At 39.3% G+C, this 60,707-nt stretch overlaps 3 protein-coding genes across 4 annotated transcripts; 2 read left to right on the forward strand and 1 right to left on the reverse strand.

Moving 5' to 3' along the window:
• The first annotated feature begins 21,248 nt into the window (after positions 1 to 21,248).
• On the forward strand, positions 21,249 to 22,946 carry noto (notochord homeobox). Its single transcript, XM_085391704.1, has 3 exons — positions 21,249 to 21,718; positions 21,826 to 22,013; positions 22,141 to 22,946. The coding sequence occupies exons 1-3, from the start codon at positions 21,340 to 21,342 to the stop codon at positions 22,345 to 22,347; spliced, it is 774 nt and encodes a 257-aa protein (XP_085247830.1). The 5' UTR covers positions 21,249 to 21,339; the 3' UTR covers positions 22,348 to 22,946.
• A 2,634-nt stretch (positions 22,947 to 25,580) lies between these two features.
• emx1 (empty spiracles homeobox 1) lies at positions 25,581 to 34,366 on the forward strand. Of its 2 annotated transcripts, XM_085392238.1 has the most exons (5): positions 25,581 to 25,703; positions 25,882 to 26,215; positions 29,698 to 30,049; positions 31,701 to 31,885; positions 34,199 to 34,366. In XM_085392238.1, exons 2-5 carry the CDS (start codon positions 26,135 to 26,137, stop codon positions 34,364 to 34,366), a joined length of 786 nt encoding a protein of 261 aa, XP_085248364.1. In that variant the 5' UTR covers positions 25,581 to 25,703; positions 25,882 to 26,134. The 2 variants fall into 2 exon arrangements, with proteins under 2 accessions (XP_085248364.1, XP_085248363.1); XM_085392237.1 differs by lacking the exons at positions 25,581 to 25,703; positions 25,882 to 26,215 and having other exon boundaries at positions 28,979 to 30,049.
• A 1,085-nt stretch (positions 34,367 to 35,451) lies between these two features.
• Positions 35,452 to 60,160, reverse strand: sfxn5a (sideroflexin 5a). Its single transcript, XM_085391781.1, has 14 exons — positions 59,944 to 60,160; positions 57,009 to 57,077; positions 55,893 to 55,970; positions 55,130 to 55,156; positions 52,339 to 52,393; positions 51,807 to 51,832; positions 51,558 to 51,611; positions 51,030 to 51,086; positions 50,844 to 50,909; positions 49,462 to 49,552; positions 45,754 to 45,869; positions 45,441 to 45,526; positions 39,794 to 39,911; positions 35,452 to 37,861 (listed from the first exon to the last, which is right to left on the reverse strand). Exons 1-14 carry the CDS (start codon positions 59,989 to 59,991, stop codon positions 37,784 to 37,786), a joined length of 969 nt encoding a protein of 322 aa, XP_085247907.1. The 5' UTR covers positions 59,992 to 60,160; the 3' UTR covers positions 35,452 to 37,783.
• Between the last annotated feature and the right edge of the window lie 547 nt (positions 60,161 to 60,707).

Genomic DNA, 60,707 nt, shown 5'->3' on the forward strand with positions numbered 1-60,707 from the left:
GAGCTGTACTCAGTTTTATCTAACGTTTTATATACATTAATAACAGTTAAAGGCACATTTTGCTTCTTGTTCATTTCTGTCAGATCAGTTAGCAGGCTGTTATCTGTGGGCAGCTGTTTGTGTTACTGTGGAATCCTGCAAGTGTGAGTTCATCAGTGCTTTTCCACCAATTGTCCCCCGACTAAACCATCTGCGCTCTTTTCAACCCCCTCTGCAGCTGTGTAACTACAAGGGAGCTGAGACACAGAGAGAAAGAGACACACACACGCACACACACCTTGTAGTCTCATAGGTGTGAAACTGGACTTTCAAGGTGGTCTTTGTGAGTAACTTCTGAATTTGACTACCGAAGGTCATGGAGTTTGACAGATCTCTTGCCAAAGGCACCGGGGAGTTTAGACTTGTCACTGTGTGAAACTGCAGAGGGTGCATTTCGGTTATAAAAACGTGACCCACAAGTGTATCACAGATACTCCCAGCAAAATGAAAGCAACGCAACAGCACCCGTGGATCACTGAAACATTTCTATTATTACAGGAAGTGAGTTTAAAGGAAGTATCTTTAAATTATATGGAATATTTGGGAGCACCTAGTTATGTTTAACTATTAATTTAGGGGCTTTTACAACTAGCCGACAACCTCAGCAGAAGTTAAGAGCTGATAAAAGCTGGAGCTGTTGATTGGACACTTAGGTACGCATTTGAATTTGTCTTATCTGGAAATGAATCCTGGAAGGAGCATTTACATTCACACGAGTTCAAACAGGCCATTAGCACAGTGGCAGAGCACTCAGACTGTCATGTGGACAGAGGAGACAGTTTACCACCTCAGGCTGATGACACCAGAGGGTAATTAACATGGCAGACTGCTCACAAAACAACGTCTCTTGTAGCTGCTAATAATGATCTCTCTGTAGGTTGAACAGCACTGCTGTAGCTATGGCTTTGTTCCTTTACAAAGAAAGAATTAAACAATCAAATTAACTAAATTTATAGGCATGTTTTCTCACTGTTGTTGCAGTCCTCCATGAGTCATTTGAGCTATCTTCGCAGCTTCAATCAATGCAACAGAGATTAACCTGTAAATGCAAACTAATATAAGCCCTGTGTTTCCTAATAGGACAACTAAAATGTGCTGTGTGATAAAGAAATCTCAGCAGTGTTAAAAAAAAAAGTGGTACTATGAAAGAAATGCTGCAGTAAGTTAACATTTAACTGCTCCATATATTGTTCTTCTTTTCATTTGACCATTTTATTATGCTTATTTTCTTGCTTTCTCAGAGTTATTACATTTTAAACCTGAACAACCTGCTAATCGATTAGCTTATTTAGCTTTGCTTGAAGATGAAAAGGAGAGGGTAAAACAGCTAGCCTAGTCTGGCTCTCTGCAAAGCTTTAAAAAATGCATTCAATCCAGATTTATGACACAGATTCACAACATTTCTTCAAGATGGAGCAGCTTCTCCACCTAAAACACAACTTGTGGTATTTATAGCTGCACAAAGACATAGTTTGAGGGTTTGTTGTTGTTTCATTTGATAAACCCAGGCTAGCTGTTTCAACCTGCTTTCTATCCTTATGCTAAGCTAAGCAGCAGTTACTGGGTAGCTTCATGGCAGTAGTATAACATTTTCCCATCTATAAAATACAGTAGGCAAAACACCATATTCCTTATTGTGTTTCTTAACGTTCCCTATCACAGGATTTCTGGTTTCTCACCAGTGGACTTTTCGCATAAGTGATAAGCATTTGCAAAGTAAGATGCATTTATGTTGCCAAAACACTTTCTTGTCATGGAAGCAAATTACGTGAGGTACTGTGCTGAAGTGTCTGTTGCTGTAAAATCCAATTTTAATAGACATTATGTAGAGGTGTTTTGGACTTGCACATTATATTGTTATATTTATATTAAACCTTTTAGGTCATTTTATAGTGATGAGATCATTTTGTGAGCAGAAATCCTGCGGTAGTCAAGACCCTTGAAAGCTTTAACTCGTCCTATGTATGTTTACAGCCCTCCGCTCTACAGAGGAATGAAGGCTTCATATGCATGGACACAGTCAGGCAGCTATGTTACCCCCATCCTCCTCCCTGGTGTCCTGCCTGGTGTCCATCCATACCATTGTTTTGGCGCATTGTCTCTACTAGTGTCAGTATGTATAGGTAGCCTTTCACTCGTAGATACCCCAGCTCCCTCCACATTTACCCACACCCCTAGGCGCGGGCCAATGCAACAGCAGTCAATATCAGCTCTTGGAGAAGGCTGACAGATGGACACGGGGGGAAAGAGCTCCAGTCTTTGGCCGGAAGTTCTGGAGGGAAAGACAGACAAAAGGCAAGGAGGGGGCAAAGATGGGAGGCTGCAGCGGGCGATTGAAGGGGTTAATGAAAGGGAGGAGGAGGAGATAGAGGTTAATAGAGTGAAATGACATCCTGATAAAGCTCAGTGTATTCTGTTAATACACAATATTAAAGCGAGAGAAAGCAGACATTTTTTTAAAAGGAGATATTATTACACATCTTCAGCTCCATTTTTGCTTGAAAGGTGCATATAAATGAAGTCAGTCCTTATTATTATTATCATCATTATTTGAGAGTAGGAAGGAAATGAGCCTTTTCTTAAGCAGCTGGAGCAACACAGTGTTAGTCTGCTCTTTTATGATTATAAAAATACAAAACAGAGCGGTTTAAAAATAGAAAAGAATAACAAACACAAGGTAAAAACACCACACCACTAACTGTTACAAAAGATATGAGCAGATCTATAGATTTGAAGCTACAAAAATAAAGCAATTAAAAAATGAAGGATCTCAAATATGTCTGAAAGTTTCTGAAAAGGATTTCAGAAACAAAGATGGAAGGACGTTTTACAAGATTGTGTACATTCATGTTTGTTTAGATGTTACATCTTGTTTTGTTTTCTGGTTTATGGTATTCATACCTGCATGTGTATGCATGGTTAACACTTTATTCCTGATTTATAATGGGTAGTTCCACATGTTTTCTACCATCTTTTTTAACCCCTTCCTGACCAGTGTTGGTCAAGTTACTTGAAAAAAGTAATCAGTAACTAATTACTGATTACTTTCCCAAAAAAGTAATCCTGTTACTTTACTGATTACTTATTTTCAAAAGTAATTAATTACTTAGTTACTTAGTTACTTCTTAAAAACACGATTTACAACCTGAGGAGGTGATAAAGCGATAGATCTTTCAGCCCAATTCTACTTTTTCTACATAATCCATCATACAAAATGTAATCAAATGGAAAAGTCTCTTTTTTTAACTTGATTTATCAGTTTTAATCTTTTAACTTTATGCATCAAGCAAAAATTTAATTATATGCAACATTCTCTGACTGGAAGAAATTTGTTTAATACTTAAACCTATTTTCTGCACATTCCAGCACATAAAATAAAATATTTTTTGTGTTTACACTCAGTCTTTCAAATAGATGCAAGTAAAACACAGCAGAAAATAAATAAAGTCAAAGACTAGCGGTCCTGTTGCTCTATTTTCACCTGTAAAGCAGGAGTGGGGTAGGCGGAGGTTTACCCTGGTGCAGGTGTGCCGCGGTCAGTTGAAGAATCCGCGAGTTTCTCTGTGAGTTTCCCATTACGTCGTTGCCCACTCGGTGCTTGCTTGGAAGTTTAGGGGTATTTTTTCACTGTAAAAAGAAGTTTTCTTCCCACGCACAACGCACACTAATGTTTTTGTCACTTTTTATGGAAGTAAGGTCAGTACTTCCACGCTTTAAACGCTGCACGCTCATACTCTCTCCACACTCAATATGTGATCCATTGTTGATCTGCAGACAGCTGTTGTCACTAACAGCGCACTCGCTTACGTCACTGTCGTGAGACATTCTCGCGAAAAATCACGGTTTTAGTAACGCAGTAACGCAGCGTTCCTACGGGAAAGTAACGGTAATCTAATTACCGATTTTGCAATAGTAATCCCTTACTTTACTCGTTACTTGAAAAAAGTAATCAGATTACAGTAACGCGTTACCCATCTCTGTTCCTGACACAACACCTAAGCGATCGCCTCCTCCTCAGTTTGAACCAGCGATCTTTCACTTGTTAGGTTATTTACTTTTATTTTTACCTTTGGTTTATGTTATTTGTATATGGCACATATACCACACCATAGATATGGTATCTGTGTTATATGTTTATTGTTTAGTGTAAATAACAGAATCCATAAGGCAAAGAAGAAGAAATAAATAAAGAAGAAATAAATACAATCTTAGCTGCATTTAAATGTAAAAACAACAAAGATAAAGAAAAGTAATACAGAAATGTATAGTTATAGAATAAAACAAACTGCTTTTAAGCCGAGCAAACGAGTGAGGCAAAGTTCATCATGTTGCGTTGAGCAGGCTGTTAAGTCAGGCTCCACACTGTGAGAAAAAAAAAATGACTTCAGTGGGAGAATTTGTGAGTGAATACCCTTGGCTGTTTACAGTTTCTGCTGAGCAGATCTTTATCTATGCAGCAGCTGGGGAAATGGATTTAGATACCATCATAGTGTTTTACAGGGACACCTCAGAACAAACTCCACATACTGGTGACATTTAAGTATCTCCTGCTTTTAGCATTTTTAATTATTGTATTCTTCAAAATTGCTATTGCTATTGCTATTGACGCGTTTATTATAAGCAGATAAAACCGTGTATGTAGGTCATCAGTAAGAGATGGATTTAAAACTTTTAAACTAAATGTGTTTATAACGCATCGTTTGCTTCAAAACATGAACAATTATCAGCTGAAGGACATGAGTTTCCCCCAGAGCGCTCAGTCTTAGGCTGTTTCATGGCATTTGATAGACACTGCTCTGTTGTCTTAGAAAGCAAAGAAAAAAAAGAATTTCTAAAAGGCTTCAGTGACAAAGTGTACACTTGTACTACACAGGAAACAGATAATCATATGCAGTACTACCGAGCATAGATCACACAGTTTAATGTGGTTTGTACATGAAGCAGATGCTTTTAGTCTTTGAAAATGTTCCTCACACACGTTTTTTGGTCAAAAACAGTTTTTTTTACACACACACACACACACACACACACACACACACACACACACACACACACACACACACACACACACACACACACACACACACACACACACACACACACACACAAGAGAGAACAATGTGCTTTATATTGTTATATTATAAAGTAAAGACCCAACAATAATATAGCGAAAACACCACCGCATTCAGACGAACCCTATATGAGCGAACACTTGGTGACAGTGGGAAGGAAAAACTCCCTTTTAACAGGAAGAAACCTCCAGCAGAACCAGGCTCAGGGACAGGCAGCCATCTGTAGGTGAGGGGAGGTAGACAGGACAAAAGACAAAAGGCTGTATAAGAGAGCCAGAGATTAACAATAACTTATGATTAAACACAAAGTGGTGAATAAACACAAAGAGAGTGGAAACAGGAGCCTTGGCCTGTTGCAGTGTAACTAAGGGAGGGTTCAGGGTCACCTGATTCAGGTCTAACTATAAGCTTTATCAAAAAGGAAGGTTTTAAGTCTAATCATAAAATAGTTAAGGTGTGTGTCTGTCAAATCCAAACTGGGAGCTGAGTCCATGCAATAGAGGCCTGGAAGCTGAAGGCACCATCCTTTGAACGCAGTTCCTCATTTTACCACCAAGTCTCTTCATCCTCTTTCTGTGGTGTTTGTATTCATCCTCTGGAGAGAGCATTTACCTTCTTGGAAGTTTCCCTCAGAACTGTAGCAGATATACATTTAGCCGATATAGTGAGATAGTGAGTATCACTTAGTATCAGGGATACTGAGTGATAACGCGAGACTCCCTTGGTCAGAAAAGGGACAAAACTAAAGGCAGAAAGAGCCACTAGCAAACACTGCACATAGCTGCAGTAAAGTGTCACAATGGCAGAAACGCATGTAAAAATAAACATCCGTCTTCAAGCCCTTGACTTGAAGCTCAGTTGCAACTTGATTATTTCATTTCTAAGTTATTACATTTGTAATACAGAAAAAAATGATGCATAAAAATAAAGTATGTTACAGATAGCTCCGAAAATTCCTCAACAGTCATCATTCTATGACATCTCCCAGTTTTTCTCAAATAGCCTAAATTATGTTGCTGTTGTCACCTTGATGGATAACTACAAGAAAAGAGGGGCAGCCTGTCTAGGAATAAAATCACCATCCTTGTGATACTGAGACTGTCCTTTTGTTCAACTGCCAATGTGAGCCATGGGCACTGGTTGTGTGTGTATATGTGTGTCTGCGTGTGCACGCTCAGGCATATGCATCTTGAATATTGCATAGAAAGCAGCTGGCAGCAGTTGGGCTGCCCATCTGTCAGAGCCAGTGCGGGGCTTCATTGTCACAGGATCAGACAGAGAGTTATTAATCATGGATGAGGTCAGGGATTAAAAGTTAATAAGTTCCACAAGTATCAGAGGAAACGTTACTAAATATTCGCTCAACAATTAGGAGCTCTTGCCGATTATCACCCAAATGACTGATTCCTTATTATTACTGAATTAATTGGGATTAATGTCATCCATCTATGCAGGGATTAACTTCCTGTTCAGAAAACGTCCACTGTATTGGGGCAACACTGATTTAAAGAGTTCCCCACACTTTTTCTGACCAGCAACGTTTTAAAAACTCCTGTAATTTCACTTTTCACTCTACTGCTTATTCTTTTGCAGTTAGTAATTTCCCCCTCAAAAATAATCCACAGACAACTTTAACATTGTGTTTGTTATTATTTATTATAAAGTAACTGATTCAACATGTGCTGCAACCAGCGGTGGTATGCTGCCACCTACTGGCGACATTAGTGTAAGACAAAAACGGGAGTAAGAAAACCTTTGTTGTTTTGGCTCAGGCGATTAGAGGATCATCAGGGGGTCCTGTTGTCCCTCTGTGGGGGGTCACTCCCACTAGGTTTATATCTGGGACTCTCCACCATTTGACCTTAGAACTGAAGAAGCTTCTCGGATGAGAGGTGAAACGTCTTCAAGCAACTTAAAGAAGTCCAGACGCTTTTCTTTGCAAGCTCCTTTGACTACGATGACCTGGATGACTGAGAACCTTCACAGACACTTTGTTGTTTTTCTTTCTCTCTTCTTTGGGAAATAAATGTCACATTCCAAGTGAGGATTCACAAACTATGCAGATAATTATATATTTTTTTTTTTGCATCATCTTCATGGAGATGAACTGAATTGATGATTAACTGTTCTTTTACTGACGGAGAGTTTATGTGAGAGGAGATATTTGGTTTCCATGGGCTCACTTTTAGCTTGCTTGGCACCTCCTTAACTTCTCCCAGCAAATAAAACTTCAGTTGAAGTTATAGGAAGTAGTTTTCACACTAGTTTTGTTCACTAATTTCCCCTGGCAGGGGTTGTTTAATGTGTAATAATATAATATAATATAATATAATATAATATAATATAATATAATATAATATAATATAATATAATATAATATAATATTAAAGGTTTTCTTTGTTTGTTGTTTTATGTATTGACCATGTGGGTGTAGTGTCGGTGTCACTTGTAGTGTAACACCAGTCGAAGAGCACAGGACGGTGTAGAAAAAGGTGCAGTTCCTTTAATGGCCTCTAGAGGCGAGCTCCAAAAGGGAATCAATCTCCTTTTTTTCATTTAAAAAAATTATTTTAACCTGATGTAAACAAAAACAAAACACAAAAAGATTTGGATCTTCAGAGGTAGTATCACTCTTTAAAGCAAACGTATGGTGGGTGAATTTCTTTTTAACAACTCATAAATGGACTGGTACTCAATATAGCGCCTTTCTACTCAGTTAAAAACTCAAAGAGTCGTTCACCAAATCACACACACATGCACCCGCAAACGCACACATTTGTTGTACAGGTAATTATTAAGATTAGAGGCCTGGCTGCTGTGATCAATAAGCTGCAGGTCGTCTGTTTGCTAGCATCACCTCTTCACGTGCTTTTGGTCTTGCAGAAATTAGTGAGCAAACTGCAGAGCAAGGAGTTGAGGGAGGTGGTTTGAATGGCACCAATTCAATGGACATACCAGGCATCTGGAGGCATCTAGACATTAATCTCTTAAGCCGGTTTAAAAGGTTGTTTGGCGACAAGAAGCTAGGAGATGCTGGCTGAAGTTGAAGCTGTCTAGGAGCTGCACAGAGTTTTCATTAACTCTGCCTTAACTAACTAACTGACTGCAGAAGTTGAGGATGATGATGTAAAGAAATTCCAAACTCTTAAACGTCCCAGAGAGGTTTCCCTCTGAGACTTCACTTTGTTTATGGTGATTACAACTGTTACAACAGTTTATAACCTCATCTGTGTTATTTTAATTGAAAAATATATTTCGATACAAAGTAAATATATTTAAGTTGAAAGTGTTCTGTTAATTCATTTCCTCTTTATCCCATTCCTACAGTCTCTAGCCCAACTTACATTTTACTAATCAATAAACCTCGGATGGGTTATTTTTTTTTATTTAACAATAAATCTTTGTTTGTTCCGCATCATTTTTGTGCTTTGTCTGTTTCCCTTTTCTGTTATGATGATAGCTGAGACTGTTTTGACTCTCAAGGTCATTCTGATCTTTGAGATTCATTTGCAAATGTTTTATAAGGCCTATAGTAGACGGTGTGCTGTAAAATACTTAATAAATATCCTGTAACCGCCTGAATTAGCCATGGATATAAATTTTGGTCACTGTTAAGTTATATGTGTGACGTATGTTGAATCTAACATGAAAAAAAAATACAGAGAATGTCATATACACATTGCATTTGCAGAAATCCAAATGAAAAGAATAGAGATTTATAATACATTTAAAAAAAACATATAGATGTTAATAATTGCTGTATGTATTAAGATGCTTATGCAAAGTTTCATTCATATAAGCCTACCTGTTGACGAGGATATGGGTACATATGTACATACATAAGCTAAGATCATTATAGTAAGATTAATTTGAATGTACATCTATAAACTTTCTTACTCATTTACTTAGATTTTCTAAATGATACCATGAGAAATAAAGAGCTCCTAAATCCTTTTTGTACATTATTTAGAAATGGTTAATCCATCATTTACAAAGTATGAAAATGTTGTCATGTTATATATGAATTTATTAGGCCTGAATAAAGCGTTTAAAATGATATAAATGAGGTACAAGCCGTCCAAGAGGTTTGTGCTTCAGTTTTGATAAGTTTTTGGCAAATTAAATTCTATTATTTTACCGGTCTTTTACTGACTCTGACTGCTTTGTGTACTTTGAACAGCATGATATTGTGACAGTAGGATATTATAACCAGTTAATATTTTAATTTACTGTACATGACAAAGGATCATGGGAAAAATGTTTGCGCAGAATGTTACAGTTTCTGAATACAGTAGATGATAACTCAGGACTCCACCAGTTCTTGAAGGACTGAGGAGAGCAACATTTTTTCCAAGGTGGCAATAAACTGGACAACTGAAACACGAATTGACTTTATGACCTTTTTTTTTTCCATGTGGATGTTTTTCATCACTTTAACAGCTTGTACCTCACTTGTCCACCAGATGTCACCAGATGCCGTCCCTGGTTCTACCTGTGAGCCTGTGTGTGGTCTTGTTTGAAGTGCTCAGTCTGCCCTTGTGAAAAAACACTAAATAAGCCATTGTGTCCCCTGACTCTTTGCATACTGGAGCAGACAGGGAAGTGAGATGTAGTGTGCCTCTAGGTGGGCCGTCCACTCTAATTATTGCACTCTGTCTATCATGGCCCACATAATCTGCAAATCTGTCTTTGTTTGTCATTTCTCCATGGAGACAGCTGCTTTGATCTGCTGTTTAAAGTCCCTGTTGCTCAGCTCAAAGTCAGGCTACATGACAGAAACAAAAGACTACAGCCAAGGTGAGCCAACTATAAACTTTGAAGTTACGCGTCAAACCACAACATTCATTTACAGTTTCCTTCTAACTGTAAACAAATGTTTATCCCATCACCAAAATTACAACATAAGAATGAAAGTAGTGCTTTCAGGTTAGATCTGCACAACCCTTTCAATCAAAGGTTCCTGAGGGTCAGTCCTTGTTCATTAGTCTTCAACCTTTACATGCTCCTGCTTGTCAGTGTCATAAAGAATTCTAATATATCCTACCGTTCTTATGCAGGTGATATTTCTATCATCTGTCTTTAAACTGCACTGAGCAACTCAGGAGTCATTCTGAACAGTGCTCAGAAAACAGTGGTTTGATAATCACATCAATAGTATTACATGAACTGCTTTCTGTCACTTAAAAATATATGTAAAGTTAGAAGACTCCTAACACAAAATGATTATAAAAAGGAATTGGTCGATACGTTCACATCAACCAGTTTACATTATTGCAATGCTGTATTATCAATAGGACAACTTTAGCTCATTCAAAATGCACCATCCTTACGGCCACACGGACATTTTACCATATTACTCAGCATTAAAGGGACTTCACTGGCTCCCAGTGTAATGTGGAATTACCCCTAAAATATTTTTACTAGTTTATTGTAAAGAATTAGATTGAAGTGTGCTGAAGGTGCTTTCAGCTATCGTGGTTCTGTTCTTTGTAACAAGCTGCCTGCTGACCATCTGTGCATACACAAGAACAAACTAAAAACCTTTTTTATTTACACAGGCCCACAATCAATAGCTTTTTACATTTGATTTTTAATAAACTTGTACTTTTTTCTCTGCCTTTATGCATGAGGCAAGGGGCTATGACTTAAATCCAATCCACTGCTTTTGTGGCTATGCAGCATGTGTTGCCTGTTCACCCAATGAGCTAAACCAGCACTTGCCCAGGTACTCTTCTGATACACTGAGCATATAGTTTGATTCAAGTATTTGGATAAAGACAACCATCTTCTCATTTTGGTTCTGTACACCACAATATGTTCTGGTTCATTGTCTGTATTATGAAATGCCTCCCAATCAATCTGAGTGCATTTAGCTGGATTTAAGCAGACAGTATGTCTCTGAACACTTCAGAATTCATTCGGCTGCTTCTGTCCTGTGTGTGCTGTGCTGGCTTTTTTAGAGTTTTGTTTTTTGTTTTAGCCAATCTAGCCTTTCTATTCCTGAGGCTTATGAGTGGCTTCCACCTTGCAGTGAACCTTCTGTATTAACTTTCATGCAGTTTTCTCTTTATGATAGACTTGATGTAGATATGCCTACCTCCTGAAGAGTGCTGTTCACTTGGTTTGCTCCTGTGGAGGGATTTCTCTTCACCATGGAAATGATTCTGCGATTATCCACCGGTGTTGCCTTCCATGGATGTCCAGGTCTTTTTGCATTGCTGAGTTCACTGACTTCTTTTTTCTTTGTTTTCTCAGGATGTCTTGATGCATGCTTAACCATCCAGGTAAGTAAATCCCAAAAGGTTGATTCAGTTCATCTGACAGCAGCATTTTCAGTGGGAAAACGCTCCCACTGAACAGAATCAACCTTTTGGCTCTTTCTCGGGATGCACCAAAATGTAGATTTTGCCACTCCTAATATTGTAGCATTTTCTTGGATGGGTTTTTTCTGTCTTCGCAGCTTAAGGATGGTTTGTTTCACTTGCAAAGAGAACTCATTTGACCGCATGTTGTCTGTTCACATCAAAATCTTCTAAATGGAAGATTTTAATGATCAAGCTGACGCTTTTGGTATTGCATGGTGGATCAAGATCTGACTGTACTTTTCTTGTTTCATATTTCCTTAAATTTTTAACAGGATCCACTGACTTAAGTGAAGCTCCAAACCATGACAGAGCCTCAACCATGCTTTATAGATAGATGTAGACACTCACTTTTGTTCTTCATTCCTAATTTCCTCTATGCCTGGTGACAGTAATCTAATTTGCTAATGCCGGTCACATATTCAATCAGCTTATGTGATTCTTTTTCAGACAATTTCATACAAATTTAGATTCTTCACTACGTGAGACCTGTTGTCACCTGCTGTCATTTCTTGTGTATTTTCCCACACCAGTCTTTTTTCTCCGTTTCCCTTAATAATGGCTTCTTGAGAGCCACTTTTCTACTGACAGCATTTCTGACAAGGCTCCAGTGAATAGTAGATGGTTTAACTCAGGTCCTGTGTCAGGTCTTTGCTGGATTTTTCCTTTCTTAAGAGTGTGACTTTTAGATATTTTTAATGATTGTTTTTTAGGCCTGCCACTTCTTCTTTTGTCTTCCACTGGTACAATTTCCTCCAGTTTCCACTGCACAGCATGCTGAGATCAAACTGTTTTATCTTTGGCATTTTTCATGGTTTCACCTAAACAATTGGGAACAAATAGCTTGTTTTTGTGACAGGCTGAAAATGACTAAAGATGCCTGAAGATGCAATTTTAAATGGGTTCTTTGCTCAGTTATGTGTCTACACAACATTGGTTTATGCCTTAAGTTAGGTGTCTTAATCCTTGAATGATTCATAGTTCAATGTCAAACAGACTACAAAACAAAAATCTATTCAATTTAATTTCTATAGCATCAAATCACAACAAGGTTGCCTGAAGGTGGTTTATATTGTAAGGTAAAGACCCTAAAGACCCTATTACTGGTTGGGGGTCAGTGGAGGAAGACAGGAGTTTTCTGATTTCTACCATTCATTAGATCTTTATTGTCAGCCAGACAGTGACCTGAACAGTCGGGTTTGAATATGCAGGCTTGTCATCATTTCCTATAAAAGGCCTGAGTGTAGGGGGGGTGGAGGAAGTGTGGCAGTACCATAAGCAAACAGAGAATGTGAAGAGAGGAAATGGCTTGTCCCTATAATCACAGCCCAGGAGCAGCAGTGCATTGAGCTCACAGCGCCAGGGTGCTTGGCCTCTCTCTGTCTTCTTTCAATGCTGCAAAACCCTGCAAGAAGTGCTTTATAGACAAGCTCTGACACCCACAGGAAGTGTAAACAGAGGTCAAGTGTTAAAGTCCAACCCGCCAATTCTCACCTCCGTTAAAGATAGAGGGGGTCCCTCAAAGCACCTGGGAAGAGCCCACCCTTTTAAACACTGGAAAGACTGGCTTTAAAAAGAAGCCTTATGACTCAGTGAAGATCTCAAAAGTCTACAATTTATGCATTTATCAAAAGACTAATGGGGATGCTAATTTGACTAGAGAGACAAGAAAAGTTTGTTATTAAATGTGGTATCTATGTCTGACCAAACTTTTCTCAAAAAGGTTATGATGATGCCACCTATAAGGCCTTTCACCAATCAGTGTGTTTCAGATCTCTGCCTTCACTTATTAATAAAAGAAATGCATGCTCTACTGGGTTGAGATCAGGTGACTGACTTGGCCATTAAATTAGCTGGTTGCTAGATGGGAACGCACCGTTAATCTTATTACATTTTAAAGACAGACACAGCAAAATTTTTGTATCACAGTTAAAACATGAAGCTCTCAGAGGCCATAAAGGCAGTTCACTCTCTGGGACGGATTTAGTTTTAAGCAAATAATATTATATATGATATTTAAAATCACCATATACCATTTTTCTAAATTTTGCCAATACAAACAAAGGCAGCAGATTTTTAAGGAAGTTTTTGTTTTTGTGGAAGTTTAACATTTTGAGGTCAAACATGACAAAACATTTTAAATCTTCATCCAGTAATTTCTATGTGTTGACAATACGCAGTACACTTGTAAGCCAAATTTTAATGGATTGTGAACAGGACCCCACTTTGCACCCCCATGAAGTTTAATCAAATGTCATTAAAAAATTGAACGATCATGTTTACAAACAGAATGATGACACACCTGCACGCAAATGCTAATGAAAACATAATCTCCTTGTCAGAGGTAATGCTGGCATCGGGAATTACAGTCAGTCCCCCATTTTCAGAGGCTTGAGATGAATTTGAAAGTTGACAAACAGTTTCATGGCTGTGTGAGACCTGTTCCCTTGTTATTACATGGCAAATGATGCAAACATAATATCAAAATTCAAGGTGTTGATTTTGCATTTTGCAGCTTTTGGTTGTAATTTTTACTACAGGGCACAAATAGGCAATTTAAAGCCATCACATACAGAAAAAATGTTAGGAGTGGACAAATCAGCAATCTGGTAAATTCTTAAAAGAATGAATGACCATCTCAGAAACACCAAAGGCTTGAAAGATCGTGAAAAACAACTAAAGTGCATGATGACAGAATCATTTCCATCCTAAAGAAAAAGAACTTCACAAGATCTAATCAGGTCTCTGAAAATGGAGACTATGTGCACAAATGGGTACAACTTCTAGAAAAAGTTTTTTTTTTTTTTTGGAAAAACCCTTGAATTACAGCTGAAAGCTGGTATTTCAATCACATCTTGATTTTTATTTTATTTTTTTCATTTAAAATCCACTGCAGTGGTCAGAGCCATGCAGAGATGTTTGAAGGTGCTCAAAGTTAAAAAGGGCCACACAGAACCAGGCTGACTAACAACAACACACATTCATCAAGAATCTAATATGGACTCACATCATATTATATCACTGTCATCAGGTGGGGACAATGCAAAGCAAACGTAGCCTATGTTTTACCTGATGGGTACAAGGTTGCTGTGGAGGGGTTGCTGCTGCTCCTGCTGCTGATAGTGCTGGTGGGCAGGGCTGTGCTGAACTGAGACTGTAGACTGTAAAAGGTTCATAGGAGAGATGGTAGCTGATTAAACAAGTGTTATGAGATAATAATAAAATGCAAAGATTGGTGACAGTACTTGGAACCATCAGGCAAGAGATTTTAAAAAACGCTCTTCCTCCTTCCATCTCCTCATCTCATCCATCACTCTCCACTTGCTGTCCATCTGAGAACAAGGCACAGTTTGCTATTGCATTAAACTGTTATTCAGTTATCCACACTTAACAACTCTTGCACCTAATCCATGATAAAGTAATGATAGAAAAATGTTATAGAACCAAAATATTGTGTTTATTATTGTTTTTATACTTGAATACCTCTGCAATGCAACAACTGGTACATGTGTTATTGTGACCTGTGCTCTTTGTAGCCCAGCTGGTGAGGGATCCACTGCTTTTAGCCTCACACAGCTCCTTTGGTGACCGTTTCCTCCTCGTGTCCTTACAGAGCATGTCTGGACAATGTTATACCATGAGTAATAATTAGAAAAAATGCACACATGTGCATGTTTTCAGGGGATAAATGTAGGCACGGGAGAATAATTGGGTAACAATTGTCAGCATTAAAGTAAGTGATGAGTAAATTAGACTGCAACATTTTTAATTGACCAATGTTTTAATTAACGTCGACTTTTGAACAGAATAAACTGAATGTTAAACAAATAATAAATTATAATATTAAAAAGCAAAAGAACAAATTGTCTTGAACTAACTAATCCAACCCTTAATTTTAAATAAATTGAGATAATCAAAGCCTCTGAAATTAATTCAATTTTTTTTGTACTTTTCTTTTTATTTATTTATTACTTCTGAAATCTTTTTTGGAAACTAGCGCCACTTGAAAAACACAGTATCTGGAGGACTTTACAGCCCATTTCCCCCAAAAAATGCAATCACATTGTTTATACATGAAATATACTTATAGTATAATTTGTTTTTCCTATTAAAGCACTAGCTGTTACCTCTTGTCTGTGCCTACTGGTAAGCATTTTTAGGTACTGAAAGTAACCGGTAATATGAAGCACTACCAAAGCTTGTCGCTTACAATGGCTGCACATATATTTTACCACAACAGTGTGCCAGAACCATGCATGATGGAAATCAGTTCTAATAGACCAGGCAGATTTGCACCCACAATTATCTGCACAGGCTTCACGTACAGCAAGTGTCTCAGTTCATGGTGCAATTTTTTTTACATTGTATGCAACAATAAATACTTTATAAGGTCAGCAGCTGCAGCAGCAGCAGCAGCATGAATTCCTGTAAGTAAGGGAAAATGTGCACAGCTGGAATACATGGTTGAAGCGTAATGTTGGGCTACACCTTGCTATTATGTTTGCTAGGTTTAGCTTGTTAGCTTGCTGAATTTACACTGAATTGTGTTCTAAACACAAGTTTTGCTAATGGGACTTTCATTTCTGTAGGTCATTATGTGGTCATAAAGTAAATTAGGAACAAAATTAAGTTTTGTTAAATGTAATCTGGGGTCAGATGATTAGCTGTTAGATCATGAAACTTATCAGAAATCCATAGAACGGGACATCAATTTAATGGCAAGCAGCATCTTTTAAAAAACGATCCACTAAAACCACAAATGTCCACCTTATAGCGGTCCTAAAGGAAAGACACTGGGGGTTTGTTGACTGAGGACAGAACTATATAATATATATATATATCTGTAGCTGACAGATATGATAGCTAAGCTGCTAGCATGGCTGAAAAGGCTATCCTATCTAAATATTGAAATGCTGTTTTTATTGTGTCTCACCATCACCACTTTTCTCTATCAAATGACTTATTGAAATCCTTATTTTTTAAAAGTTACCGAGGGAATTGGCTCTTTATTTTGGATTTTGCTCTGCTGAAATCAGCGATTAACAGACTCTTTCTTTGGCCCAGTAGTGGCTTGTCTGTGTCTGACAGCTTGAATACACTGATGCTGCGGTGCCTGTAAAGCCAGTGAACAGAAACTCCTCAGCAAGAAAGTTAATCCTTCATTAAGTTGACAGTATAGACGATTATTTAAGTGAATGGTGGCAGAAAGCAGCTCATGCAGTCAGTTCACAGCTCCGGTGTCGACACTGAAGGACAGAGCTGCAGTGAGGCTGTTTCTGCCGCCACACATATAAATGGAAAACACACAGAATATACATAGTCACATGCAAAAGAAGCTATTTCCAATACTGTAATTACTTTGTTCATTAGAGGAATACAAAACATCGCTTTTATACCGATTTTTATTTCTCTCCAGCTCTTTTAATGAGATCAGGTCTTATAGAGCAGCGGTCTCCAAACTTTTTTGCGCCACGGACCGGTTTATGCCCGACAATATTTTCATGGACCGGATAAATACAATAAAATAAAACTAGTACCTGTACCGAAAAAAAGAAAATTTATTCATAACACACGTGAAAAGACCCAGGAAAAACGAGTTAACGATAAAAATGATAACAAAATAACACTGAAAACCGATAAAAACCCTGAAAACTATACATTTCACACCTGAGACTCAACTCTCGCGGCCTGGTACCAAACGACTCACGGACCGGTACCGGTCCGAGGGTTGGGGACCGCTGTTATAGAGCAAAATTAAACACATGTATGTTCACATACATTCTAGACAGCCAGTTTATAACTGCTTTTAAATGACCTGCTGTATGATTACAGGTAAATATATTCAAGTTAATGATTTGGGCTAGTAAAACGCCAAAAGAACCAAATATATATAAGAAAGTTTCCCCAGGGCTAATCATAAATGTTATTTATATGTGATTGAAAGATTTTTATCTGAAACTAATGGTTGATGACACGGGTATAAAGTCTTTTACATTCAAAGACTCATTTGCAATTTAATAGCCTGTGACACCCCCCCCCCCCCCCCCCCCCCCCCCCTCAGACTTATCATGAAAGTCTTGAGACATGTTGTGACAAGATCTGACTTATTTCTAAAGAAATATAGAACAATTATTAAGCTATCGACAGTATTTATTAGAAGTCACCATACAGAGACAGAGAATGATATGCACTGGTGTTTTGTTGTTTTTTGTTAATATATCTCAATATTTCTGTGTCCTGCCTCTTCACACTTCCTTAAACAGTAACCCAGGGGGTTCAAGCACTGAAGCTGATTTTAAAGCTGTCCACTTCTAGCAGGTCAACTCGCTTTTTTAAGAAATTTAAAAAAAAAACACTTAGAAAGTAACAATTTTGAAAAACAGTCTCATGTTATGGTTTCATCTTTAGGGCGTGTGAGGTTCTTCATTGACCAACTACAGTCACAGCCCACAGCAGTCCCTGAATGTGTATTGGAGTCAGACGGCATACCTGCCCATTCACTGGACTCTCATTCATAGTCAAGTTGAGGGCCAGAGCCCAGCAGGCCCCTGTAATACCTAATGACTCCCAGTGGCAAAGTGATAGAAACAAGTCGTTCTTGATCGTTTAGTAAGTAGCTTCATAAAGTCATTAGTGGGGAATGTGTGGAGACAGGAAAGACTGAGATTACAGTGTATGTTAAATATGTCGAGCAGGTGAGAAAAAGATCCCTTTCAGTGCAGTGGTAATGATGATGATGATGATGATAGTGTTTCTCTTTGCTTTTGTCTCATTCAGCTGCATGTGCACAGAGCTAAACAGAGTTGTATAGCTCTCACTCCTCTGTCATGTGCCCATGAGCTGGAGTAATATTTCTGACATCCATTGTTTTAAAATGACGGCTTTGATCCTGAAAACCTCGCAGTAACTTGTAACTGAAAGTAAAACAGGAAATCAGAAGCATGTAGGCAAGAGTAGGCTTACATCTCCAGTTGCCGTGTTTTGTTGGAACTTTTAATTGATTGTTTTATTTTATTTCATGCTACTTAAACTGTAGGTGAATTATCTTTCATACAAGTATTTATTACACAACTTGATTGTATACCAAATGTGAGAATGTGAGGTTCATTTCTGCTGACAGCTCTTGTGTTTTTTATTTTTTGATTAAAAACAGCACCTTTATTGTCTATGTTTGTGACTGCTCCTTGGGTAAACTTTCACAACTGACTGAATCGCAAATAAAATGAGAATCTAAATGCCACCCATCATTGACAGACTACTGTGATTTTTTTCTCCCTGTAGAAGCGAAGGCTTGCATGCTTGTTGGTTGTATTAACATAACATTAATGGCATCTGTCAGAGCAGCTAATGGATCTCTCATATTCCACAAACTGCCTTTAAAACTCTGATGTATGAAAATGTTTCACTTTCTATGAAATTTTAAGATTGTGTGTGAATGTGTGTGTGAATGGGTGGATGACTGGATGTGTAAAGCGCTATACAAATACAGGCCATTTACCATTTATGCATCATGTTAATTAGATGGAGTTTTGGTTGTTCACCAAGTGTGTGTGGAGGGTTGATTTTACTGTATGACCCCTTTATCTTGGTAGAGTTTTGCATCACTCACAGAAGTAAAACAAATACCAAGAGGCGAGAGAAACATGAGCCATCACTACATGCAGCCAGATGCTGAATGACTAAGTGATGCTGATGAGTTTCAAGCTTCTGCTGAGAGCCTCATTTGGGAAGGGTGGCCCACGGAGCTATTAGAGAGCAGCCCTTAGTTGTCTTTCTTCTCTCGAGCCATGACTATGAAAAGGGAACTCCCCTGGACAAAGGCGCGTGTATTCCCTGTCTGGCTCCAATACACAAGCATGCTCTGTGACTACCTTGACCCAGAGAGGGTTTTTATTTCAGGTTAACTCTCAATATAAAGAAAAAGAGTGTTGTTGAAGATGAAGTAATGTTATTAGATTAAATATTTACAGCTGAAATATTGGAGGATTTGGCTGAAAATGAAAAAGAAATATATTAAACATAGTTCAGACTTAAAATGGAATTTATTCAATTCTCTTTTTTAGCCTAAATTGTCCAGAAAATGCAGGAAATGTCCATCACCAGTCCCCACAGCTCAATGTGAATCCATCAAAGAATGTATTTATGTTCTATATTCCACTTTTGTCCATCTTAACAGAAAAGAATCCTTGAAATATACAAATTAACATATTATAACATAACTTTTGGATCTAAATGTCTCTTATATAGACCTAGACTATTTTTGTATTTGCTTATTAATTGTCTTGGCCTCACAGGAAGAATGTGAAGTTAATAATTTATGTATTTTCCCTTCTTTTGATAATTTTTTGACACTACAATAGTCCTTTTCTCTGCGTCAGAAAATAAGGCCTTAGTCGACAAATAATTTCCAACGCTGTTTTAACTCTGAAATGGCTTACATTTGCGCACCAACTTAAAGCTTTTCCTTTTCAAGACTAAATGTGAATTAAAGGACTCGTCGGGGCAGAGGTTTTCCGCAGTACACGCCAGTAAACACCGGTCATGGGGTGGGTGGTCCGGTCGTATAGGCATCAGAAGAAGGATCCTTTATTGTTCAGGCCGACTCGAGAAAGTCTGTGTTTGCCCTCTTCATTAGACATTCTAGTGTCAGCCAAAGAGAATAAACAGATCGAACGGAGGTCAAAGGGAATGAGCGTTTCGCTTCGGTGTTTAAATGTGTTTTAACAGTTACTTAAGGCTCGGGAGGCGCTCTCTGCCACGTCCAAATGATGGAAATGAGCCTGGAAAGTTTGCAGAGCTGGCAATAATCCGGGTTGAAAGAGAGGAAGTTTTTTTGTCCTAGAGTTAGTGTAAAATCACCCCCTTAAACAAAAAAGAAAGAAAAAACCTAACAAGTTTTTTTTTAAATAAAATAAAATAAAATAAATGTATGCAAAATAGCTGTGCAGTGATAATACTCCACATTTAGTATTTTTAGACCATAAACCAACCCGACCTCAGATTTAGGGCTCAGATTCAGAGCAACTTTAGATTGTTTGAGGAATCAACCAAAGCCTTGCCTTCTCTGAGGAGCTAAAGGACGGGACAGATCAGCATGTGGATTAACGGAGTAATTGAGATTAGCGGAGTTGCAGTTTGGTAAAACCTGCAGCGCTGCGCTCACCCGCTGAATTTGACGCCTCAATTACGCAGGGCTGTTATTCAGTTTCAAGAACCACACCGTTGCTGCTAAAATAAACACTTTGGGAATAGAGTGCATTCGTTTTATACAGGAAACGCATCACAAACTGTTAACACACAGATGCAGTGCTTGATTTACAACTGCAAACACGTATCTTAGCGTGGAATTCAGAATACAGGATACAAAAACAGAAAGAAACACAACATTCCTTTTCTCTGTAGCTTAAAGAAGGTTTCCAATTATCAAGTGCTTAAAGCATCTGTCGACCAGCCTGAACTTAAAGGACACAAAAATAAGATGATTTGGTAACATCAAGGCTTTCCCAGCGGTAATGATTACATTTGGACTTAAGATCCATGCAAGAATTTGTACTCTAGCAAATCTCTTGAGTCCCAGCCCCCCCAGCCCTCTTCAAAAGGCTGCTCATTCAAAGGGTTAGGATGTTTGACAATCCCAGCTTGTATTACTCCAGCAATTAATTGGATACCTTGTCGGGATGTTCGCCTCTCATCTGCTACTTAGAAAGACAAAGGGCTGGCGGGGGGCTGTTGACACCTCCGTGCGCCTCTGGACTATAAATTGAGACACTCCGCAGAGGAGCAGCATTCACCTTCCTGCTGGACTTGGAGAAGCAACTTTTTTTTCAGCAGAGACCTTCATAAACTAATTTTAAACAACCGTCAGCATGCAGGTACCGATCGGAGCTTATGGATACTCCGTGCGTAATTGCGCACCTGCGTCGCTGCACCTGCACTACCAGGGAGGGCAGTGCGAGTCGAAACCACCCAGTGGGAAATCTTTTACTATTGAGGCTTTGCTCGCCAAACCCGAGGACACAACCAGCGGCCGCACGAGTCCTGCTAAGTGCGGAGTAAAATACGAGCCAGCAGCACCATCTCTGCCTTTTACCGGACACGTAGGCTTACCGATAGGACCAGCTCCGTGGGTCTACTCCTCACCCAACGTGTTACACTCAGCGATCCACACGCAACCTGGATATTCCGTCTACTGTTACTCACCTTTCACCTACCAGCCATCGTGTCGAGGCGCACTTTACGCTCAAGGTAAAAAACAAACAAACAAACAAAAACATCCGAAAAGTAGTTTGTCTGTAGAAACGGAGACCTTTACGCGGCAGTGTGTGTGATTATATGTTTCATCTGTTCTGCAGCTGCAATGCCCAAAATCAACGTGGGGCTACATTCGCTCAAAACGAAAGGTGGGAAGTCAAAGAGGATGCGCACCAGCTTCACCAGCGAGCAGCTATCCCGCCTGGAGAAAGAGTTCGCCCGGCAGCAGTACATGGTCGGATCGGAGAGATTCCTCCTAGCGTCTTCTCTGCAGCTCACCGAAGCTCAGGTAATAAAATCTTACCGGAAAACACATAGTTTAGGTATTCTTTCAGACATCTCAACAACTTAGTCGTCTTAAGGTAAAAGTACGATTTCTAAGTGTCTTCTTTCTTCTTCTTTTTTTTACCCCATAGGTCAAAGTCTGGTTTCAGAACAGACGCATCAAGTGGCGCAAACAGAGTCTGGAACAGCAGCAGGCCAAACTGGCCAAACTGGGCCTGGCTGCTCCACCGAAAAGCCCCGGATCTCAAGGGAACGGAGATGAGGGCGATGAGGATGAAGAGTTCTCCGATTCGGATGTGGATATTGACGTATCTGACGACTCCAATGAGCACTGCTGAACCAACCACCGGACCTTTGACTACAATAAAAAAGAGGACTTTTTTATATATATATATGTACATATATATATCTGAGAAAGGAGGCTAATAGTCTCCAACTAAAAATATTTAATAGATTTATAGTTTTTTATTTAATTGTCTACATTTATTGCCCTTTTGATGAGTTTGTTTTTGTATATCTGAAATATTAAGAAAATATATTTTATGAAATGAATGCAAAACCTGTCCTGTTCATTCCTTTATATCCAATTAGAGAGATTTTTAGAAGTTTAAGGCAACAGCAGCAAACTCAGCAGCTTAAAGTTTGTTTGGGAAGCAGAGACATGTTACATCATGTTCTTCAAATCTGAATTTTTAATAGTTTGAGTGAATTTGCTGGATGTTTGCTGGGGTTCATTATTCATCGTCAGTGAAATGTGATCACACAGTTATGAAGAAGCAAATGAATTCATGTTTGAGGGGTTAAAAAAAATACATGGCACATTAACTTCAAATCTGGTTCACTTGGTGTTTTAGAGAAAGACTTGAAATCCTGTTTTCAGAGGCATCATTTAGATATTTCAGAGTTTTATTTAACAAATAAATGAACTTTCATCTTTGCTACATGGAGCAATGTTCATCTTTAATGTGTCCTAAGCAGGTCATTCTTGTGTCTTTCTGGACTTTGCTCATTTCCCTCTCATCTCACTCTGCCAAGTCTGAGGATGATGGGAGATATTTCCTTCCAGGTTCGATCCAATGTAAAGTCTAGGTTCCCCTCTGGTTTAAGCTAAGCAAATAAATAACCAGCTCAGGGATTAGCTGGGATATCTGTAACCCAGGGTGGTAGGGGTCACTGTGTCTCGGAGCAAGAGAGCTGGGTCTCACTGTTTAATCTGTTTAAATGGTCAATACGACCGTTCTCACTGTTTCTCAGTGGACTGGGCTTCCACATGCCCACCCACCGCCAGCAGGTGTCCTGTCTCTGCTCTATTGAAACGAAAGGGACTCATGCTGTCTGCCTGGCAGACACGAGGGATAAAACAGAAGAGAAGACGGCACGTAGAAAGGATATGTGTCCATCAGAGCAGGTAATTGGGGTGGTCAACTGAAACTCGGTCACATTAAACAAAGAAGGCTGATGGGAACACACAGCGTCTACCTCTATAATCTTAAAAACATATGATGACACATTTCATGTTAACAAATGCATCGTCACAGGGACAACAGAAGGTACAAGTCAGGGATGTCAAATAGATTTTAGTTCTAGGTCACATACAGCTACTTTGATCTTCAATGGGTTGGCCAAGTGAAATTACAAGGTAAATGAGTAAAATGAAAGAAAAAGTCTTGGTAGTTCATTGCCCAGACTGTCCTGTAATTCTAAAATATAATGTTTTTATTATTTCTCTGAAAAATGTCTGGGGAGGTTTTCTTTTCTTTTTTCCCCTTTTTTATGTGACCTGGAATGTTTCTGTCATTTAATTGTTTATCTTTTATTGAATTACTTTGGTATAGTGTGAATACCAGTGGGAAGGTTGTCTTTACCAACGGGAAAAGCTGGAAAACCTATAAAAATACAGCTAAAAAAAAGTTCCTAGCTAAAGCTATGCACTCCTTCACAAGCGTGGAGTCTTCGCTGGGCCAAGATGGGCCCCCAGGCCTTATGTTTGATACCCCTGATGTAACTAATTATATGAAGGGTTAGGCTTCTTTGCTTCTATGGTAACAAATTTGGTTGCTGAAAGTGATGATTTAAATTTATAATTTAGTTTCTATGCTCACGTTATTTTACCCGAGGCAAAGAACAATTACACAAACATGACATTTGGAAGAAAAAAGCACACACAAGTCACACAATCATATTCAATCAACAGAACAACTCCAGATGCAGATACACTTGTTTCTGCGTGCAAAATGTATTTTAGAATAAAGGTTTCCTTTCCCATGCAATATACTATATGTTTCTGACCAACAGGCCACTCAAGCTGACTAATTCACTACAAAAAGTTCAACAAAATCAAGTCAGATATTTCTTTTTCTGCCAATCAATTTAACTGTCAATTTAAATATCAGAGTGCAAGGAGACAAGGAGAAGACAGCTGGTCACCGTATCAAAGAGAAGAGTTTAATAAACGCTAACAGAGCTGATCTCTTTCACTGTCTCTTGTCCGCCACCCCCTGCCTGCTCTCTCTTGGTGCCCCCGTTTGGCCTGATTATGGCTTAAGCACCGCTGAAGGAGCAGAATTTGTGTAAAACCACAGAGAGCCGTTTCTGATGTGATCAGCCGGGAATCAGAGCCCCCTTCTCCTCTTCTCTGTCCACAGCTCCACGTAATCCCATTGAGGAACAGAAAGAAGCAGCTAGAGGCCTGGGAAAACTGAGAGAGTCCAGGGGAGGGGCGGTGGGGGTCACCGGGCTCATCGTCTCAATTAGCACAGGGCACCTTAACGGCTGGATGCTTGCCAGCGCTGACTGTGCTTCTTAAGACTCTCTGCAGGGTCCGAATTGAAGGCTTTTCTGAAAGGAAACTGTAACATCTTCACTTGTCTCTTGACCGGTCGCTCTCATCTGCTCTCGTGAGCTTTGCATTTCAGCACATTACACAATTTGTCTTGGCGACACAAACACAGTGGGCAATTTTGGTCTATCCACACGGGTCTCTTCAATGTGCCTTTGTTGGGCTGTGTTAATCTGAAACAACTCATCAGCAACTGTTTTGATAACTCGCTCAAGAGAAAAGACCACTCTTTGCTGGGTTTAGTGTTTAGAGCGTGCACATTTCAAGCTATTAACTTTGCTCAAAGCTCAAAATGTTGGGAGAATCAATATTAGGGTTTCAGTGAATAATTAATTGCAACTAAATCCTAATTTGAAGAATGAATTAGTCAATTTGGGTCTGATCTGAGTTTCTTGATGTTGAAGCTGATGTCTCGAAGTCGCTTTCTTGGCCTCAAGAACAGATCAAAGGCCAAAGCATTATTATAATTATTATAATAATTATTATTAGTATTATTATTAGTAGTAGTAGTATATTGAACTCACTTTTTTTGAGGATTATTAGTGGCAATGATGATCCTTATTTGCACCAGTGAGGCCTGTTTTATACTAGCTGTTTTATATTGTCTGGTGTACCTAATTAATTGGCTACTGAGTTTCTCCCCACCAAAAAATTTAAATACAGTTCGTCACATGACTCCCATGAGTTCTTCTTCGCCTTCAGATTGTAATGCAGCTTTGAGGAGGTGTGAAAGTTCTCATGGAATTCAACGACCTGCAGCCTCAATGGAGAGCGCACTCACGCTTTAACCAACATGCGTTTTAGAGCAGGCGATCGTAAAGGGGGGGAATCCCTCTTTGCATTTTATTTGCAGAGGTAAGGGCCACTCTACTCCATCTAATAGTCATTAGCTTTCATTACAAGCGTTTGAAGTAGAGGCAGGGCTTTGTCTCGACGTGAAAGGCTCGCATTTGAGATGCACATTGACTTCTGACACGGGCACGGACAAGAGGGGCTCATGCTCGGAGAACAAACTGCTTCTTTTCTTTGCCAGGAAACAGCAGTTCCTGTTAACGTTGTATACAGAGACGGAGGACGCCATTAAACAAGCTGCAGGCTAAAACAGAAAGACCGCCGGATACCGACTGTGCAACTTTTACGTTCGACAGCAAAACCTTTCATCAATTAAGTGTCATATTTTAATTGTATTGTATCTGACGTCCCAAACTGAGATTTCAAACATATAATCTTAACACTAATGCATTTCCCATCCCATTATTTTTTCCCCAGGCCTTGTTCAAAGTGGGATGTTTGTTTATGCTGAGGAGGGGAGCCGGTGGAAGAGCGGGGCCCGTACAGGTGGCCGAACGACCGCACTTCTTATGCAGGTGCCACAAACGCAGAGACGTGCTACTTTTCTCATCTCGTTATAATGGGGTGAAATTTCCCAAGTATTTAAGTGGAAGAGATTAGCTGAACACACAACGCTAATGCGAAACAAAATGGCTAATTAGTTTATTAATGAACGGAGGAAGGGACCGAGGCGGTCTGCGGACTGATTTGATCTCATGGCTTTGATCAGCGTTAGGGGAGAACGAGCAGACAACACACGGCGCTGATCTTTGTCACACAGCCCCAAAAGCTGAATATCCCAATATTTATTTAGTTATTTCCTTTTAATTCACAAGTTATTTCATTAAGTTTCATTTAAAAAATAATATGCATCAGTTAAAACTTAAACTTCTTGTTTTCCAACTTACAAGCCCTCGTGAAGCCCCTCGCCAACCTGGAACCGCTGAGGTCACAACTTCCCTTTGATCTCCGCGGATAAACTCAAAATCCTTACAACCTTACGGTTCCTCACCTCAACCGCTAGATGGCAGCATTGACATAGAAGTCGGTGTTTTTCAGGGAGCTGTAAGAGCGTTTCAATCTTCCGCCACTAGAGGACAGCACTAATCTAAACTGCCGTCACTCCTCACAGTTGTTTCCTTTTTTGACTGTGAGGAACTGAACAGTTTAAAATGTATTATTATTATTATTATTATTATTATTATTATTATTATTAATTTTGTTGTTGTTGTTGCTTTTGTTGTTGCTGTTGTTGTCAACTTCATATCAGTTGATTAACATTTAAAATTATAAGATAAAATTTATTTTAAGTTATGGATAAAAGCAGGCTGTTTAGGGTTTACCGTAAGCGTTTTTTCCCCCCACTCTTCCATCCGGTTATTTCTAGCTCCTGCAGGCTACCTGCATCTTGGAACATCTCCGATCTCTCTTCTGGGTTTTCTTAATACACAAAATGTGCAACGATTTTTTTTTTCCTACGTGTGTTGGGTGCTTTAAAGAGTTGTCATTTATCTCGTTTTATTTGATTCTTAATGCACTAAATGAGAATTAAGATCTCGAAAAGGTTTCAGATTGTTGCAGCTGCTACATTGAAATGTCACTATAAAAGCTTTAAGGAAACAAATCCATTAAAACAGTCAGTGCACTATTCTTGAAGATCACTTTGGTCAGACTGAGTAATAAGGGGGCCTCGGGGGTGAAATCAGCAACAGGTACGGAACAAGGTTAGAGCGCTTTCCTTTGTTTTTTGTTACAGCAGAGCGATTTGATCATCTATTAACCAGCCGCGATCAGGGTCAGCGCGTAGAGGCCCACAGGGTTTCATCATTAAACTCAAGGCGGCATTTTTAACCCACTCAGCCATCCTTCAAGTTCCTGCTTCTGATGCTCCGTTTGGACTGTTTAGATAGAGAACTGAGCTGCGTGACTGATTCCTGAAACGTTTCCCTGTAAAGGCGGTGTATTCATCGGCGCTGTTTCCTTGTTCCTCTTATCTCTCCATTCTCTACCACTATAGGCTTGTGGAACTTACCGCTGACCTATACGACTAAAATACTTGTGAAGGTTAAATTTAAAGAGTTAAAAAAAAACTCCAGGGTTTAATTTTACAGCTATTTCGCGGCAGACCTTTCAATAGACACTTATAGTTATGCCACAGATGTGGATGATTTCCTGGCAAACTGTATTAGGAATTTATGATCCACCAAGAATGAATGTTAAAATAACTGAATAGCATTTATGCGTCGCCACAATCCTCACCGTGTAATTACTATAACTAAAAGAAATAGAAGTGTTCAAGGAACAGCCCCATATTAAGCTTTTCGAACAATGACCCATTCCCAGAACCGATTGCTGTCTTTAGGAGCCTTTAGCTCTAAAAGCCTAATCAACAGCTTGTTTTACCTCATAATTTCCATCGGTAATGATTTTCTAATGCAACCCCAACGCGAAGGAGCATATTAAGAGGATAATTATTAACTTGGTTAGCGCGCAATGGAAGCTGAGCGCCGAGGGAGCAGCTCTAGTAATGACAAACAGACTTTCTCCTGCTAAACTGTCCTCACAGAGGACAAACTCACAGACGTTTTCTTAAAAATATATATAAAAAAAAACACGAGGCGAATTAATGACGCCGTTATGTGCTTACAATAAAAAGTAATAATAATAATAATAATAATAATAATAATAATAATAATGATAAATGAGCTTAATTTTTAACATAAAAACGCGAGCACACCATTAAAAAATACAAATACACGTTGTGACCTGAAAGATGCTTCGATCTGATTCGACCAAATTTAAAAACGTTTGCTTGACGAATTTAAATTTTAAACAGAAAAAAACCTCTAAACTAAAATTAAAAATAACACCTGTAACAAATATTATTTCTCGCCTTTTCTCCTTTTTTTAACCGGAGCTGTTAAGTCGAACGTGCACTTATTATTGCACCGATTGAGAAACATTTTAAATCCACGGAAAATTTGATTTAAAAAACAAAACAAAACAATCAGCGGGACACCTCACTTTGTAGAGAGAAAGGATGCTCTGCTGCAGGGAGTCTGACTCACCAGAATCAGCATTCTTCACTGATTCATGTTGTTGTTGTCGGGTTTGTTTGTTTTAAAAATATATTATGAAGATCACATAAAAACATGAAAGACAGACGTGGAGTTTCGACTGTAGTAATAATAATTAATAATAATAACCTCAATAAAAGAAAAATAAGCGGTATTTGAAGATAAAACTTTGTATTGTCTTATTCTGAGAGGCACATAAATCTCATAATATAAATCTAATTTTGCTCTTGTGTGTGCGTGTGTTTGTAATGAGAGTTGAAAGAGAGCCTAAACGTTAAGTTAAAGGTGAAAGATCCAAAGTGTCTCGGTGAGTCAGCTTTAAAAAAAAAACCAACAAAACAAAACTTCTTAACGAGCGTCAGTCAAATACTGACACTATGAGAATTCCTGAACTGGATGAATCTGCTGTGGGACGAGTGGGACCTTCTCACTCCCGCAGGCGGACTAGTTTTTTCCCCCCTCCTGTAGAAAAACTTGACATTAAAGCTGAACGCGACATGCAATGACCCATTAATTGGAGCATGCTAGTTTTTCTCAGCGTGCCCCTGTAACTAAGCTGCCCGGTCTTGTGTGATCTACAAAGCAGGTACTTGAGGAGACCTATTGGCAGGTGCTCTGGTCCAATCAGCTCCCTCTTTCCGCGCAACGTCAAGCCACATGGAAGGTTTCGGGCGCTTTTCTTGGTGCGCATTTGCGCGCAGAAACCCTCCGAGCGCGCACGGGCTCGGTGAATCAGGACAATTTGCAGCACTGTTGAGTTTTCTAGCAGCATCTTAGAGCTCGTGTAGACAAACCCTTCACCCACCCTCCCCTAACACCCCCACCATCTTTGGCCATGATGCTTCTCTGAGAGTGGGCTTCTTTTTTTTCCCTTTACAGCAAGAGGAAGGAAAATAATAAAGGCTGATCGCGTTCTTTTTGGTTTCCCTTTCTACCGAGAGATGATGTTTTCGTCTGCAGGCAAGCGCTGCTTCACGATAGAGTCTCTGGTCGCTAAAGAGAACCCTCTAACGGCAGAGGATCCCATCCGCCCGACGGCTTTAAGTTACTCCAACCCGACGACAGATGCCTTAATGAACAGTTACCAGGCTCCACCACCGGCCAGGTCCCTCTACCAGAGCCCGGACCTGGTGTTCCCGGAGACGATGAACCACCCCTCACTCACCGTGGCTCCTCACCAGCTCGGAGGATCCCACCTACAGCATCCGCACTTCTTTGGGACGCAACACCGAGACCCGCTCAACTTTTACCCCTGGGTGTTACGTAACAGATTTTTTGGACACAGATTTCAAGGTACGCGAAAAATGCGAATGCAAAACATAATAATATAATAATAATACTAATAAAAGTTTTTTTAATTATTACTTCGCTTAAAGATTTGCAGATGTGTGCGTATTTTGAGGTCCACTGTTGGGCTATAAAGGCCAGAATTCTTAGTCTAGAATTAAACAATGCGTTATTCTGTGCGTAAAATGGTGAATAAAGTAGGTGGAGGTGATTAAACTAATAAAATAAGTGTGTGCATAACACGTGGTTTCCATAGTAAACTAAATATCTTTGTGTGGGATTTTTTTCAACAATATGACTGTAGATTTCAAAAGCATTTTTAGTCGAACAATAAACTGTAGCCGCAGATATCACAATCCACAAGACCACTGACAGCTTGCAGCAGGCTTGTTGGGCTCCTCTCATGTTTCCCACTCTCGTTTGCCCTGCAGCTACTCTCGGAAAACCACAGGAGGAAAAGATAAGCAGCCGTGTTGTGTTTTTTCCCCACATAAAATAAAATTCGCCTTAGGTGAGGCTACAGTTTTTTTTCATTTAATTAAAAAATCTTGCACAAAAGCCAGTCCACAGAGGCAAAATAGATCAAATCTACCATAATAATTTCATCGTGAGGGGAGGGATGCGGAATAAAAATCTGATGCAGAGAGGCTTTGAACACAGCTAGTGGTGACAAACCTCAGCCACACCTACCCTCCAATAACTATACAGCACTAAGACCTGTTATTAGTAAGACATGAAAGATAATCTACATCTTTTTATTCATTCAATCATTTTTAATTACGTAATTGTCTGGACAGAAAATGTCATTTTGGGGGGAAAAAGCAATGTTGCAAACGCATAAAGGGCCCCTTAATTTAAAAACAAAACAAAAACAACTAAATAAATCAAATATCTGTATCATAATTATACCATAGGCTAATTAATACATACATTAGCCTTATTGGATGTAATTGGGTAATATGGGGAATTAACAGAATTTGTAAATGTAAAAAAACCCCAACAAACAAAAACCCAAACATTTATTTTAAATAAAACAGTTTGCACCAAAAAATAACTCTGAGAAATATTGACCATAAAAAAAATTCTGAAAAATATTTATACCCTAAAAAATGCAAAATAGATCAGACTAAAGACAATAACTTTTAAAGACGCATTTAATATATTTAGCTGTAGTCACATAAATATTTTTTATATATTACGATGTGTTATGATGTGCTATTTTATGACTCTATTCCGAATGTGTAGCCATGTACTTTCTTATTTAACTATAAATGTCTGATCCTGATTTTTGTCACGATTTATTTATTTTTAAAATGTGCGTAAAGTCATTCAGCCTAAAACTGCGTTATAGGGCAAAACTGTCTTTAATGAGTTTACCAGAAAATGAATTTATTGTGTTTTTTTTTATCAGGTTGGACAGTTTACAATGCCACGTTCAAACGGGCCTAATAAATAGCACGATTGTGCAAAACAGCATTTTGTTATCGTACTTTTGTATTAATACGCTTCTTTTTTTTCCAAATGTCAATTCTATTTTATTAACAAAAACAGTAATAAGTGAACCATTATAACTTGTTTTGTTTTTTTCTCGGGAAAATAAAATAAGAATGAACTTTTTCCATGACTGACGTTACCGTTTCGTTGACTTCGCTGTCAGGTAACGACGTGTCCCAGGACAGCCTGCTCCTCCACGGCCCTTTCGCGAGAAAACCCAAACGCATCCGGACGGCCTTCTCTCCCTCCCAGCTCCTCCGGCTGGAAAGAGCCTTCGAGAAGAACCACTATGTGGTCGGAGCCGAGAGGAAACAACTGGCCAACAGCCTGAGTTTATCTGAAACGCAGGTAGGTTAAGCTAACGCTTGCTTGTTTAAATTAATTGCTAACGTCGCTTACTTTTGTCGTCAATACTATTACTGCTAATAAACTATTACTAGCATCTGGCTAGTTCTGGATACTTCTATAACGTTATCCACACATAGCTACAGCTAAAATAGCCCCAATATTTTAAAGCCCAAGCAACGACATTAAAACGGACAGCAACAAAAGAATAATAAAAAAAATAATTTATAAAAATAATTTATATTTATTTTCTTACGTAGCCAACAATTCTTTATATGTTATATTATAGGCTTTTACTCGTCTGTTTAGTTGTTAGAATACATTTATTTGAATGAATGCACTGTATTGCAGAAAACTAGATTCAATTGTAATAGTTTATGGCAATTTTATTTGTATAGCACATTTTATGTGTAAACTCAATGTGTTTAACATGAAAGATAAAAACATAAAACCCATGTAGGTCTACTGTGCCTTCAGGCAGTAAAAATAACAAAACAATCTTTACAAAGATATAAAACACAACACACACGTTCAAGGTAACACACACTGTTATTAAGTGCAGAGCTGCGAGAATGATAAAGTTTGAAGTTTGTCTTTGATTGTGGACAGAGCTCTGACTGACCTCAGGGCAGCTTGTTCCTAAGAACAGGACCCGGGTAGCTGAGAGCATTCTCAGCACACTTTGATCTAATTCTGGGAACAGTTAAAAGATCTGCACCTGATGACCTGAGAGGTTTAATCGACAGGGAGCAAGTCAGAGATTTATTGCGGGGCCAAACCATTTGGAGCTTTCTGAATTAATAGGATTTTAACGATGATTCTGTGCTTAGCTGGGAGACTTTAATATGTTCAAATTTCTGCGTATTTATAAGGACTCTGCTGCATTCTGGACAAGCTGAAGCCTACTGATAGTTTGAATGATCCTTCAAATGGAGCATTACAGCACTCTTGATACGGATGCATCAAGCACTTTGATATAAGTATTTTCAAACTTTTTAAATATATATTTAAGTGGCAGAAAGAAAAAACAGTTCTTGTGAATCTGTTAACATAATGAAAAACAGAAAATTAAAGTCCAAAATGAAAAAAAGTTCCTGACTTGATCACTATGTTTCAGAGACAGAGATGATAAATATACAAATATTTTCTTCTTGTTATTCTAATTTCAATAATTGATACGTTAGAAATTTAAATTAACAATAATTAACTGAATTTATCTTACATGACATATCTGTAGGCCTGTGCACTTGCATTTTTTTAACATTTACCTGACCCACATTTTGCAAAGAGTCTCTCAAAAGGATTTCACTCATGTATGCTCTACCGTAAGCTGTGGTAAATATTATTGATGCTTAAGTTTAATGAGTCCACACTCTGTGGGTGTCAATTAGGCTGCCTAATAGGTAAGATTAAAAGATATTTCCTCAGTCAGCAGTGTGAATATATTCTGCTTGCAAGTTTCTGGTTTGTGTCAGTCAATAAGGCGGCTTGCAATTAAGCAGCAATTGAATTATGCAAATTTTAAAGACTGTCAAACGAATACTAATAAACTCACTTTATTGGATCAGCAAGATTAAACGATAGCATCTACATGGGTGATAGCAAGGCCCATGTCATCAGTTTATCTTAAAGTTAGAAAATTTGGATACGATTAATCAAGTCACTGTGGTCATGAAATAAGCACGAAATACTGTAATATACTATAACGTATATAATGCAGCTCACCCTCCACCCCTTTAGCTAAACAGGTCATTCACAAATTACTGCACTGTACCAAGGATCTTTAAGCGTTTGCTCTGAAAAAAAAATTACCCCAAAGCCGAGCAAAGTAAAGATTAAAGAAAAGTAATGTAAGTGTGAGTGTGTAGTACTCTGACTACATACGGGTTAGTCAGACAGGTTCATATTACAAGGTCACAGCAGCAACTGTCTGGAAGCTTTTAAGCTTGATATTTCACGCATTTTATGCCATCCTTAGTCATTAAGTCTTTATGTGCATTTCTGTTTTCCCTCTCGCTTGCTAAACAGAATAAACTGCGTTGCTTTATTTTATTTCCCTTACTGCATTTCAACAATACAAGTCAGAAACACAGTTTGCCAAAGCACATACTTTGTAGTACCATAAAGAAAGAGAGAAAGGAGCTTCTTAAGGAGTAATTATTGTGCCTTTATTAGATCAACAAAACCACAACATGGCCATCATTTATCTTATTAGCTGCTTGTGCGTTGGGAAACTCAAAATGTGCATCTAAACAGATGTTCGTTAAGTCTTTTCCTTTTTCTCGGGTCACACACTGAGTGCTTTTCTCTATCCAGGTGAAGGTGTGGTTCCAGAACAGGAGGACCAAGTACAAGCGACAGAAGCTGGAGGAGGAGGGACCAGACAGCCAGCAGAAGAAGAAGGGGAACCACCACATCAACAGATGGCGCATCGCCACTAAGCAGACCAGCTCCGAGGACATTGACGTGACCTCAGAGGACTAAATCTGCGGTCCAGCCTCTGACAATGCTGCCCTACCCCTGCGTCTGCTTGTGACGCATCAGAGGACCAATACTATTTATTATGTAATATTATTAAGTATAATTAGACACATTAGAGGAAGACTCGAGGACTTAATATGTGATCACTGCTCATCTCTTCATCAAGGTGCTATACTCTGTGACACTGGGAGGGGTGGGGGGCATCTTATTTAATGAAATCTCCTCTGATTGTCTCTGGATGAGAAGAGATTCTGACATCGTTTGATCATTTTGGTTGTGTGACAGCCAAACATGAAGAGACATGACACCCTCTACCATGGTGTTTTTGTTGTTTTGTTTTTTTAAATTGTACATAGACCAGTGAAGGTTACGTGTTTTTTGTTTGTTTTGTTGGGGGGGGGGGTGTTACCACTTGCTTAGGTCATTAACACTTCATCGCTCGCCCTACTCCACCACCTGTGTACCAAGTTAATTTAAATTTCTCCTCACTTACAAGAAGGAGGTGATCCACACTACGAATCCACCCGGTGAGTCGGAGGACGCACTCGGTGCCAGACCGGAAGAACAAAAACTGGGGAGAAACAAACAAACAAACAAAAAAAATTACGTAAAGGAGCACGCATCTAAAGAAGATTCAAAGACCCTGCATGATTTTATTCCCACTTTCACGCCTTCAAAGCCGTCTTGGCTCTTTGTTACACTTCCTAATGAAGATTCTTCACAGTAATGTGACTCTTGGCCAGCTGTGCATGACTCTGGGACAGATGAGAAGCTGCAGAGACCTCTGGTGTTCGGGTTAACTTGAGCTGCATAGTACAAGTTCACAGCTTCGTGCTTCTTCTGCCATGGCACATTTGTGATCGTGAATGTGTGCAGATTTCATCCAGCACTGTGTGTAGTACAAAAACGTAATATGACCAGAACACAGTTGTGCGAGCGGAACGTGTAATTACAGAAAGATGTTTTAGAAATAAAAGTAAAAATTATTTCTCTGATGGGATACGCCATTTTTGTGTGTGTGTGTGTGTGTGTGTGTGTGTGTGTGTGTGTGTGTGTGTGTGTGTGTGTGTGTGTGTGTGTGTGTGTGTGTGTGTGTGTAACTCAAGTGTTTTCTTTTTAAACTTCAGATACTGCAAGATTACATTTCATTACAGCCATTGCAGTTGCAGATTTGATTTATTACGTCTTACTTTCAAACTCAAGATGCATGCAAGTGATGGGAATGACAACCCGGCAATACTGGAGCACAAATGAAGAATTTTACTGTTCTTTTTGCTGTAAGCTGCAGCAAGCTTAGGTGGGTGGTGCAATCCAACATCCCGTTAAGGTGGTTTCTCTTTGAGATTGATGTGTCAGGAATGTTGCCGGACAGCTGCACAGGTGTCAGGTGTGTTAGCCATCAGTCTGTATTTCCTCTGAATTCCAGCAGAAATAGCACAGAAATCATTCCCATCCAGAGGCTGAAACTCCTGGAAAAAAAGGAGGGAAAGTAGTTGGCATTGTGCAGAAGCCTTTTCACCAACTGCCACAGTAATCACCTGTCAAAGGAAACGGAAGGAGCCTCTGCCTAATGACCCCGAGGCTTTAGAGATGAGCCCTGACGGCTGACCCTGATGACTTGTTTTGTAAGCTAAGAGGCACGGAGACGTACGAGTAAAATGCACTGCAGTAGTGCTCACTTTTTTCTTGTTTTTTTTTAACAGCGGTGCACAATACATCAGACATCTGGAGGTGTAAAGGGGCCATATGTTTTGTTTTGAGTTCCAGGATATCCTATACTCACTGCAGGTGCAAATACATTGTAAGAGACATTGACGGTTTCCAATCATCTAAACAAACACAATCAAATGGGCTTATTTTTAAACAGTACAGTAGCTCACTGACACTAAAAGCTGTCTTGACGGTGAGCGGGTTGCTTAAGCCTAATCACATCTTGATTAGCTATAAGGTCAGCGCAATTAACGCGAGCTGCACCTCTAAGTCGTCTGTTAGGAAAACAATTAAAGGCAAAAATCAAGCTCATCTCCCTAAACGCCCGGTCTCGTGTCGCCTTAGTCAGCAGAGGGGAGAGTTTAGGATGAGAGCAGGAAAACAGCGTGAATAACAAGTGTCTCTCCAGACGTGTAGGTTTAGGAGCTGCTGCTGCTGTTGTTGCTGCAAAGGTGTTAGAAAACTCGACCGAATCACTGTGGGTTTAATCAGGATTTTCTCATTACTTGCTTTCTGGGGGATGATTGCAGCTTTCTGTTTTCTCAGTAAAACGTACAAATTACACTGGCTTTAAAATTCCTCGTTGAGTGATAAATCATGCAGTGCAACGCACACACAGAATTACACGTCTAATTACTGAAAGAATGCTGCTAACTATGCCCTGGTAGCATTTACACGGAGCTCAAAGTATAGCTGAAAAACTGAAATTATAGGGCACAACCCACAGCACCTTTAGAGATGACGCTGAAAAACATTTGCTGGCTGAAAAATAATATTCAACATAGATGTAATTAGAAATAAATAAATGCAATATATCACCGAAATAAAATGTCACAATTGTGTATTTATTTATGCTTTTGCAATATTTGCTTAATTATAATGTTCTGGTTTTCACTCTGAACCAAAACTGCAACTTTTTTATTATTTGCCATTGTGGTTAGAAACTGAGTCACTCTTTCACTGGAGGAATTTAAAGCTGATAGTGGTCACAGGGAACACTTGGCTCATTGAGATCCAAGGAAACTTAAACAAACACAATCAGGCTGTGTATATATTTGTTGTGCAGACACCAGAGAAACGCAATTCACAGCAAAGCTACTTTAAAAATACATAAATCAGTAGTTGCGAACGTGAGTCACAGCACCCCAAGAGAGCAAAAATAATCATTCAGATTCAAAAAGATTGATCTTGGCTGCTTTCTTATTTCCACGTTGATTGAAATACTTCCAGGTTATAGACATACATCGCCTTGGGTCACAGGAAGGTACTGACTCATATTGAAGGGTCAAAAACAAAAAAAAAAAGGCGGGAAGCATTTGTATCTTCATTTCATTCACAGTTTACACATTTATTTGTCCAGACATTTTAATTTGCCCATCTTTGATCTATGGTTAGCGGTCTGCTCGTTGTGGAAAAAGCCTCAAGGAACCAAGCAAGCTTATGGGTTTTGTTAACCTAATTAATCAACCTAACTGGGCTGTTACCCTCAAAATGCACTTGTTTGGCTTTGTCTCCTCGTGTTGTGATACATATTTTCTTATCACTGTTGCTGCTGATTCTTCGTATCAGCTGTTGTTGTCCAAACGTGTGCTAAAGCCACTGCAGCAGCAGCCAAATTTGACACAATTAATTCCCTGGCAGCGTCGGGGCGGCTCGAGCCACGACGGGCTGCGCGTCCTTTCTTCACATTTCAGTTTTGGTAGCGATCACTCAAAGTCCTTTATTGTATGTCACAATCTTACAGTCGGTTGCCATGGCGATCTCTGGCTCCAGCTGATCTACACTGATCTGTGGGAAACCAAAGCAGGACAGAAAAGGTCAGTAGTGCAAATGGAAATATTTCGCACAAATCGTCAGATATAACAGCTTCGATGCAGTATGTGCGTGCTGTATATGCAACCGTATATCACCGACACGAACCGCTGCATAGAGACTGGAAACTGACTGTAATTCTCAAAGGCTTTAAATGTTCTGTATTTACTGCTAATGTGCAAAAAGAGCCAATTTGCCAGATTAAAGTCTAATTTGAGGTTTGCATCACCTAATATTTGAACCAGAGACAGATGGCTGTTGGAGTTGGAGGCAGAATCCTAATCAGACATCTTGGTAGGTGTGAAATGGGGAAGTGGGACAAATTGAGTAGGCGGGGGGTCCAAGAGAGTGGGGCATTCATGTTGCTTTTTGGGGAGATCTTTTTTTTTTTCCCTTTTTTTTTTCATCTGCTATCCTTGTGAAAGTGCAAAAAGGACTTGTGAGAAGAAAAAAAAACAGGCCCCTCTGTGGAACTGGAGGCAGCTTTTCACAGGACTGTTGGCGGCACATATGTCTGAAGTTTTTTGCCATATGGCTGTCTGAGCTATTTCAAGTGGTAATTAAATCCTAAACATTTTAAAGCCAGAGCTGGTTGGCTTGTGTCAGCAAGTCATTTGGCAGAGAGGAGACAAAGAGAGAGGGAGATGGAGTGGAAAAACATAATTGTGCCATTGCCGTTTAATGAGTAGAATGATACATACTGAGGCAATAAGGCTAAAGTTAGATCTCAGCCCGCTAGTCTGGATGGCATCAGTGGCGGTGAATAAAGGCAATGGTGGCTCTGGGCAGATCATAACAGAGCAGGTTGAGTCTCAGAGGGCGGCGCCTCATTAGGACAGCGCTGCTGCACAGCTCAATGGGAAATACTGGAGAGGTCAGGAGACGCTGGTCACCGACATCATCATTCAACCTGAGGCTTTACATTTGCAGCTCTGTGTTTGCAATGAACAAAATCTCAGGACTGAGCATGAGCAACCGAGCATTAGGCAGGAGAACAAAAACTGTGCCACCGCAGAGACTCAAACATTCATAATTTAGACACATATGCTCGAACACACATCCAGCATATCTGCAATTTTAGAAGACCCAATATAAAGCCCTGCTTAAGTCTGTTCTGTTTTATTCAATGTTGAAAAATTACAGCGGGGGAAATGATTATTTGATCTCCTGATGAACTTGTAAGTATGCTCACTTCAAAATAAATGAACTGTCTTTTTTATGGTATTTTCATTTTAATGCAGAGAGAGAAAATCAAAGGAAGAAATATAAAATGACCATCAGTGAGTCTCGGTTTGGAGCTCCATGCAAGATCTTGGCTCATAGGATGAGGATGATGATGAGAACGGTGGTGGATCAGCACAAAACTACACCGGAGGAGGTTGTTAATGATCTGAAGGCAGTTGGGACCACGGTCACCAAGAACACCATTGATAACACAGTTCCAAAAATCTTTGGAGGAAGAGAAATGCAGAGTATGACCCAAAGAACATCATCCCCACAGTCAAGGTGGAAACATCGAATTATCGATCGAATTTCCCAGAGGAACCCACCCGAGGGATTAATAAAGTTCTATCTCATCTTATCTTATGCTTTGGGGCTATTTTTCTGCGTAGTTTAGAAGACGGCTTCCTCAGTACCGTGATATCTTGCCTGAGAACCTCCTTCTCTCGGCCAGAACACTAAAATTAAATTGGGTCATGGATGGATCTTCCATCAGACCTCAAAACATACCCCCAAGGCAACAAGCAAGTGACTCTGGTTGATAGTTCGTCTCTCTCAATTAAAATAAAACGACCATAAAGATTAGCCTGTTCACTTCACTTCAAACTTACAAATTTAGCAGGGGATCAAATAATTATGTCTCCAACTGCATGCTCCTTAAGAGAAAAAGAATTGGGCATGAAGTACCTGCGACATCTGTGGAAACAAACTGATGGCAAGCGGCAGAGCCAGGCTGAAGGCAGCGAGACACACGAGACTGTGGACAGGCAGGACGAGCCTCTTTTGTCTCTGCAGGAGAGGGAGCCTGACGGGAAACAGAGAAGAAGAAACAAGTCAGTTGTCAGCCATACACCCAGACCATGGGCAAAAGCAACAGGTTCTCACACACAACACAGTGCAACATAGCCTGGGCTGCATATATAGTCAACAAACACACATATGCTATGAGTGTTTAGGGACCAACCAGCTACACATTTTAAAATAAAGGTGAATAAAAGCTGGATCATCTTATTATATTTATAATCTTCTGTTGAAAACTTTAGGTTCTGGCCAGGGTCCCAGCAAAATGTGCTTAAGAAAGGAACATGACAAACACCCAAGACATTGACGGAGTCTCCAACTCTGTTCAGGTGCCAGTCAGCACAAGACCTATGCAGCACTAGGCAGGCTACTTTTCCACACCATTCATCACCGAAGTTAATTCAGTGCAGTTAAGCTAAATAAACCCCGGCAAGAAAGTCATTTGTCAGGACCTGATAAAACTCACGTGGATCAGCAGGTGAGCAGATCAAAACATTTTGATTTCACACACACTATCAGCTGTCCACTCCGTCGTTACACATGTTTAGCTTAAACAAGCCTTTAATCACCATTTATGCAGTTAAAACTGAACCGCATGATCCTTTGCTAACATTTTGCAAAAGGTTTCAAAAGTGTATTCCCATGAGCTAAAGAAAACAAATGCATGTTAATTTTTTTAAGGGCATTTAATAAATCAAACGAATGAAATATGTTTCTCCTCTCTCTCCTCGCTAACCCTCCACTAGGATAATCCCCCTCTACATTGAGCGGGACAGCGAAGCTCAGCAGGAGCTTGAGAAAGAGCCGCTCTGTCTCTCCACCGCTAGCGACGCCTCTCCCCCTAACGAGGAGAGCTACTGCCTAATGAGAGAGCTCATTAACACATATGGCTGCCATGGTTTAATTAGGCTCCGTGCACACACACGCACGCGCGCGCACACACACACACACACACACGTGGAAAACTGCATTTTTAACAAAAAAAGTCAACGGGAGAAAAGTTGCAAGGTATGTGAGACGTGACAGGCAGAGGTGGGACCAAGTCATTGTTTTGCAAGTCTCAAGTAAGTCTCAAGTCTTTATCCTCAAGTCTCAAGTCAAGTCTCAAGTAATGTCAGGCAAGTCAGAGTCGAGTCTCAAGTCACTGGTGTAAAAGTCCGAGTCAAGTCACAAGTCTGAAACTTTGAATTTCAAGTCCTTTCGAGTCTTTAAAAAAAAAAAAAAACGAAAAAATAATTTTGCAGTTATGCTAAATGTAAATATTAGACCATGTAATTTTAAAATCTGTGTTTTTCTCAACACATGACAAAATAGTGAACTTAGAAAATATACACAAATTGTGAAATTGCACCTCTTTAAAATGCAGCTCAATTAAACCTAGCTCCAAGAATAATTTTCACGGACAGTTCTGAGATAAGCTGCATGTTATTCTTGGATGCGGTTGTAGGACCAGCTTTAAAATCGCATGACAAAAATATCATACACATTAAAAAAAACTGTATCACCAACGTAGCCTGGACAACATTTGCTAGTTAGATGAAGTCAGCTATCTCATCGTAGCATATTTATATGCATATTTATAATCATACGGTTCTTGGAGTGAGCGCATACACTCATGAAGTTTAGTAACTTCAGGTCACTGCAACAAGCCCAGGTACAGTTTACCGCCGGATGGGTGCAGGACCTTGAAATGCACCGTGTAGAACGAAAGACCATCGTACGTATCATAAGTTTACCAGTCTCACAAATCGTCGTCATAAATACACATTCCTTAACCGTTTATTAATAGGACCTTTGAGCTCAACGGTAATTAATTAGTAGTGGAAATAATTTCTGGTAGCATCACAGAAATGTAGCAGTGACAACAATATTGTATGCTGTAATCGTACTGGGCAATTAGTGATACAAAAAACCTGTTTTATCCTGTGAATAAAAGTATATGTTTTTGTCAATGTACCATAATAACAGAAGCGAAACGCAATATTGTGTCAGGACAATTCACTATTTATGCACAATAAATAAAGGAGCATAGCGCGACCATTTCTGTTCAGCGCCAGACTTGCTTGTAACCTATATCACCAATTATGTTAAGAAAAATGACGTATTAACTACTAAAAAACACTGACCTTCGTGTAAATGCTTGGAGCAGACTAACCTGTGAGCTGGAGTGTTCTGGGACGTTATATTTGATCTTTGAATGGCTGCAATCCAGGCCATCCGTCGCCTCTTTGTTACTTCGGAAACATGGCTCGAACAATTTCTCTTCAACGACGTAATCCGATAACAACCGATCTCTTTACCCGTCGGCTTCCAGTGGCTGTCATGCGACCGGCTATTGCAGTTAATAATACAACAGCTTCTTGCCATTTTTGTGTTTCTTTTTATCGCTGTATAACTGATTTTAATTGAAAGCCTGCGTGCGCTAGTACCGCTTGCCACGAGTTCCCAGAATCCTTTGCGGTTCTACCCGTGAATGACGTCACATTTTCAATCTCTATATAATATGCATGTTAAATTTTATATTTGGGGTAAAATATCAAGTCTTTTCAAGTAAACCGGTTCAAGTCCAATTCAAGTCCCAAGTCATTGGTGTAAAAGTCCAAGTCAAGTCACAAGTCTTAGAACATTTTTTCAAGTCAAGTCTAAAGTCATAAAATTAATGACTCGAGTCTGACTCGAGTCCAAGTCATGTGACTCGAGTCCACACCTCTGGTGACAGGAACTTGGATTCGGGCTCATGTGCAAAATTTAAAACCCCTTTTTGGTCAGGTGAAAAACCTGAAACCAACCAAAATCAGTGATATCATTTAATGTAATACTGCATTCACGGGATCTGACTACAACCTGGCTAGTGGCCATATTTTGGTCAAGGTCTTACCCAGGTTGAACTGTTTACATGGACCTGTGTCTCCCTGTTACCATGATCAAACTGGCTGTTAGACTATCCCCTGCTGACCTGTGGCGAAACACAGCACTAGATGATGATGGAGGAAAAAAATAAAAAGCAGCATCATAATCAAATTTAATATTGTTAGTCGTTCTACTTATAACTAAGTGCATTACTGTGAAATGAAACAGCAAATAAAAGCATCAGAAATTAACACATAATCAACTACAACTGTTTTTCCCCTTTAATGTGGACTAACAGAAACAATTTCTAAATTACTAAATCTAGGATATCATATTTATATTGTTTATTTTTATTATACAAGTGTCCTAGAGTTTGCCCAAAATGTGCCCAAATGTGTTCCCATTTATTAAAAATGAATTCCTGACAGCGAAACGGTTCATTTTTATTCACTCGTTCGCTTCTGCTGAGCCATCATTTGATTTATTTTGACATGTTGGCCAGTTAGAGCAGAAAGAAGCGTGCAAACATGTGTCAAGAGGGGTTGTGTAATACAGACTTTTCACAAATGTTACAAAAAAAGGAAAAAATAATGGTGAGCATGTCTATTTTTAGCAATATATCTTTGGTGTCATATTTCAATATGAAAGAGCCTTAACATGGCCAGTTTTGACCATTGTGTTTATCTAAACAGTCTCGCTACTGCTACTGCAGGAAATATACTATCATTTATATTATTAAATTGTTATAAATAACACCTGACTTAGAATTTAAATGCTGAAGCAGTAAACCTGACTCTGAATCAGGTAACCTGGGTATCTTACAGCAAATGGAAATTCCCACTGCAGATTAATGTAGTCTGGGACTTAAATAAATAAACAGATGAAAGTCCAGAATTCACTGCACCCCCTCACAGCTACTGAAGCACATGAAGGCCAGAACCTGCAGTCACTCCCCGTGTATCTGTTCTCAGCAGTGTAATCCATCACTGAGGGGCCGCCCGGGGACGTGTCTCCATCCCCTTGTTCTCGCTCCATTGAGAGCCAGTGAAGGCGAGCTGATGTGGAGGACGGCTGAGCAGCGCTGCAGCCAACCCTCGGAGATCTACGCTCACCCCACCGCTGCTTTCTCTCTCGCTCACGGTTCAGTCATTCAGCTGCCAGGAATCCCAAACACACCTGGGCAGTCGGCCCCACCGACTGAGCCCGCCCACTCTGAGAGGTCTAGACAAGTGCTGTCAAGGATCTGCAGAGACCGCTGCATTCCTCGCTGCACCACAGGCACAGTCGCGCCATCGATCAACGGGCATCTGCATAAACACCCTTTGTCATTAAAGCACCGTTACCGTCATCGCACACAACGCTGAACCAGTAGAGCTGATGTGCAGTATCGAATCAGTATTAAACAACAGCCGAGTAGATAACGAGAGAATCACAAATATTCTTTTCTTGAACAAAAATTGGACGGCTTTATAATTAATTTGTGGTAATTTAATTAGAAGACAGCTGGATCCTTGAATTATTCTAACTCATGAAACTTTCACCTCCTTCATTACCGCCATAACAGCATAATCAGCCTCTTTAAAAAATAGTTTATGGAGTTTGATAAAGACAGTGATTCTCTCCATTAAGACTTAATTAAATTAGTTATTTTCCTGCTGCAAACACTGGCTGTTTGGTCTTCTTTTCCTAAAAAAACTATTCATATCAAAATGAAATCATATTAAGGAATGCATTTAAAGTGCAGAGCACAACCTCACTACTCGTACAGACAACAGAGGTCAACATCAGCAGTTCCAACAGACACAATCTACAATTAATAGCATAAAAAGCCAGAGGAGTCAACTTTCCAGTGAAAGGAAGAGATCAGTCTCCATTGAAAGTCAAGATTATATTTTCATTTGAAAGACATTGCAGGGAATTCTTTATTTGATCAGGAACAGTGTGGTTCTTCTACTGTTATCCTGTTTTTGTGGATATAAAAGCGATGGATCTCAACAGCACACTTTAAGACAGACGATAAGGAATCAGAAAATCCAAACATCTAAACGGCATCAACATCTTTCTGCCTTCAGTCGTCCGATACATTCACAGGATAGCTTTATTAGGTGCACCAATCGGTGCTAGTATCGGGTTGGTTCCCGTTTTGCCTTCAGAATGGTCTTAATTCTTCATGGCAGAGATTCAACAAGACGCTGGAAACATTCCAGACATATTGACATGACAGCATCACACAGGTGCTGCAGATTAGGCAGCTGCATGTCCGAAATGCAAATATCCCATTCATATTCAAGAAGCCAGTCTGAGATGATTTGAGCTTTGGGTTATCCTCCTGGATCCTGGGAATGGGAAGGTCATCAGCAATACTGCTGTGTAGGCTGTGGCTTTTAAACAAGTCTGCCAAGAAAACACCCCAAATACCATTACACCACCACCAGCCTGAAACATTTATATAAGGCAGGTGGGATCCTACCATCCGAAAGCTGTAGCAGGAATTGTTTGGCACTGAAATGGCAGCAGATCAGCTGTTTCTGAAATACTCGGAGTGGCCTCTGCATCATCAAGAATCACTTCTCTTAACAATTCTGATGCTGGATTTGAACTTCTGCAGGGTGTCTTGTGTTAAACAGCAGCTGAACAGGTGGAAACACACAATGGCTAAACTAAGTTGAGAAGTGTTTCTTACTTTTCCAGTGTAGACATGATCAGAGGAGGAAGCACCAGGATTGGCATGGGCATGACTACTCTGGTCAGGGCCGTCTCCAAGAGAGCCTGCATAAAAAAACATAAACCAGGAATATTAAAAAATACAAATAAATTTGCTTTGAATCTGGGAAACAATGCAATCATTTAAGTGTTTAAATGCACGAATACTGACGTGTGAAAGCAAAACACTTAAACTTTAAATTGTTTGCTATTTAAAAGCATTGTAGTGCATATGTTGCTAAACAGCAATACCAATAACATGATCCATTTAATTTTCAGAGCTGAGGACATACATGCCTGGCAGCTACTCTTGATGTTCCCACCACGTTGCCGTTGTTGTCGAGCACGCTGATGCCCTCTGACAGCTCAGAGTGTCTCATGAGCACCACGTTGCAGACATTTGCACTCGCTGTGAAGACAGAAGAAAGTTTTTTAAGATCAAAGGGAAACGTGCCACTGCCACTAGGAATGTAACATACAGTCATATTTGGAATGAGGAAATCGTGATGTTATGGACAGAGATAGAAAAGGTTTTTTTTTTTAAAAGCACCGTTTTGACAGCCTTAAAAGTAATCAGTCTACTAACTGATAAACAGGTTTTCTATGAAGACGCCCACTGGAAAAGGGAGGTTTGATTTCCTTTTATAAGTCCTATAAGGATGAAGGACTAAACTTTGTTTGTTCTGAACTGCATGGATGGATTCAGAAGTTGCACATATTCTTTTTCAAGATGTAAACTCCACATCAGTGTCCTGTGATTATTAAATATTTGCTCAAAAATAATGAAGCATCTTGGCTCTAAGGATGGTAATATCAGTCAATGGGTCACATGGCTGGGTCCACCACTTTGATGAAATTCAGAGTGACTAACCTGTGGCGCTGACTTTTCCTCTTGGATTTCTACGAGCGTGACCTTTTGTTTTCTTGTGAAATATATTTAAAAATCTGGACTGACATTAAATTTACTACAGACCCTGATGCGCTACAATAACTTTGATGAGCCTTTAACTTTTTATCATGAAGTGAAAAATCATCATTTGTCCAAAATGTTGTAATGTAAGAATCAGCATAAAACTAACTATAGAACTGGCAGCAAGGCAGTAAAACTGCAAGGACACTCAGCTGCCAACAAGAAATAATAATACTTTAACACACAGATTGATTAAAAAAAGAAACTTGTAATACCCGTACATAATGTTTCTTTAAAATTATATCATATAAGGCTCGAGTCATCACTTATTTGTTTCCTTTTTGCTAGAAAAATAGGAAATAACTGCAGTGTGTACATGCAAACATGTGCAAATATACACAGAAATACAGTATATTAGGCAAAAACAGAGTTTGTACAATTCTAATGACATTTAAAAGTCAGTATTTGGTGTGACCTCATTTATTCTCCAACACAGGCTGAACTCTCTTAGGCACTCTCCCCACTGACTGTAGCCCCAAAGCTTGGCAGAGCCTCCGCCGTGCTTCACAGATGGCTACAGACACTCACTGTTGTACTTTTCTCTCAATCTCCTCCGTCCACACTGACAATGACTTGAATCAGACTTAAAAATTGCTTTCATCACTCCATAAAGCCTGCTGACACCAACTTTCAGTCCAGTTCTTGTTCAGTTTGTCATACTTCAGCCTGTTCTCCTTGTTTACTTTCCATAAGAACAATGACAGCCACCCTTCTTTCACTGACACATGGATCAGCTGACGCGTTGGCTGTATCACTCAGGTCCCGTGTGAACCCTTTGCTGGATTTTTTCCTATTTCTTAAGGATATAATTTTCAGATACTGTTAATCAGCTGTAGACATTTTTTAGGCCTGTCACAGTTTCCTCAAATTTTTTGAAGTCACACTGCACGCCACGCTGCAATAGGCCAAGCTGTTGACTCTCTGGTAATCACCTATTACTCAAGATAATTCATTTTAAAAGATATAAAGAAATGAAGCATGGCTCAAGACTTGCACAAGACTATTCTTTCAAATGAAATAACCTATTAACTACATTAACTCAAGGATTGGCACTAGACCTATAATACAGATAAATAATTTCTGTTTGCATATTTACATTAAATATCTACAACTGCATGTTATTTGCACATTTTTGGTTACACAATAATGTTAGATGAGCAGCCTATCATTGATCTACAGTCCATTTTAACACATCAGGATATGCAATTAGGTCAGAAAACACCACAGCTTAAGAAATCGCTTTTGCCCTTGTTCCCTCCTGTAAGGAAAATCATCTCTTGTAAAAGAAGCTAACAGGCTGAACTGACATTGTTATGAAAACTCCAAACTGCCAATTACCACCGCTGAGTGTCCCTGTGGAAGACACTGAACTCCTGTTTACTCTTCTCACTCCTCAAATGAAGAACATTATTGCCATGTCATCGTGTCAGCGTTCAGAAAACTGAAGCCGTGCCTCTGCGAGACTCTGACACACACAACAGTCAGATCACAGAGAGGCTGGCAGGTTGACAAACAGCGGCGTTGCTTCCCTCTGATTATTCACGAAAACTAAAATGAACACAAATGTATGTTAATATAGATTAACCTTTCTTCTTGACTCTAATAGGAATAAGACAAACTCATTTTAGAGAGTTTAGTGGTGCTGCCCCGAGCCTTTTTAATTTAAGACAACAGCGTTCAGAGTTATCTCTACTAAAGGCCGCAGGGCTGCCAGGTCGCTTTGTGAGGGGAATTCAATTGACTGAGCAAATAACTCTTTTTACCTATAAGGGATTTTTTTACCCAGACCAGTTAATAATAAAAAGGGACAGACAGGGTTGTGGCGAGGAACAAACAGGAACAAACACTACAGTTAAATAGAAACTCTTAAACACATAAATAAAAGCATCAAAGTAATTACTAAATTAAATTGATAAAATGCAAAAATCTGCACAGCTTAATGTTGAAATATCTGCCTGTCATTTGTAATTATTTAAAATAATTACATTTGTGTACATTTTAATCATCATCTCATAACTGGTGGTACACTCACAGAAATACATCCAAGAATTTTTTGTACATAATTACTTTCTAAATATCACAAATAATGACAAATAAGACAACAAATAATTAACCCCCTAAATTTCTGCCAGCGTGGCTTTCCCTCCAGTTAAGGTCTTCATAATCTAATTGAATGACAGGCCGCCGCTTGATTAGGTTATTACAAATAAATCTAGCCTTAAGTAAGCAAACAAAATCAAATGGGCGAAAATTCAAACGGCCCTTTGCTTTCGTTCGCTTCAATTAGCCATTTTAATTACCTCTTATATTGGCCTAGCAAAACAACAACAGGAACAACAATGAACAAACAGAAATCAGGTAAATGAGGCCTTGACATAGACGGCACTTTAAGGGTAATTATCCAATTTGTTTGCGGCAGCAGAGTTCTAACAAGCAGCCAATTACCAGGCAAAGGCTGCGCTGTAGAAACCTGTTGATTTAATTAGAAGAACCGCCATGGTAAGGAAAGGGGGGGGGCAAGCAAACAATTTAATTATGAGCCAGCAGCCCGGGGCATTCTGGGACACGGGTCTATACCCCTGGGTGTGATTGTGTTTGCGGGAGAGTGGCATGAAAATCAGCTTTGTGGCTGCACACACAAAGCCGGCTGTCAACGCGACGGTAAGCCTGCAGAGAGGAGAGCGGGCGGAGGGGAGCGGCGTGAGACAAAAATCGCTCTATTTAGCTTTCATACAGGGAATTATTGTGATCAGAAAACAGCTTAAATAAAAAGGTATAATATATCAAGAGCAAGGAAAAGAAAACAATCAGCTTGTGTGTGCGCTTTTTTAAATATACCTTTTAATAGCAATTATTGCAGAGCTGTTAGCCAAAGGCGTTTCATTCGTTTCTATAAAACCCCCAATTGTTTTATTACTATTACTAAAAAATATCTAAGCTATGACATTTACTTTAAATGTCCATCCAGGGCTTAACCCTTCTCTGTCCCACGAGAAGCTCACCTGACTTTTTACATTTTTATTTAACTTACCCACTGCTGGGAAGGGGATGAACCTCTGCACCAAAAGCCTGGTGGTTGGGCTGAAGCGGCTCGCTCTCTGGATTAAAACGTTTAACCCAACCTGAAGATAAACCAGACACAGATGATATGATCAGACACTGTGTGTGTGAAAAGCCAGCACAGAAAATTTGGAATTCAGAGCTCTTTCTTTCAAAGGGGATGAGCAGAGCACGAGAACAGCCACCACCAGGCTTAAACATACAAGCATCAGAAAAAGGATCACTGGGAGAAAGTGGACTAAAATTATGGGCAATGTGTTTAAACATTTGATGAACGTAACTTTGCAGTGTTTTAACATTTCAGATTGGTGCATTCAAAAGGCTATATTCGCTCAAATAACACACCACCACGCCACTTCATCCTCCAGCTCCCTCTAGCCCTGCGGGGGGTCATCACCAGAGCGGACGTTTAATTGGAGCGTGCCTGCCCCCCTCCAGGGATGTCGTACCAAACTCCAGACACCCCGCAATTTCTTTCTGTGCTTGCTGCCATTGTCAAGCCTGAGGGCATCAGCCGGATGAACACCCAGCAGGACCAGTAATTGGCTTGGTTGGAGCTCCTTGTCCACACTAAGGGTTGTGTCAGGCAGGTGTGTGAACGGGTATTACGCCCCTATGACATTTTATTCTGTGGTGACATAGAGGTAAGAAGAGACGTTTAAGTGATTGGGATATTATGAAGTCTGCTTTTTTTATAGTTATGTTGATATCCACCTTATTTGAAATTTTGCCATTTTGGATATTTGGTGTTTAACTGAAGAAGTAATGCGGTGAAAGACCACATGCTGAAACTGCACAGAAGCCCAGATTACCAATATTTTCTTCTGTTATCAAGGTGGTTACAGGAACCCTTCGTTTAGTGTATGTAACAGACAAATTAATAAATAATCTGCAAAAAAAAAGAAGGCTTATTGAACATTTTTTTCCCCATCTGTGGGTAATGAAGGGATTACAAAGACCTGCTTCTATACATTGTTCCTAGTTTCAGTGAATTATCAGTTAACCTGATGGATCCTTAGATGTCGAATGAGACTAATACTACTATTTGGTGATTTTCAAAGTCCTTTATAATGGCCGATATAATCAGAGATTTTTTTCAGACACAGCACATACACAGATCCCGCAAATAGTTGTTAATGAGTCTTTAGTCCACAACAAATCATGGATTTCTCATTTACATTACTTGGATCAGCTGGTTGTTGGGTTTGTGGTGTTCCAAACATTTGTTGCCAGCAGGGAAGTTGCACTGTTTTGGTAGAAAAACTATGCAACATCAACACTCACGCCAAGGTTGAAGGCTTTACTTTTTTGGTTTTTCCTTTATCAGTCAACACAAGATTTGCTGGGACTTACAGCAATGGACACTGTACTGGTAACCGCCCCAAGGTATCCCAGCAGGAACTTGGAAGCTGGAGCTGGCTAAAGTGGCAGAAAACAAGAGGAGACAACATTATAAAAGCACTTTAGCTGAGCAACAGAAAAAGGCATTTGTAATGTGTGTAGTAATGGGCCAGCTGGGATGCCATGCAGGTACAGTACCTTGGAGGCATTGCGGTTGCTGTAGTTAACACAGGCATTGTGACTTTGGTTCAACCACTGCCGTACAAAGGAGAGGAAAGTGAAAAGTATAGTAAGATGTAATAAACTGCGATAATAATAAGTTTCATTTAAGGTGATTCTCCTGTGCATTTAAAATCAGCTAAAAGAAGCATCTTAACCTACAGGCTCAGCCACTGGCTCTATCAAGCATACGAGCAGAATCAGTGACAGAAGAGACTCCGTTATTTAAACAGTGGCAGCCTCTGTCTCACACCACCCGGATTTCTTATAATTAATTCTTAATTTATTCTATTCATTATTGTTTCTGCTTTTTTAAAGCATTTTCCATTAATCCCGCAGCTTTAGAACTGATCATTCTTAGTTTTATCAAAACAAAATCACATCATAGTCAACACTTGCTCATTCGTTGTTTTTCTTGAGGCACTACCTACAGCATATGTGCCATGTTTACAAAGTGAAGTAATTTAGAAAACCAAACTACGCCAGAGATGAATTTCGAAGAAATACCTGCCAGAAGACGGTAGATGCAAGTGTTTGATTAGGGAGAAGGAGGCCAACAACCTGCAAAGACAGAAAGAAAGAAAGAAAGAAAGAAAGAAAGAAAGAAAGAAAGAAAGAAAGAAAGAAAGAAAGAAAGAAAGAAAGAAAGAAAGAAAGATTTCATAAAGGAAAATCAATAAATTATCATTATTTGTAGCATTGGTATTGTATGAGTGTGTGCTTTGGAAAAACAGAGTTTATGAAAACCACTCTTACCACTGGTGTGCCAAACGGGATAAAACCTGGTAAAAGATGATCAGTATTACCACTCTTACAATTTCGCCTCTACCCTTTTTCTCAGATTTACTATAAATCTATTCTTTTGTGCAGAAATGTCCAAGCCCTTCAAAAAACACTGTTCTCTTCTTTCTAACTTTGGATCACGAGGCCAGTTCCTATTGGTCTGACATTCATGTGGTATGTTGGTAATTACATGTTAATTGCTTCTGTCCTTTCCTTCTTTTCTTTGTTCTCACTTCCACTACGGTCATCCTACAAAAAGGGTGCTTTCAAACTGAACCAAAGTGCTAGCATTTGCTTCTTCACAAACCCCAAGTAGATCTCTGTCAGCACAGCAGAGAGGTTTTAATCAGCGCCCAGCTGAGCGTGACCTTTTCCAGGCCTGAGACAACCTGAAGAGCCCTGTTGAGCCATGACAGTCTCTAAGGTGAAGACGCCTCCGTATTGGACCACTTAAAAGCCCCGAGATTCCCCTCCACTCCAAAGTTTCCACTCTTAGATACGCTACCTGACATCCGAAAAGGCATGAGGATCTTCTCCCCTGTGTCGGGGTGGATGATGGCCTGTAATAAGTGCATAATGATAACAATCAGACAGTAATGAGCACCGAATGATTTGGGTTAAGTCAGTTCATATGACTTATAAAGAGAGCACTGCTGTGAAAATAACTAAAAGAAAGTTACTGCTCAGGGTATTTAATATTAACTTGAATATATAAAAACCACTGAGAAAATGGTTTCAAATCAATAGATTAACCAGTTATTGCTAATCGACTTATTTATTTACATCACTCATTTAATCATATTTCAGGAACAATGCATTGCACTTGGGGAGCTTTTGAAAAATAACCTTACTCCTTTGACAAATATAACAGTTTGACATGTTTGCAGTAATTTAACAAAATTCAACAAAAGTTGTTATCTTCACAAGTAAAAGAAAAATAGTGACTGAGTTGTCGGATACAGTATAACGCTTTAAAGCAAGCCAAAAGTATTCACCACAGAAAAAGCTCCCTTTAAGAAGCTAAAGATGCTAATGCTAATGTAAAATACTTGGAATAACAATATGCTGATGCATAAAAGTACGAAACACCAGTGTCATTACCAATTGTGGGGTGCCGTAGAAACCCAACCCTAACACTTAACGCAATATTTACAACAAATCTAATTTCTGTTATGGTTTGGGTAGCGAGAGCTATCGTTTTTAGCATGTTAGCATGCTATCATCTTCTAATTTATATTAAAACACAAAGTAAAGTTGAACCAGGCAGTTTTCATGGACAGTTAAGGGATGTCTAGTGAATGAAATTTATCCTGCAGACTGCCTGCACACACTGTCAGCTGAATGTACGAACTGGTTGCAACCACATCGAATGGCTTAATTAACTCCCCCGAAACAGGGAGCAAATTTTAACAGCAGTCTTTTCAGCTAGACTAAGGTACGAGGCATTTTCAAGGTTTACCTTCTCATCTACCACACAAGAAAGCATTTGATCAGTTTCAGATTCGTTCTACAACATTACAACAACTTAACCAGACGGTCAAAGTGATAAAGAACCACAGGAAGGACCGGCAACATTAGGTAAGGCCACCATAGAGCCACGATTCCAGTGTCACTGAGTGAATCTTGGATGACATAAAGAGACAGAAGCAGCCAAAAGGAATTATGGCAGGTATTTCTAGACAAATAGGAGGCTAACTTTAGAAAGCCCATTTACTTTTAAATGATTTTAGAAGGATTGTGGGGTGTTTTTTGTCAATTCTACACAAATATTCAAGCAATTACACCAGACATTATCCCGTCAGTTTGCTATTCCCACTGTTACAAAGTAGATAAGACAGATGATGTGTCTTTCCCCCACTGCCTTAACACTGATCAAATCTGCAGATTGGAAAAGAACGAAAGCGATTACACTGCTTCCTCAGGCTCATGGAGCCAAGCTTCGACTTGTGAAAGACCACATACGTACATGTGATAGATATACCACTATCATGGCTGAATATAGATTTTCCTCTTAGTCTTGAATGAACTTGGGATGCAGTAAGAAAAATCTGGAGACTAGTTTAAACTATAATGATCTAACAAACTACACAAAGAGTTCTAGGTCTTTAACACTCAGAAAGAGTATAAACCTTAGAAGCACATAAATAAGGCAAGCACCATGCTGAAGGATAGGTCGGTTTTGGGGAGTTTTGGCAGTTGACAACCCTGAAACCCTGCAAGAGCACCAACTGTTTCATGTTCTCATACAAAAACAAACCTGGACGTAAGCCAGCCTTCAGTGTTCATATGGAGCCCAGTTTGAGCCGGATTTGGTTTCATTCCTGCAGAGTGTGAAATTGTTTATGTAGACTGAACTGCATATCCTACACATGAAATGGAAGCAATAGCAACCATAATGATAAAAGAAGAGTTACTTACTTAAGATTTGTCTGAACAACCCTTTATACACACATTAAACCTGACCCAAAGACAAGTTTATGTCGACAAGATACATACTTTAACGTAAAGTCCACTGCATCCCATCCGTGGTTTAGAAAATTAGTTCTAAAGATGAGAGAATACTTATGGTTCATCTGTATTTAGAGTGTTTGATTAGATCCTTAAATACACATTTTAGTGTCGAGTTCAATATGAGCAAAAACTGAGATGTAACAGCTTTTAATTTTTAATTTTCCAATGAAAATGCACATTTTATAAATGAATAAGGTGGACGTGGGAAGTCATAAGATTTAAACAGCATCTAAATTAAAGAAATGCCAAACAAAGTACAAAACTAATTTCACAGTGCTGACATTGCACTTAAAAATACATTCATTAAATAATTCATCAATTCATTACATTAATTAAGTTTTATTTAGGTGAGGCATAAATATCAAACATATAAATCTCTGGCAGTGTTGGACGTTGGCAGTTTGTAAATAGATATTAAAACTTTAAATAATTTTCTCCCACTTTAACCGGCTGCACCTGTAGTTCAACGACTGTCAGCCATCTTGCAGAGCTGGCACTTCCAGCTAATTAACACTGGAGGTAAAACCGCTCGCCTGCTTCAGTGTCTAATTTTAATGTAGTTACTTCAACATGGAAGCCTTTTTTAATGTTGTTTTTGTACACTCTTTGGTATATTTGCGGTATAAGCACGTAACACCAGTCAAACCTTACCCGCTTCGAATGACGTTACTTTTTTTTGGAGTGTTTCACTTAGATTGGACCCAATAATGACATTATATAGAGATGGATCGTATTTCATCTGCTTCTCTTAATAGACAAAGTAAGCAAAAACAGAGAAATCTTACCTGCTTTATTTTCTGGGCTTGCCAAAGCTGTAAAGTAAAATAAATAAGAAAAAGTAGAAAGTCTTTCAATGCTTCTGTGTTTAAGGGGGATAGTTTGTCTGTCTACAATATAGTTTACAAATTTAATATGTAAAAGAAAATTAAATAAAAAATTACATTAAAAAATGATGAAATTTCAATTATTATATTTTGCAATTATTAACAGGACTGTACGGTTAATAATATTGTTGAAATTAAATTAATTAAAAAGACTAAATTTGGTTTATTTTTACAATTAAAATTGTTTGTAGTACATCAGCTATTGCAAAAGCAGTAGACTTGAAAAGAACAGATATTTCAAATTTAAATATTTCATCTGAACGTTTAAACAATTAAAAATATTGACTGTAAATACCTCCTTAGATAAAATAGAAGGTTAAGTATATTCACAGAGTCTGCTTCACAGAGAAATTACTGTACAACTAATAACGAATAAGTTGCTTCAACGGTGTAAATAAAAACTAATTATTAAAATGTTGCAACAATATAAACTTCGTTCATACCATAAATATTTCCCTGGCACAAACATTAAAGCAGCTATTTTTGATTTAGCACTCAAAGGCCGGTTAGTGCCTGCAGTGCACAGATAATCCACTCAAGGGCAGGAGACACATGTCAGACTGCATAGAAGAGGCTTTTCAGAAAGGTTTGCAGCGTTTCAGATGCTGAATTCTCACAAACTGATGTTGATGTGAGTTTTCAACTCAAGCTGACGCATATTTACCTGAGCATTCGTCACTCCCAGAGGCAGAGTTCCTTGCTTGAAATGGTCAAGCAGCTCGACGCACTCCCGCAGCCGTTTCTGATGTGACGGAACATGAGAGTCAATAAAATGTGAAACCAAGTCTGGCCACTCTCGCCTCTATGTCAGCTTAGATGTGTATTTGCCCTCCTGCTATAGGCCTCAATGTGTGATAATTATGTTTTACTAAAACCTCCGTGATGATTTTCATGTGACAAATGAGTTCCCTAAAAGGTAATGAGGAGCTTACTGTGGTGTGATCATTGTCTAATATGGAGGAAAATACAAGGTCATGAGGACCAATTTGTTCTAATGAGCTCGCCATCTGTGTGTGTATGTGTGTTCACGTTTCTGTAATTGTGCGTGTCAGTGTTAGCCGTGCACTTTTTTCTTTTTTTTTTTACTGTATGCACAGGAGGTCATGTGTGCGTGCGACCGAAGGCAAATCAGGGCTGTCCCTGTTCCACTGTCTGAATTAGGGGCAAGTTGAGGCGATGCCTGGCCCAGCAAGGTGTCATGTGTATCAGTGTGGGTGTGGGTGAGTGTCTAAGCATATGCACTTTCCACCCCTCCCAGCAGCCCCATATGTCCACACCTCATCACATCCCGGGAGGTACTGCAGCTATTAGTGTCACCAAAGAACCCACTAACAGCTTCATTACCCAGAGCACTAGAGCTGTGATGGCTCCATGAGCAAAATTACCACAACACAACCAAGAACTGTGGAAATGTTGCAATGAGCAGAGCAGCCTAACATTTACAGAGAATATCCTGTAACCTAAAGGTGGCACATTTGCTGGCAGTAGCTGAGAATCCTTCATTTTAATTATACCTTTGAGGTTTTCTTCCTTTAATTCAACACCTCCTTCAGTAAATTTTGGCTAATGTTGAATCCCACAAGATTATTGTGCTGCCGTTTTAGCCCAGCTAGGAAACCACTGCGGTTATATAAAACCTGACTTCTCTAAAGATCACCATCACAGATCATCTGATGGAGTTTAATGTCATTTGTATGCAGATATTGTGATACTGTGGCTAACTTGGTAAATAAGCAACCCACGCATGTGATCCATGTAACAAATCCAAAGGTTTGTTTACCTCTGTCACAAAGAGCGTGCTGGGGTCAATCACGTCCAAGAAGTGCCTGAACCGGCCAAAAAACGTGTTCTGAGAGACAAACGAAATGCACATTCATTCATTCATATACAAAGCAATTGTTAGCAATATTGTTTTTTTTATTTAAAGACCAAACATTAAACTGCAGATGCAACTTTAAATATATAATCAGTGGAAAAATCCTGATCTGGAATGTATAAGTTCAGAAAGTCCAACTTTCCACCCAGTCTGCATATAAATTGTTGATCAATTATATGCAGCCAAATCATGATTATGAATCGAGAGCCATGGAGATTCCAGCTGTCGGCCAGTAAACAGCAATATTACCGCTCGCCAGCTGTTTAAACACGCCAGGTGGAGCCTCCTCATTAATGCCAGAGACAAACTGTTTCCTATCTGCATCTTTTGCACACCCAAAACTACTCACACCGTTTTGCAATTCATTCTAATAACGACTGTGCCAGAAATACCTTTCGAGAATTTATTCATAACCGAGCATAAGGAATAATTTAGGGGAATCAGCAACGTGCCACGCAGCCTCGAAAGCCTCCTGTCCCTCCCTAACTGGAGTTTAATTACACTAACTGCTAATTTGGATGAAAATCTGGTATCTGACTCACTGCTGTGCCTCGTGACTTCCTGAACATATGGATGGTTTGTACAAACATGGCACAGGGGAAAAGTTGTTAAATCTGGTACATTCAATTACCCACCAGTGCCACTCCAGTTTGACCAGTTTGAGTCGATACTCGAGTGGAACAGACTTGTCTCAGCTTTACTGGAAGGGTAACAGGGGCTTAATCTTATCATTATGTTGTATCAGATCCTGATTTATGAAGACGCAGCCTTTTGAGTTGGTTTCCACATTTCAGCTTCGTCTGAAATTCCACTTTCAATGGAGTAAACTTAACAGTTTTAATAAAAGAAAATTCAAAAAAATATCTCCATGTAATAATTTCACAGGATCAAAATAGGGAATGCTGGAAATTCAATTTTTCCACAGTTCATGCCATACCGTTATACCGGAGTACAGATGGAGACCTCCCCAACTTAGACCAATAGAGTTGGAGTTAAATGCAAATCACCTCAGTGATGGTTAAAAAACTATGAAAGCACAGAAATTAGAGCTACCAAAACAAATAACCATCCTCTGGAACAAGAGATTAAGCTTTGGTCTTTTTCAGGACATTGTCGTAAACCCTACAGAAAATTCCCAGCAAACCAGTACTTTCTAAAATACTCAGACCAGCTCACCTGGCACTCAAATCACCGTTCGTCCTCATTCAGAAAATTAGTTTATGAGCAGAGAACATGCCTACATGGCAAAATGCATGTGGGCTAATCACATATTTGTGTTGACCAGCAGTTGGACAGGTGTACCTAATAAAGAGGTTGGTGAGTGTATACATCTTATGTCTTATGTTCTTCTTTTTCATTTTTACTGACTCAATATATTTGTGTACAAAAATACCACAAATTGATGTAAATGTATATTTATAGCAGACTAAAAAGTGTATTACACAATAAATCTTCATTTTCTGTTAAAACTTAACTGATTCACCTGGGCGATGGTTTTTGTTACATGTGGCTTGTGGTGCTGAACCGCTATACCCCATATAGAGAGCCGTTTATGACATTTGTCTCATTTATCTAAATGAGGCATATAAGAAGTCAGACACCAAAAGAAGGTCGTACAGTTCAAACTGATAAAGTAATAAACATTTCTCTGAAAGAGCCTCGAAGGTGCAGGCTTGTGTGTATTCGCTTTTGAGGGCACTAGGGTTGAAATATAAAAGGCTAACATAAGATGGAATAAAAGCATATCTCATGGGATACCTGTATGATAACAGCTGACCTGCATATTTTCTGTTAGCACATACAGTGAGGGTCAAAAAGCATTTGAACAACAACACAGTATTTTGCAGTTTTAGCTCTGTGTGCCTCCACAGTGGATTTAAAATCAAGCAATCAAGGAACTATTTAACAATTACAGATATTTTTCAGGAGCTAAAAGCTTGTTGGATCAACATAATTTGAAATAAAATGACTGTTTTTAATACTTGGATGAAAATCCTTTGCAGTCAGTGACTTTCTGAAGTCTAGAATCATTGAAAAATATTCAGTGTCTCTGACTCGCTGCTTTCGATGATTTTCTGCACTGTAAATCGCTTTCTGATCAGTTTTGCAGCATTTGTGCCGAATCGGAGCACAGAGTATATCCCTGTATACTTCACATTTCATCCTGCTACTTTTATCAGCAGTCATGTCATCAGTAAACACTAGTGACCCGGTTCCTCTGGCAAGCATACATGACCGTGCCATAACATTGCCTCCACCCTGATTGACAGATAATGAGGCATGTTTATCTCCTTCTCCATACTTTCCCTCCCTGCACACTGTAGTACAAATTCATCTTGGTTTCACCTGTACAATGATTGACACCAACCACTGAACAGTTATTTTTAAACCCCTTGAATAGAAGCTGGAAGCCTTGACCTTAATCACATCTTGATTTTAAGTCAAGAGGTGGTGTGCAGAGGCTAAACTACAAAAAGCTGCGTCGCTGTCCAAACATTTATGGACCAGCTGCATATTACAGATTTTTACAAGTTTACCTTTGCTCTTGTGATGCGTTCAATGCCCAACTTCACCTAAAGCCTTTCGGATACAGCTTTAAAAGTCACAAGGCTTCACCTAAAGTTATGGTATGACTTTCATTTCAAAAGCGCAATAAGATATGATATGGTATAATGCTCCTGATATGGGTTTAAGAATCCGCCTGCGGGACAGCGCATCTAACCACACACACGCATAAACACGGTGAGTGGGTGTGGTCTGTTTGCCACGCAAATTATGTCCAAAAAATATATTTTGTTACAAGTGTATCTGTTTATGATCAGATAAAAACTGCAAGTACCTGGTCGAAACGAGACTTGCCATACTGGAAGGGCGGATATTCAGACATGCCGCTTCAAATCACCGCCAGCCCTCTTCTTCTCTGAGATTATTAAATGTTTATTTCTTTCTCACCCTCCAACTAACTTTTACAGCTGTGGGACTGCCGCCAAACAGTCAGCTGGCCAAGTTGCACTGTTGGAAATGTAGTTTTTCCGGTCTGCTTCGCTCTGACAGGACGTGGCTTTAACCCCTTTACAGGATAACTACATTTCCCAGAAGAGCTTGCATTGTTTTCGCCTCTTTTAAAACGGGAGGTTAATGTCGAAAGACCTGCACTGGGTTTGGAGTACAACGGTTAAAAAGAGAAATGCTCTTGGTGAGTGCGAGGTTGCTTGAGCTTATAGAGGATAACATACCCCCTAGTGGTGGTTCTGAGGAGCAAACAGTAGCAGCTTGCATTATACAAATGTGCAACAGGGTAACCCAGCAGGAGTTGGGTTTGGTTTGTAAATTTGAGTTCAAAGTATATGATGTCATGACACACGTGGTTTTTAGAAATTATGCATGCTTAAAATTGCTGGTGACTATGCAGTATTCAGAAGAATATCAGTCCTGGAGGTGTGTGAGAGCATGTACAAAGGATAATAAAACTGCAGGAAAAGATTCAAAAAGGATATAAAAAAATGTTATTGTTAATAGTGAAGAACACTAATGACTTCAGTGTTCTGGTGTAAAGGCTACGAGAGGTATTGTGAAATCTCCAATAAGATTTCAGCTCCATCT

The sequence above is a fragment of the Rhamphochromis longiceps genome, linkage group LG19, assembly GCF_057381845.1.
Source record: "Rhamphochromis longiceps isolate RC_006_pf linkage group LG19, R_longiceps_female_GT1.1, whole genome shotgun sequence".
NCBI classification, from domain to species: domain Eukaryota; kingdom Metazoa; phylum Chordata; class Actinopteri; order Cichliformes; family Cichlidae; genus Rhamphochromis; species Rhamphochromis longiceps.

What these genes read in the sequence shown, in the direction of transcription:
- emx1 (XM_085392238.1), top strand. Translation starts at nt 26,135, where the DNA reads ATGTTTGTTTATGCTGAGGAGGGGAGCCGGTGGAAGAGCGGGGCCCGT. An exon ending in TTTTGGACACAGATTTCAAG is followed by an intron (nt 30,050 to 31,700) that starts GTACGCGAAAAA and finishes CTTCGCTGTCAG; the next exon opens with GTAACGACGTGTCCCAGGAC. An exon ending in TGAGTTTATCTGAAACGCAG is followed by an intron (nt 31,886 to 34,198) that starts GTAGGTTAAGCT and finishes TTCTCTATCCAG; the next exon opens with GTGAAGGTGTGGTTCCAGAA.
- sfxn5a (XM_085391781.1), bottom strand. Translation starts at nt 59,991, where the DNA reads ATGTCTGAATATCCGCCCTTCCAGTATGGCAAGTCTCGTTTCGACCAG. An exon ending in GCAAGTCTCGTTTCGACCAG is followed by an intron (nt 57,078 to 59,943) that starts GTACTTGCAGTT and finishes TTTGTCTCTCAG; the next exon opens with AACACGTTTTTTGGCCGGTT. An exon ending in TGGGAGTGACGAATGCTCAG is followed by an intron (nt 55,157 to 55,892) that starts GTAAATATGCGT and finishes TTTACTTTACAG; the next exon opens with CTTTGGCAAGCCCAGAAAAT.
- noto (XM_085391704.1), top strand. Translation starts at nt 21,340, where the DNA reads ATGCAGGTACCGATCGGAGCTTATGGATACTCCGTGCGTAATTGCGCA. An exon ending in AGGCGCACTTTACGCTCAAG is followed by an intron (nt 21,719 to 21,825) that starts GTAAAAAACAAA and finishes TCTGTTCTGCAG; the next exon opens with CTGCAATGCCCAAAATCAAC. An exon ending in TGCAGCTCACCGAAGCTCAG is followed by an intron (nt 22,014 to 22,140) that starts GTAATAAAATCT and finishes TTTACCCCATAG; the next exon opens with GTCAAAGTCTGGTTTCAGAA.